General features: G+C 37.1%; 4 protein-coding genes, 1 long non-coding RNA gene and 1 other non-coding gene across 10 annotated transcripts; 3 read left to right on the forward strand and 3 right to left on the reverse strand.

The window, feature by feature from the left end:
* The first annotated feature begins 23,621 nt into the window (after positions 1-23,621).
* LOC145035301 (PKS-NRPS hybrid synthetase cheA-like) lies at positions 23,622-26,823 on the forward strand. The gene is made up of 5 exons (XM_078983868.1): positions 23,622-23,664; positions 23,991-24,073; positions 24,147-25,203; positions 25,300-25,740; positions 25,814-26,823. Exons 1-5 carry the CDS (start codon positions 23,622-23,624, stop codon positions 26,821-26,823), a joined length of 2,634 nt encoding a protein of 877 aa, XP_078839994.1.
* Positions 26,824-27,593: 770 nt separating this feature from the next.
* LOC145033499 (uncharacterized) lies at positions 27,594-28,533 on the forward strand. Its single transcript, XR_013677593.1, has 2 exons — positions 27,594-27,860; positions 28,230-28,533. It is a non-coding gene; the product is annotated as an uncharacterized LOC145033499 (long non-coding RNA).
* Positions 28,534-28,949: 416 nt separating this feature from the next.
* Positions 28,950-31,154, reverse strand: LOC145034921 (adenylate kinase 4-like). The gene is made up of 6 exons (XM_078983482.1): positions 30,860-31,154; positions 30,073-30,218; positions 29,859-29,978; positions 29,534-29,701; positions 29,353-29,442; positions 28,950-29,257 (listed from the first exon to the last, which is right to left on the reverse strand). Exons 1-6 carry the CDS (start codon positions 30,969-30,971, stop codon positions 29,156-29,158), a joined length of 738 nt encoding a protein of 245 aa, XP_078839608.1. The 5' UTR covers positions 30,972-31,154; the 3' UTR covers positions 28,950-29,155.
* An 8,343-nt stretch (positions 31,155-39,497) lies between these two features.
* LOC145034922 (uncharacterized) lies at positions 39,498-43,970 on the forward strand. Of its 3 annotated transcripts, XM_078983484.1 has the most exons (10): positions 39,498-39,713; positions 40,034-40,071; positions 40,325-41,038; positions 41,153-42,036; positions 42,152-42,347; positions 42,469-42,678; positions 42,759-42,932; positions 43,007-43,198; positions 43,283-43,396; positions 43,474-43,970. In XM_078983484.1, exons 3-10 carry the CDS (start codon positions 40,385-40,387, stop codon positions 43,819-43,821), a joined length of 2,772 nt encoding a protein of 923 aa, XP_078839610.1. In that variant the 5' UTR covers positions 39,498-39,713; positions 40,034-40,071; positions 40,325-40,384; the 3' UTR covers positions 43,822-43,970. The 3 variants fall into 3 exon arrangements, with proteins under 3 accessions (XP_078839610.1, XP_078839609.1, XP_078839612.1); XM_078983483.1 differs by lacking the exon at positions 40,034-40,071 and having other exon boundaries at positions 39,499-39,713; XM_078983486.1 differs by lacking the exons at positions 39,498-39,713; positions 40,034-40,071 and having other exon boundaries at positions 40,908-41,038; positions 41,124-42,036.
* Positions 43,971-44,802: 832 nt separating this feature from the next.
* On the reverse strand, positions 44,803-44,875 carry TRNAK-CUU (transfer RNA lysine (anticodon CUU)). Its single transcript has one exon. It is a non-coding gene; the product is annotated as a tRNA-Lys (tRNA).
* Positions 44,876-56,286: 11,411 nt separating this feature from the next.
* LOC145034923 (U-box domain-containing protein 45-like) lies at positions 56,287-60,230 on the reverse strand. Of its 3 annotated transcripts, none has more exons than XM_078983488.1 (5): positions 60,117-60,230; positions 59,293-59,397; positions 59,033-59,218; positions 57,763-58,949; positions 56,287-57,157 (listed from the first exon to the last, which is right to left on the reverse strand). In XM_078983488.1, exons 2-5 carry the CDS (start codon positions 59,341-59,343, stop codon positions 56,362-56,364), a joined length of 2,220 nt encoding a protein of 739 aa, XP_078839614.1. In that variant the 5' UTR covers positions 59,344-59,397; positions 60,117-60,230; the 3' UTR covers positions 56,287-56,361. The 3 variants fall into 3 exon arrangements, with proteins under 3 accessions (XP_078839614.1, XP_078839613.1, XP_078839615.1); XM_078983487.1 differs by having other exon boundaries at positions 59,710-60,226; XM_078983489.1 differs by having other exon boundaries at positions 60,120-60,212.
* Between the last annotated feature and the right edge of the window lie 11,859 nt (positions 60,231-72,089).

The raw sequence follows: 72,089 nt of genomic DNA on the forward strand, positions 1-72,089 counted from the left end.
AACCCCCATGTCTTTCTGAAACCCAACAACGGTACAAGTTATGGATTGGATCTATGAGATGGAGACAATGTTTGAGAGTTGCGAATGTAGCAACAAACATAAACCACTCTCACGATTCCTCTGTTAAAGTCTGGAGTGCTAAACTGGTGGAAGCTACTAGTTGGTTCGAAGCCCAAGGGAACAGCTAGAAAGATATGTTAGGAAGATTTTTCCATGCAACTAAAGATGCAATACTGCTCTGAGCAGGACCTTCTGGAAATCAACAATGAGTTCCAGAATCTGAATAAGGGAAGATTGAGCATTGCTGAGTACGCTACTAGTTTTACGGAGAAGATGAAGCTTGTTCCATACCTACTTCCAACGGAACTTTCCAAGGTTAACAAGTTCGCCCTCGGGTTATTGGCAGACTTTGGTCCGATGGTCAAGCAAGCAACCACTTTGAAAGCCGTCATCTGGGCAGCCAAGAATGTTGAGACCCAAATAAAGGAAAAGGGTCTGGAGAAAGTTGAAGTTGGCGAGAAGAGGAAGCTTGAAGGATCCTCAAGACCTGATAATAAGGGAAAGTTCGCAAAATCTAACCTGGATGACCAAAGATATGGAGCCAAGTGGTGTGAAAAGTGCAAAAAGGAGCACTTTGGAGCATGCAACGAAAAAGTAACTTGTTACAAATGTGGAAGGATCGGCCACTATTCCTCAAATTGTACACATAATGATAAGGTATGCTACGGATGCGGAGGCAAGGGGCACATGTCTAGAGACTGCCCAAAGAAAAATAGGGCAGCAAGGCTGGAGGCACCTAGGGCATTCCACATGATCCTTGACGAAGCAGACAATAACGCGAGAAATCAGGAATAAGGATTTCATATCCAAAGGTCAAATTATGATGTAACTTATGGTGTAGCCTATTATAGGCATAGTATAGGGTGAACTTGAACTTTTGTGTAATAGTCTCAAGAATTAATATAAACCCTGGTTTTGTTATCTGATGTATTGAGTGACACCTATCGGAAGATATCGAAGGTGGTGTCTTGCCTTTAGTTTATGTTTGATAAAATAACAGTACATTTAAAGGAGTACGGTACGTTTGAAGTACACCTTCGATTGGCAGGATGATGGAACGGTAAGCGTAATTCTTGAAGTTCTCCCATCGCCTGGAATTTCCATCACCAACCGAGTTGAATTAGAATTGATGATAGAAGATACGCATGGAAGAAGTCCTAGTAGAGTCTAGGAAAAATTTTATGATTAATTGGACACATTCATATGTGTTAAATTGTTTTTTGATTTTAGGACTTGGGGACTGCAAGACAATACTTGGGACGAGTATGAGTAGGTGTGAATAATAGTCGAGATCTATAATACTGGAAGCACAGGACTCACGCTTGGATCAGGGAAAGTCACAAGGTTGCCAAGAAGCTTGTAATTGAGTTTGTTTTTATTCAAGTACGTCGTTACCATTGTTTCGGTAATGACTAAAAAGATCATTGATATTCTGACCATAGCGGTCATATCAAATTGAGTCCGACTACGATGAGAGGTCATCGGGACACGGCCCATCAGTCTATTACAATAGATAAAGGAATGTATTTATCCTGAGAAGAAGAAGGAGTCCACAATAAGGATTTATTTTGTAACTTGAAGGTTACGATTGAAAGTCCAACATAGTACGAAGAGCAGATGAAAGATTGGGCATCACGGTTATTACTTAGGATGGAGAGTTAACGTATGGAGTCAGTATACAAATCCTATTTCGTTGATGATTCCGGGACGTAATCATCCTAAGAGGGAGATAATTGTAACGCCTGTAGATCAGGGCTAATCAATTAGGAGACGATAAGCGTCAAAAAATGAATTTTTGATAGAATATTATTTAGAATGAATAACTTTAACTAATTTCTAGTATATGTCACAAGGTTTCCGTACATATAAAGAACGCCGAAATCCGAGTTATAACGAAGAAGTTATGATCTGTTGAAGTTTCGCGACAGAACCGACACGACGCTGAATGATGTAAAAAGTGAATTTATGTTAGATTGATATTAAGCCTAAGAGATCTAAAAAAAGTTGTAGAGTTCGTTAAACCATGAGCGTGCATAAAAAGAACGTCCGAATCTAACTTCGTATGAGGAAGTTATGATTTTTCTAAGTTTCGACTTAGCGGTATGCAGCCCGAATATTCGATTTGAGATCGAGCTGTTTTTAGCCGAAAAATCTAAACGAGAATCAAAGATCTTGTTGATAGTAGTCCAAAGGTAAAAAGACAGACGAAAAAGGACGTCGGATGAAGAAGTTATGAATTTATAACGGAGTTTTTCCTGTCCCGGCCTACTAAAAATAATATAATAAAAATAAATTCAAAATTATCTAACGTAGTCTAAATGAAAGTTGTAGAGCATAATCTCACCTACGCGTGGATATAAAGATCGTTGAAAACGAAGCTCGTATGCGAAAGATATGAATTTTTGAAGAACGTGGCACACATACCAAAGCTTATCCGAAGTATAACATCCCGGAATATCAAGAGTAGAGTTGAAGAGCTAAAAATGTAAATTTGAAGGACAACTCGGCGAGTCCATGGATGGACTCGGCGAGTAGGGTCGCGACTTTGGTCGCGTGTCAAGTGGCCTGCTCGGCGAGTCCAAAGATGGACTTGACGAGTAGGTGCTGAGTGGAGAAAACCCTAAATCCGGGGGATGATCCCTATTTAAAGAACATTATATCCTCTCCCCAGCCTCTTTGATCTCCCTTGAAGTCCATAAACCCTAGAAAGCGAGATTATGGAAGATTGGAGTGCATTTGGAGCTTGGGGAAGTGTTTGTTGAAGAAATCTTGAAGGAGAAGAGGCTTGGATCAAAGGGCTTTGTTTAGATTCGGATTTCTTGTTGTTGGAAGCTTCATTTTGAGGTAATATCTCGTTCTTGGGTTGTGTTCTTCTAGATTCTTCATTTTGGGGTTGTGTGGGAAGCTTAGATATGTTGCATCTTGAGTTTGAAGGATAGATCTGAGGTTGCTACCTCAGATATGGAGTGGAGAAGGTCATAAGAGCATTAAAGTCCCTGTTCTTGTGTAGTTGATGGAGCTATCTTGTCCCAAACCCCAAACCCTAGAGTAAAAATGCCTAGATCCTCTTGGATTCACGTAAAGATTGCCACTTTACGTGATGGATGGCCTTAGGAGAAGTAGATCTATGGTTTGGATCATTTGCATGGCTTGGAAAGCTTCTGTATGGATTCAGACCCGGTGGTACTCGACGAGTCACATGGGTGGACTCGACGAGTTGCTTGAAGAAATTCTGGAACTCGACGAGTTGGAAGAACAACTCGGCGAGTTGGATGAAGATGGCCTGGAACTCGGCGAGTTGGAAGAACAACTCGGCGAGTAGGTTGAAGATAGTCGTAGACTTGACGAGTCTGTTCTTGGACTCGGCGAGTCTGGTCGTAGGGTCCAAGTTTCTTTTGGAAGTGTTGTGACTCGGTGAGCCAAGGGATGACTCGGTGAGTTATGTGCGAGTGGGCTCAGAGTTGTTGTACTCGACGAGTCTCGAGGTGACTCGGCAAGTTGGGTCACGAATTGAAGGAGGTTCTGTGTATGAGGACTCGGCGAGTCATTGGGTTGACTCGGCGAGTAGAGTCAGTCAGGGGTAGACTTTGACCCAGGGTTGACCAGTTGATTTCCAGGGGTAATTTGGTAATTATTAGTATTTATTAGATTCAGTCTTTTGGGTATTGACAGTGTTGGAGTTCGAGTTGGAGGTTGCAGCAGCGTGATATTATCCTTTCGGTCAGCAATTGCGAGGTGAGTTATCCTCACTATATCAACAGGGTCTAAGGCACCAAGGCCGGCCCTTTATCGGATTGAGATCCGGGTATCTTTTGTTATGTTATTGCTTTGATATGTTTGCATCCGAGTAGTTAGGATGGTATTCGTTAGAGACCTGGTTAAGGTTGGTATCGTGTTAGAGTATGGTGTGTTATGTGATCTGCTAAATCGGTTTGATTGGATATGAATTGTTATGTGATTATATGTTTATGTGCACATGGTTGTTTAGACTGGAGTTGGGTTGAGGCGGGTCCTGCTTCGTGCTGTAGGCCAAGATACCCAGGGCAGACCGGTTATTCCGAAGGCCCAGCGAGCGGTCCGGATAGGCTGCAGTCCCCACGAGGGTGGACCAGACGTGCCGAGGCTCGGGAGTGGACCAGGCCGACTGAAGGCCCGATGCGGGAGGACCAGTCATATTGTAGACTCAGAGAATGGACCAAGTGGGTTGAAGGCCCGGTGCGGGCAGACCAACCACACTGCAGACTCGAAGGACATGATTGGACTCGGAGGGAGGACCAGGTGAACTGAAGGCCCGACGCGGCGGACCAGTCTCATAGTAGACCCGATATGCATGGTTGTTCTGTGATTTGTTATGAGATAGCATGTTATGTGTATGGTTTATGTGGTTGGTATTTTGGGGGTATCTCACTAAGCTTTCGGGCTTACAGTTGTGGTTTAATGTTTTTCAGGTTCTTCAGGAAGCTGTGGCAAGGCAAAGGCGTGATCGTACCGCTCCTCGTGTTTATGTTTTATGAAATGGACCTGGGAATACTCTGATAATAAATGTATTGAAAACCTTTTTGTAATAACTTAATGAATTGAGTTGTTTTTGAAAAGTTTAAATTTTATTGAAATTTTTTGGTCGTTACACGAAGCGTACGCCCAGCGTAACCAAGATTACACCCAGCGTACTAAGTACGCACAACGTACTTGGAAATTACGCCCAGCGTAATCCCAGACCCAACATGTTATAAATAGAAACCGAGATCAGCCATTTTCTTTGCTCATTTTCTTTCTCATCTCTAAGTTTTTGCCTCGATTTTCATGCCAATTATATCCCGAAGCCCCGGTATCATTCCCGAGCCCGAAGCAAGTTTCGAAGCCCCGAGGATCCCGAGAAGTGAGATTTCCGAGCTCAAGCTCTGCCCGCGAGAAGCCCGTTTTTTTGTGAAGATCTTCCAGATCTATCGAAGAATAGTACTTCTACAAGTTGTAGTGTTGTCCGATCATCTTCTGATCAAGTGAGTATATAGTTACTTTCTTCTACCACATAGATATGAAGTATTTGGTATGAAATATGTGTTATTTATTTATACGTTGTTTGTTTACTTGAGATGGATGTTGAACAAATGTTTTATACAGGCTTTTAAATAATTTAAATTATATATATATATATATATATATATATATATATATATATATATATATATATAATTTATATCTACAAATATGTTGGGTAGAACATGGGTAGATGAAATAGTTGGTGTGTGATGAAAGATGAGTTTGAGGATGAGACAAAAGATGATGTAGATCATGAGATGAGGGTGACAGGTGAAAAATGAGTGAAACCTTTACCCAAACGATGACCCCCGTTATTCAGTAGAGTAGGGATGACAACCACGGACTATTCTAGACAGTCCAGTAGAACACTAGCAAGCTCGCAACTTGTAGGTGTTGTGGACTTGATGTTCACCGGTATACTCTAAAAGCCCTGGCAGATATAGATTTAGTGCCTTATAATAAAACGATGGTAGCTATGGATTTAGTACAATGTAGATGAACCATGGTAGCTATGGATTTAGTACTACGAACCTTGGTAGCTATAGATTTAGTACTATGTAGATTAACCTCAGGCAGTAATGCACTCTGTGCCAATTCCTTAGGTCAATTCCTTAGGAATGAATGAAGGAAGGATAATCGATTCTTAGGGTAAAATCTTAAGAAATAAAGAAGAAAATGGGGATGGGTAATTGGGTTGATTGTTTGATGATTGAATATAATAATTATATTATTGTGGGTTGAAAACCCTATATGCTCACCAGGCTCCCAAGCCTGGCCCACTCAGTTTTCTTTGTATCACAGGTATCAATGCGAAGACATATTGCACTAAGAGATTAAAGGAGATGTAAATTATTAGTGTAAATAAATGTAAGTTCTGTTTATGCTTATGTGCCTATATCGGAACATGACATCCCGAGATTTTTTTATATGATGAAAGTACTTTTCTTTAAGAAATGTTTTGATAAATTCTTATCATATTTTGTTTTGGGGACAAATTCCGCAACAATTTTCTTTAAATGATTACTTTGATTTTAAAAACAAAGCATAAACAAATCGGTCTTTTCTGGCCGTGAAATTAGGGATGTCACACATCCTCCCAAGTCATGGACGCCACGGCCGCATATCTCAATGTATGACTGACATCCTCTCACCAGTCACAAGTTTGGTCCCTCATAAGGCAGGATGTGAACCCTACCTTCGAACCTGTAACGCCCGGGTTTTCAGGGCTAAGCATTTTGTCAATGTAATAGTCTAGGTCAACTATTGTAACTCTTTTTGAAGTAATAAATATGAAATATTTGAGTATTATGTGAACTATGTGTTTATGTGTTTATTATTAAATTATAAATAATTAATAAAGAATAAAAATGAGCGTCAAAATTAAAGTGTGAGATAATCCCGATATCTCTACATAAAGTTGTAGAATATGTCTCGAGGTTTCCGTACATATAAAGAATGCCGAAATCCGAGCTATAACGAAGAAGTTATGGCCCGCCGAAGTTTTACGGCAAAACCGGCACGGCACCGGAAGACATAAAATGGTAAATTTATGATAGAAGATTTTTTAGCCTTAGAAATCTAAACAAAAGTTGTAGGATATGTTAAACTAAGAACATCGATAAAAAGAACGCCCAAATCCGACTTCGTATGAAAAAGTTACGCTTTCTCGAAGTTTCGGACTAGCAATGTACTGCCCGAAATTCGAATGTTTGATCGAGCGGTTTTTAGCCGACACAACCTGCACGAGAATCGAAGATCTCGTTGAGAGTAGCGTAACGAGAAAAAGATGGGCAAAAACGGATGTCGGATGAAGAAGTTATGAGGATTTAACGGATCAATCGTGTCCCGGCCCATTAATAATATAAAATTTAAAATCGAGCCAAAATTAGCCGACGAAGTCTAAACGAAAGTTGTATAGTACGTTCCCACCTTCGCGTGGATATAAAGAACGTCAAAAACGGAGCTCGTATGCGAAAGTTACGAATTTTTGAAGTTTGAACTCGAAAATGCGAAACTGATGCGAATCAGGGTGACGTGGCCGCTTCTGAACCGTCGCTTGCTGACCACGGCTTCGCTCCGGATGATGGACACGACACCTCGCCCTTACGCCGCGCGTACGAAGCATGCGCCCCGCGTCCTCTCGTTCTCGGTCCAGAAGGCGCCACGACGACTCGCAGCTACGCCCCGCGTCCGAAGCAGATACGCCCCGCGTACCCTCGCCTGATCTACTCCGAGTGCTAGACAGCTGGATCTTCGCTGGCGCTCTTATCCGTGGTACGCCCTGCGTAGGGTCCGAGGTACGCCCAGCGTACCGAGGCCCTCGCGGCTATAAAAGGAGGCCGAGGGTGCCTCCATTTTTCACACATTCCAACCTTCTTTCTCTCACTACTTTCTCTCTCTACAACCCCAAACCACCCCTAAGCCCTAGTTGAACCCCTAGCACCCTAAGGAAGCCCCGAGGCTCCCGGAGTCCCGAGAAAAAGGAGTTTTTCGGTTTCGAAACGCTGCTCCAATTGAGTCCCGGTTTTCAATAAAATTCGCTGTAAGTATGCTACGCTTACGCAATTTTTAATATAGCTTCCAAATAATTATAGGAATGTTATTAGGTCCTTAAAATAATTATTTGGGCTATTATTATAAGTTATATTGAGCATTATTAATGCTTAATAATAGTCAGACTAATTAATTTATCGCGGTTATCATTAAACTAAACCCTAGTGATGTCGATACTAGGTTTTATCGAAGGAATATCATTTTAAGAGTATCGAAGCGCTGTCCGAGTGCTGAGTCACCACCTAATCAGGTGAGTGCATAGTTACCTTCAACTTACACATAGATATGAAGTATTTTACGTGCTATGTGTGCATATTATCTGAATACTTGCTATCTATGCTAGATGAACGTTGTTATACATGTTTTCAATGATTTATACTGTATATGTATTTTATATCTACGAAAATGTTGGGGTAAAACATGGGTAGATGTAATAGGTGATGTGTGATAAAATGATGAGAGGCCTCGATGTTGTTGTTGTTGATCTAGTCATCTAGCGGAGTATAGATGACGACCACGGACTCTTCTAGACAGTCCAGTGGAACACTAGCAGGCTCGCAACCTGTAGGTGTTGTGAACGATGTGTTCACCGGTGTACTCCATCCCCCACATGGTTGCCTATTAGGACATTTATTGCTGAGGAATCCCCTTAGCAGTAGTGTCCGTCCCGATGATGATCCTTAGGCTAGGTCCCTTATGATAGGTGTTTAGGGACGTAAAGTGAGGATAACGGGAACGGGTAATCGGGTTATTGTTGATTGATGAAATTAATAAACTTATTTATTGTGGGTTGAAAACCCTATGTGCTCACCAGACTCCCAAGCCTGACCCACTCAGTTTTATGTATTACAGGAAGTGGCGCATGAGCATAGGTGTGATGTTTTGGACGAGGGATTACGGATATAGGCCTGTAGATATGAAATAATGTAGTAAGGCTTATATTGTACTGTTTATACTTTTGATCTGTACGAACATGACATCCCGAGTCTTTTAATGAAATACATTTCTATGGAAATGCTTTTGATAAATCTTTATCATATTATTGTTTTGGGACAAATTCCGCAATTCTTTTATTAAAAGATAACTCTGATTTTGAAATAAAGTATAAACAAAACCGGTCTTTTCTGGCCGTGATTTTGGGGATGTCACAGTTGGTATCAGAGCATTAGTTTAAGCGAACTAGGAATTTGTAGGATTTCTAGACTTAAACTTAGAATGCTAAGCGATAATTGTGAGGTGTGAGCACTAGCTTATTTTAGGAATTGTGCCTAAAATGCTTATATGTGCTAAATGCTTTATGCATGATATGCTTTAAATTTGTTCGGATCTATGGTCTGTTGCCGACCGGATCTGGAAACCTTATGTGTTTAGGATTCTAAACGTACGACTACGCTATTAGAACTAGCATGTAAACGTTTCGGAGTGATAAGGACGATTTAAAACGTCTCTCCTAAATAAAGATCTAAATTCGCCTTATTCGGTGTATAGATCAAGATGGTAAGGACCCGTAGCGGAAACGTAAACGCAAATGGGAATAGACACCAACCCCCAGTGGTTCAGCAAATACCTATTGTTGAAGAAGTTGCACCTGAGCCGGTTACCATGGATGGAGTTCAAGCCATGATTCAGGCTATGCTAGCTGGACAAAGGGAAGAAATGAGACGGATGCTCCGTGAGAATAGGGACGAACCTACCATACATGTTGAACCAACGGAGCCACTTCCCGAGCCATCTGAGGAAGGGAACTATAGCCGTCAAGTGAGTCAAATAGGGACTCGAGGTGAGCAAAGGGATGGCCCAGAAGGGAGAAACAACAAGGATGGGCGGATGTACAAAAATTTCTTGGGTGCAAAACCACCAAGTCTCTCAGGAAGCCCAAAGCCTGTTGAGATTATGGACTGGATCTCCGAGATGGAGATGGTGTTTGAGAGCTGTGACTGCAACGAGAAGCAGAAGACTATCTTCGCTGTGAGACAATTGAAAACTGGAGTCTTGAGTTGGTGGAAGCTATTGGCAGATACGATGCCACGAGGAGAAGCCCTGAAAATGTCATGGGATGAGTTCTTGGAACAACTGAAAGCACAGTACTGTTCAGAGATAGACCTGATTGATCTGAACAATGAGTTCCAAAATTTGAAGAAGGGGAGAATGAGCATCGATGACTATGCTGCTGCATTTACGGAAAAGATGAAGTTGTTTCCATACCTAGTGCCAATCGAACTTTCTAAGATTGAGAAATTCGCAAACGGACTGCCGGCTGACTTTGGCCCAACAGTCAAGATGGCAACCACTCTGAAATCAGCTGTTCGAGCAGCTAAGAATGTGGAGACCCAACAAAAGGAAAGGGGTCTGGAAAGGGCTGAGGTCGGTGAGAAACGGAAGTTCGATGGATCCTCGAAGTCCAACAAGAAGAGTAGATTCTCGAAACCTGGTTCGAGAGGAGGAAGATCAGAAGCAAAGTGGTGTGACAAGTGCAAGAAGAAGCACTTTGGGAAGTGTGATGGAGGAGTCACTTGTTACAAATGCGGAAAGCCTGGGCACTATGCCAACGAATGCACCCTCAACCAGAAGGCCTGTTATGGGTGTAATGAAGAAGGGCACATTTTGAAGGACTGCCCGAAGAAGAAGGAGGCAGGAAGACCCAACATACCACCAAAGCCGAAGGCGAGAGCCTTCCAGATGACGCTCGAGGCTGCAAAGGAGGCAGCAGACGTCGCTTCAGGTACCTTTCTTGTAAATGGTTTACCTGCAAATATACTATTTGATTCCGGAGCCAATTACTCCTTTGTGTCGCATAAATTTGGTGGAAGATTAGCATTGCCTGTAGAAAAACTAGATAATGCCCTGATTGTAGAAGTTGCCAGTGGCAAATTCGTACCTGTTAGTAATCGTATTAGGAACATCGTCATTGACCTAAACGGAAACGAATTCCATGAAGAACTACTACCCATAGAGTTAAACGGTTTCGACATCGTTTTGGGTATGGATTGGCTTAGCGCCAACGATGCCGAGATATTATGCCGAAAGAAGATAGTTAGGATAAACCCACCCGGAAAGGAATCATTTATGGTGTACGGGGACAAACGCAGAGTGAATTCTGGAATCATCTCCCTGATGAAAGTCAGGAAATGTTTGTCCAAAGGATGTGCATCATACTTGGCATTCGTAATCGATGCTAAGAAGGAAAAGAAAGAGGTGCAGAATATACCGGTTGTGTGCGATTATCCGGAAGTCTTTCCCGAAGATCTTCCCGGATTACCACCTGATAGGCAAGTAGAGTTTCGTATAGACTTATTACCAGGAACAACACCGATAGCAAAGCCACCTTACCGATTAGCACCGACAGAGATGAAGGAGCTCATGACGCAACTCCAGGAGCTGTTGGACAGCGGTTTCATTCGACCTAGTTCATCACCCTGGGGAGCTCCGGTGTTATTCGTGAAGAAGAAGGACGGAAGCATGAGGATGTGCATAGACTACCGAGAGCTGAATAAGGCAACGGTGAAGAACAAGTATCCATTGCCGAGGATTGATGACCTATTCGATCAGCTGCAAGGTTCGAGCTACTTCTCAAAGATCGATCTTAGGTCAGGATATCATCAGCTGAAAGTGAGAGAGCAGGATATTGAGAAGACTGCATTCAGAACAAGATATGGACACTACGAGTTCTTGGTTATGTCATTCGGACTAACCAATGCTCCCGCAACATTCATGGATTTGATGAACAGGGTTTGTAAACCATTCCTCGATAAATCCGTGATAGTGTTCATCGACGACATTCTCATCTACTCGAAAAGCCAGGAGGAGCACGGCAAGCATTTACGAGAAGTGTTGGAGGTGTTAAAGAAGGAGAAGCTTTTTGCAAAGTTCTCCAAATGCGACTTTTGGATACGGGAAGTCCAATTCTTGGGTCATGTTGTTAACCAAGAAGGAATAATGGTTGACCCCGCCAAGATCGAAGCTGTAATGAAGTGGGAACGTCCGAAGAATCCCACGGAGATTCGAAGCTTTCTAGGATTAGCCGGATATTACCGACGATTTATCCAAGGCTTTTCTTTGATAGCTGCTCCATTAACAGCTTTGACCCATAAAGGAGCTACGTATACATGGAGTGAGAAACACGATGAGGCGTTCGAGAAGCTAAAGAAGAAGTTATGTGAAGCACCGATACATTCTCTACCCGATGGAGTCGAAGATTTCGCAGTTTATAGTGATGCATCTGGAGTCGGGTTGGGTTGTGTTCTGACCCAAAGAGAAAAGGTGATAGCATACGCATCTCGACAATTGAAAGAGCACGAAAAGAACTACCCCACTCATGATCTGGAGTTGGCAGCGGTAGTATTTGCCTTAAAGATATGGAGGCATTACCTCTATGGCACGAAGTGCAAGCTCTTCACTGATCATAAGAGTCTCCAGTATCTCTTTAATCAGAAGGAGTTGAACATGAGGCAACGACGATGGCTAGAACTTCTCAAGGACTACGACTGTGAGATACTTTACCACCCAGGTAAAGCAAATATTGTTGCTGATGCTCTCAGTCGGAAAGTCAATCTTGAAAGGAAAAGGCCAAGAGCGTTAAGAATTGAAGTCGTCTCGACGATTGTGGAAAGTATCAGGAAAGCTCAAGAAGAAGCCTTAGAAAAGAATGACCGAAAGGAAGAACGTTTGGGAAAAACGTTAGTGTTCGGTACGAACAGTCGAGGACTGAAGGTATTCCAAGATCGAATTTGGGTACCTAAGACGGGAGGAATAAGAGATCTTCTAATGGAAGAAGCACACAAGACCATGTACTCGATTCATCCCGGTAGCACTAAAATGTATAGGGACCTAAAACCCTACTACTGGTGGCCGACGATGAAGCTCGATGTTGCGAAGTATGTGGCTGAGTGCGTAACATGTGCAAGGGTTAAGGCACAACATCAGAAACCGTATGGGAGTTTAGAACCTTTACCTGTACCCATGGGTAAATGGGAAGACATCACCATGGATTTTGTGACTAAACTGCCCAAAACGAAGAACGGACACGACATGATTTGGGTAGTCGTGGATCGTTTCACCAAGAGTGCACACTTCATAGCCGCCAACGAGAAGTGGTCTATGGATAAGCTCGCAAATGCTTACGTGAAGGAAATTGTAAGACTTCACGGTGTCCCTCTTACGATTGTGTCAGATCGTGATAGTCGTTTCACGTCGAGGTTTTGGAGGAGTCTACAAGAGGAGTTGGGTACAAAGTTGTGTTTGAGTACTGCTTACCATCCGCAAACCGATGGTCAGAGCGAAAGAACGATTCAGACGTTGGAAGATATGCTGAGAGCATGTACCCTCGAATTCCAAGGGAATTGGGACGAACACTTACCTCTAGTAGAATTTTCCTACAACAATAGTTTTCACTCGAGCATCAAGATGGCACCTTACCAAGCCTTGTATGGACAAAAGTGTCGTACGCCGTCTTGTTGGCTTGAAGCCGGAGAGAAGCAGTTTATGGGCCCCGAGATAGTCCATGAGACTGCTGAGAAATTGAAGGTGATTAGGGAAAGAATGTTAGCAGCTCAGGATCGTCAGAAGAGCTATGCTGACAAGAAAAGACGACCGATAACCTTCGAAGTTGGGGATTCCGTTTTACTTAAAGTCTCACCGTGGAAGGGACTTATACGATTTGGGAAACGAGGAAAGTTGAATCCAAGGTTTATTGGACCGTTCAAAGTTCTTCAGAGGATTGGGAACCAAGCTTACAAGCTGGAATTGCCCAAAGAACTCAATGGTATTCATAACACCTTCCATGTGTGTTATTTGAGGAAATTCGTGGGAGATGTTCCCGACATAATTCCAATCTCAGAGTTAAGGATGGATGAAAATAAAAGGCTGATCGAAGAGCCCGAGGCAATTGTTGACCGTAAGACTAAGAAATTACGACGCAAGATGGTCGACTTAGTGCTAGTCCGATGGAAACATTCGAATGGGTCGAATCTCACTTGGGAAACAGAGGATGACATGATGAGTCGTTATCCACATCTGTTTGCTGATGCATGATTCCGGGACGGAATCATCCTAAGGGGGAGAGAATTGTAACGCCCGGGTTTTCAGGGCTAAGCATTTTGTCAATGTAATAGTCTAGGTCAACTATTGTAACTCTTTTTGAAGTAATAAATATGAAATATTTGAGTATTATGTGAACTATGTGTTTATATGTTTATTATTAAATTATAAATAATTAATAAAGAATAAAAATGAGCGTCAAAATTAAAGTGTGAGATAATCCCGATATCTCTACATAAAGTTGTAGAATATGTCTCGAGGTTTCCGTACATATAAAGAATGCCGAAATCCGAGCTATAACGAAGAAGTTATGGCCCGCCGAAGTTTTACGGCAAAACCGGCACGGCACCGGAAGACATAAAATGGTAAATTTACGATAGAAGATTTTTTAGCCTTAGAAATCTAAACAAAAGTTGTAGGATATGTTAAACTAAGAACATCGATAAAAAGAACGCCCAAATCCGACTTCGTATGAAAAAGTTACGCTTTCTCGAAGTTTCGGACTAGCAATGTACTGCCCGAAATTCGAATGTTTGATTGAGCGGTTTTTAGCCGACATGACCTGAACGAGAATCGAAGATCTCGTTGAGAGTAGCGTAACGAGAAAAAGATGGGCAAAAACGGATGTCGGATGAAGAAGTTATGAGGATTTAACGGATCAATCGTGTCCCGGCCCATTAATAATATAAAATTTAAAATCGAGCCAAAATTAGCCGACGAAGTCTAAACGAAAGTTGTAGAGTACGTTCCCACCTTCGCGTGGATATAAAGAACGTCAAAAACGGAGCTCGTATGCGAAAGTTACGAATTTTTGAAGTTTGAACTCGAAAATGCGAAACTGATGCGAATCAGGGTGACGTGGCCGCTTCTGAACCGTCGCTTGCTGACCACGGCTTCGCTCCGGATGATGGACACGACACCTCGCCCTTACGCCGCGCGTACAAAGCATGCGCCCTGTGTCCTCTCGTTCTCGGTCCAGAAGGCGCCACGACGACTCGCAGCTACGCCCCACGTCCGAAGCAGATACGCCCCGCGTACCCTCGCCTGATCTACTCCAAGTGCCAGACAGCTGGATCTTCGCTGGCGCTCTTATCCGCGGTACGCCCTGCGTAGGGTCCGAGGTACGCCCAGCGTACCGAGGCCCTCGCGGCTATAAAAGGAGGCCGAGGGTGCCTCCATTCTTCACACATTCCAACCTTCTTTCTCTCACTACTTTCTCTCTCTACAACCCCAAACCACCCCTAAGCCCTAGTTGAACCCCTAGCACCCTAAGGAAGCCCCGAGGCTCCCGAAGTCCCGAGAAAAAGGAGTTTTTCGGTTTCGAAACGCTGCTCCAATTGAGTCCCGGTTTTCAATAAAATTCGCTGTAAGTATGCTACGCTTACGCAATTTTTAATATAGCTTCCAAATAATTATAGGAATGTTATTAGGTCCTTAAAATAATTATTTGGGCTATTATTATAAGTTATATTGAGCATTATTAATGCTTAATAATAGTCAGACTAATTAATTTATCGCGGTTATCATTAAACTAAACCCTAGTGATGTCGATACTAGGTTTTATCGAAGGAATATCATTTTAAGAGTATCGAAGCGCTGTCCGAGTGCTGAGTCACCACCTAATCAGGTGAGTGCATAGTTACCTTCAACTTACACATAGATATGAAGTATTTTACGTGCTATGTGTGCATATTATCTGAATACGTGCTATCTATGCTAGATGAACGTTGTTATACATGTTTTCAATGATTTAAACTGTATATGTATTTTATATCTACGAAAATGTTGGGGTAAAACATGGGTAGATGTAATAGGTGATGTGTGATAAAATGATGAGAGGCCTCGATGTTGTTGTTGTTGATCTAGTCATCTAGCGGAGTATAGATGACGACCACGGACTCTTCTAGACAGTCCAGTGGAACACTAGCAGGCTCGCAACCTGTAGGTGTTGTGAACGATGTGTTCACCGGTGTACTCCATCCCCCACATGGTTGCCTATTAGGACATTTATTGCTGAGGAATCTCCTTAGCAGTAGTGTCCGTCCCGATGATGATCCTTAGGCTAGGTCCCTTATGATAGGTGTTTAGGGACGTAAAGTGAGGATAACGGGAACGGGTAATCGGGTTATTGTTGATTGATGAAATTAATAAACTTATTTATTGTGGGTTGAAAACCCTATGTGCTCACCAGGCTCCCAAGCCTGACCCACTCAGTTTTATGTATTACAGGAAGTGGCGCATGAGCATAGGTGTGATGTTTTGGACGAGGGATTACGGATATAGGCCTGTAGATATGAAATAATGTAGTAAGGCTTATATTGTACTGTTTATACTTTTGATCTGTACGAACATGACATCCCGAGTCTTTTAATGAAATACATTTCTATGGAAATGCTTTTGATAAATCTTTATCATATTATTGTTTTGGGACAAATTCCGCAATTCTTTTATTAAAAGATAACTCTGATTTTGAAATAAAGTATAAACAAAACCGGTCTTTTCTGGCCGTGATTTTGGGGATGTCACAGAACCCCCTGGGAAAAAGCTCATTTGTTGAGCATTATCCATGTATGTGATCCATCGGAAGCTAGAAATAGGTTCCTTATCCCCAAAGAACTCTAGAGTTCCATAAGCCTTGAACTCCCGAAAAGAGGGAGCTCAAGCCCCTAACTATCCCACCACAATCTTGGCCCGAAAAGCCCCAATACTCTCATCCAAAATCTCTATGATCTCCACTTTGATAGTATCATAAATCACAAGGGTGGTCTCCATAATACCACAAGTAATCTCTAACATGATGAACTCGTGCATCCTATCATCCATCTGTTATGTACCAAAGCTAGAACTGGAACCAGAACCTCCTCCTCGAGTGGTCACTATACTGAAATACAAACATACAACGATCAGAAACAATACTTGAGGGGTCTCTCGCACCACAAGCTCTTTAGAATCTCCAAGATCATTCTTGACTCGAGCATATATCCTGTGCTTTCAGTAGTACGGACCCAATATTACTTTCCATACCAATCCATACTTTCCTCAAGGACCATCCCAAATCCTCTAAGTTACTCCACTAAAGAAAAACACACAACTTTATGATAACCATTATACACAATTTGCTACAATATTTCGTAAAGTCTCTTAGAAATCCTCATCTCACTTGATCCTACACTACAAGAAACTTCTACCAGCACTGTCAGTTGCCTTATGCATGCAAATTATACACAAAATGGGATCACATAGAGTGTCGAATAAATGATCCTACCATAAGCCCACAACCAAACAAGGAACATGAAATAAGGCCAAACCAATCACTCTAGGGCTATTGGATCCTAATCATATACGATTTTAAAGATTACACTTATCAATTAACTAAGGGCCTGTTTGATAAACGTCTGACCGAGTCAAGTAAGATGTTTTTGGCCGACTCGGTCAGCAAAAGGCGTTTGGTAATCGAATTCTAGGCATCTGACTCGGTAAGAAGGAATCTGATTGGGATAGATACGGGAAAACAGCTGACTGAGAAAAGTTCCACTTTACCCTTGCCCTACGTTTTCTTTCAGCGCCTCCATCATTCTCCATTTCATGACGCCTCCTTCTCGTCGATTTTGCATCTGCCCACCACCGACGATCTACTCCACAGCCAACCTCCATCGACGGTCTCTTGCCTCTTCATCAGGTACGATCCATTGCCTCTTCATCGATGATCTCCATCCTCTTTCAGATTCTGATTTATTTTTTGTATGATTTCTTCAACTGATCATAATATAAACATAACCTAAACATAAAATGGTTTGATTTCCAGATGTTGATTTGTTTCCTGTTCTGAATTTTTGATTTTTGAATCTAGGATTCTGATTTTCGTTTGAATTTCTGTTCAGCGAAATTTTGTTGTTTTATTCATGTTTGAACTTGGTTAAAAGTTTCGATTTTTATTTGTTTTTGTCCATGTTTGCTGCAGAGTTTTGTTGTTCAATTGCAAAACATATTTTTTAGTTGTTAAGTGCAAAAGAGATTTTTGATAAATAGCAATTTCTACTTCCAGGTTTCATGATTTTTTATGGAGGTAGATTCGTCTTTTGTCTAGAAAAGTAGACAACGATGCAGGGGAATCCATCCAAGAAAATGAGTCCATATGTGACTCTGGATTGCAAAAGATTTGCTTAAATTAGATGCCTTCTACTCTTGAGTTTGTTGTTTTTGTTTCTGTTCATGTTTGCTGTTTATGTTTTTGTTTTGTTCATATTAGGAAAATATTGGTCTTAAATTGAATTTTTATTGTTCTAGTGATGAGTTTGAGAGTTCATACATACCTGACTGTTTGTTGTTTTAGTGATGAGTTTGAGGATTTTGATTCTTGATTGTTGTTGATTCATATAAGTTCTATAATTTAATAACTTTAGGATGTCGGTTTGGAACGAGTGTGAGGAAAAAAACTTTCTTGAGGCATGTATCCATGAACTAACCACTAATGGTCGTGAGGGTAAAATGGTCATTTTGTATCAGTCAGCACATTCAGTCAAAAGTACAATCAAACAACATAATTTCTTACTCAGTCAGGATTTCTTACTCAGACGGACATTTCCCAATCATCACTTTCTGAGTCAGCAACTATCAAACGGGGCCTAAGTCGATATCAATCTCGAGTAATACATAACATCTAATCCCCCTAGGCTATAAGGCATCACACAAATCAGGCAATTCTAGCATGTGGTTCCTGAAGGTATCCTTAGCCCTATTCTAGCATGCAATTCACATAACAAACATACTAGTCATAATACTTAGATATGTGTATTTTGGGAATCACTTACTTGAGCTCAGCTAATTGCATGCATCGCACCCCTTTTATTTATAGAAATCTTTTTAGAAAATTTATTTCCTTTTTAAAAAGATTATTAAATCCTCATTTTGAGTTTAGACACACTCAAGAGTGTGTATGAATCCCTCAAACCAAGGCTCGGATACCAACTTGTAACATCCCAAAAACAATAGTAAAATTTTCATTTTTCAAACACTAAAAAACACAACCAATTTTTTTCAAATCATCCATACTATAAAACTCAATATTAGAGTAAAATCGAATGTTAATGCATAATTAATCAAGGGGATGTTGTACGATCACGTCGAGACCTTCCATTTCGAATTGGAAATACCTAAAAATGTTAAACCATAAAATCGTAAGCACAAAGCTTAGTAAGTTTCCAAAATACCACATATTATACAATTGGGTCCAACCAAACATATAAATAAATGAGCTTAACCCAACATACATAAATGATTGTTAAGCCAGTGGACAATTTTCACAACAAAATAAACCTTTTGGACCACTAGTGCAACTCAAAGCTTTTTGAACCAAACCTCCAATTTTTTACCTATAACGGGGACCAAACTTGCAATTTTGTCAATTTTTTACAATAATTGATTTTTGTTTTCAAATAAATGGTTTTTAAATCATATCCATTAACAAAAATAATAGTTGAAAATAACATAGTTTTATAAATTAAATTAAGTTGTACAAAAAATATGGGATAAGTAATTTCCAAATTAGTTAATTATAACGTTAAAAGTAACACTAAATTGAGAATCATATTTAGTTTTTATTCAAATGCTAGCCGGAATAGCGGTCACTAAATGTTATAACATAGTTCAAAATAATTACAAATTTACATAATAAATTAGTGTAAAATTTTATTATTTCATGGGTAGTATTAATAACATAATTACTTTCAATATATATATTTGCCAAATTGTAACCATATAATTTTATCCTACGTAACATACGGATATTCTCCTAGTTTACCGTATATACATCTAAAGACTTACGTAATCACAAATACATAAACAAGATTAAGACAACTATTAAGCATACGACATGTCATGTGGAAGGAATCAATTATGCTACAACCTGCGTTAAACTATATTAATAAACCACCACTCCATCACCACTTTGTTTTGTTTCTATAATGAATACTAGGAGCATAAATTAAAAAGAGATATTGACTTTATTGACAAACTAATAAAAACTCATATCACATATTAACCAGACTTTTCAAAAATCACATCATATAACCACAATTTTCGGAAACATGGATTTTCGAAGATGTAGTACACTTTTCAAAGGTACAACTAGGTGACATATATTCGAAGAAACAATTTTAGAACATGGAATGTGGAGTTTTGAGGTACATCTTATATAGATAAATTCTCAATAAGTCAAAGTTTGAAAAATAAAATTGTGTCTATTTAAATGGCCTTTACTTGATGTATGATATTTAGTTATTTACTTGATGTCTGATGAGTTAACTACTTTTAAGGTAAATTTAGTAAGATAGATCGTGATCCTAATTACATGCAGTTTTTTTTAGATTAGAGTTGCATAACTCTCCCTCTATAAGGTTCGTTTCTTTTGGAATCTCGTCATCGAAAGAAAATAACCCAAGAATGCTATACAACAATTCAAAGAAGCATAATCTAAAGCTTGGATTCCAATATTATGCTCATGATAAATGGGTATGAAGACTAAAGGTTAAGTAAGATTTCTTAACACTATATGGTCACTCACTCACTCTAACTAGAAAAAGTGTCTTTGGAATAAATAACACGTGAGGTTGCAATATACATGCATACAAAATCCATAAGAAAAGATGAAAGGTTGATGTAAAAATATGCATAAAGGACTTGTAAATACCGAAAACAGTGGTACTTAGACATCAAAATTCGGAAGTATACATTAATCACTTGTACGTGTTGATACAACGTATATGCCATTAAGTATAGGATTATCTCTTTTAATAATTACAAGTTTCTTCCATAAAAAATAAACAAAACTTCAAAAATAGTCTCTGTGGTTTTCGAAAATATCAAGTTTAATCTCTAAGTTCAAAAAACCTCACGGATCGTCCCTGTGGTTTCAAAACTTTTAATATTTGGTTCTTCCGCCTAACCCAGTCAGCTTTCTACCGTTAAGTGAGGAGGGGTGCCACCCATCTCTCTCTCTCTCTCTCTCTCTCTCTCTCTCTCTCTCTCTCTCTCTCTCTCTCTCTCTCTCTCTCTCTCTCTCTCGCGCGCGCGCGCGCGCACACCCTTCTTTACAATGGAGAAATCCTAAAAAAAGCTACAAAAATGGAAGCTGCAACAACTGTGTTACCAAATCTCACTCATTCAAATCCCCTGAATGGCTCCATAAATCTCACACCCAACTCTACCTTTTATGGTTCTTAATGAAATCTCCAACTTACAGCTCTCCAATTCACAGTATCTGGGTCTCAACCATCTGGGTCTCAACTTTTTCTGCTCATTGTCTTCCCCATACACACCCACAAATAAAGAAAATCGAAAATCGGAAACTCCAGATTTATCCACCGAATCACATCTTTAGAATCCGGTCTCGACCCGTGAAGAAGCACTACCACGGACAATCCATAATTGCAAACCCGAAATCCCATGAGATAAACATCGAAACCCAGAAAAAATTCGTAGAATCTTGGTTTTCTTGAGTAGAATCAAATTGAGTACCATTACAGGAACCCACTAATCTCTCATTTTCCTCAAAACGTCCCAATCTATCCAACAACATCTCGATCTGGTAACTGCCAAATTCCTTTATCTTGTTGGCGTTTGAGATGAGTTCATACAGAGCCTTCATCCTCTCTGCAATAAGAACAAGATTTTGAAGAAAACATAATACGAGGTTTATAGGAAAGATAAGAAACATGGGCCTGAATCTTCTAGCTCTACTTCTCTGATGTGGCTGTGATGGTGCTCCACCACCAGTGTTGCAGTTGCGGTCTCTACTCACGATTATTGACAACGATTTCAACAATGTAATTTGGAACGTAGGTCAACTACTCACTATTCACTTGTGGTTTCCAGTCTAAGACACAAACAAAGGGGGAAGGGCGGTGATTATCGCGTCCACAAATTGATGATGACAACAAGCAGCTGACAGTGGTTGGGAGATGTAATCGAAATCGACGGCGCTAGGGTTTTAGGAGGTGGTGTCATCGCCGGGTTCGATGGGTGTTATATGATGCAGTGATAGTCGGAGCGACTGTATCGTGGAATCATTCAGAGAAACAAACTTCAAACAAATATGGTTACGATGATGCAATAATGATGATCATAAATTATGGACGAATGTAGTGGAAGTGAAGTTATATGATAACAAGGATTGAATTTTCCCTTTTTATTTTGGGTTGGAGTTGCTCTTCTTGTGAATGTAAGAGAGAAAGAGAAAGGGGTGGAGTGGAGTGGGGAAGAAGGGAATAAGGGTGGGGTTGTTGGAGAGAGAGAGAGAGAGAGAGACCCCTTTAAATTTATTTATTTTTTCTTTTTTTTTCCAAAAAAAAATAGAAAACTTCATAAATGGTCCCTGAGTGTTGAAATGACGAAAATACCCCTCACTTAACGGTAGAAAGCTGACGGAGTTAGGTAGAATGACCAAATTTTACAAGTTTTGAAACCACGGAGACGATCCGTAAGGTTTTTTGAACTTAAGGATTAAACTTGATATTTTCGAAAAGGGTCCTGCTAATTGGACCTTAGATTTTCTTAGAGGACCCCTCATTAATGACTTTTTAAGCATAAAATTCCGTACATTTATAATATCAATAACTTTTATGATTACTAAAAGTTAATTTTTTTTGAAACTCGTACTTATCATTTAATTCCTATAAACTTTTTATTTATTATATATTTTACTTTTTTATAATCAAATAATAATACAAACATATCAACGGTTTCTATATATTTTAATATTTATATAAACCAAAAAATAAAAATAAAATGATATTAAATATTTAAATGAAAACTAAGTATTATTATTATATCGTATTTGAAGTCACTTATTATTATGCTTACATATAAAAATGATTTTAATAAATTGCATTAAAAAACCAAAAATAAATTAAATTTTTTTGTTTACAATATTTTATTTTATATATTTGAAAAAAAAATATATGGTTATTTTAATACTTTTTTATAAAAATAATATTTTTTTTCTATAAACAAATCTTTATATTGAGTTATTTTATTATGTAATGATTAGTTTTATTTAAAGTAGAATATAAAATAATTATGAAGGTTTAATATTATGCAATGATAATTAATAAAAAAAATAATTATTTGGTAATGATTAGCTTATTTAAAAAAAGGGTCCTACTAATTGGACCCCAGATTTACTTATAAGACCTCCTGTAATTATGGTATAATTATGGTTGTTTAGTCAATTTTCAATACCTGGGAAATTAAACTTTGACTTTGAAAATTTAATATTTTCAGCATTTTTACACCATTGATATCTACAAATATCAAACATTGAAAACTGTATACTCTTAATTCCCTGATTAATTTTCAACTAATCCAACAACATCACATCTAATATAAAATCAAAACTCTGTAAACAAACAAAAACCAAACAAAAACAGCTTCTCATATTAACGAAAGGTAAAATGAAAATTAATGTAAATACATTTTAACGCCTCCAGTGGCTTCCCGTCGACCGGTGTTCTTCGATCGCCATTCTCTTTGCCGGAGAGAAGCCATCATTCCTTCGACCTCCATTCCTTCGCCGTCCACTGCCACTTCCTTTGACCGCCCACTAGCCTCGCATCTCACCACCGAACCCACTGGAAACAAAGCCATTTATCTTCCCTTCCTCTTCTGCATCGACAACCACTGCCGTCTTCCATTCCTCTTCTGCGGTCGAAGGTAGCCACCGGTCCGACCACCGGTGTTCCAGTCGTCATTCTCTTTGTCGGAGATGAATGTGTGAGAGAGAGAGAGAACGGAAAATGAAAGTGAGAGAGAGGGAGAGAGAAACCGTTTGGTGGTGGTAGTGGCTTCCCGTCGACCGGTGTTCTTCGACCGCCATTCTCTTTGCCGGAAAGAAGTCGTCATTCCTTCGACCTCCATTCCTTTGCCGTCCACTGCCGATGGAGCCACCGACGATGCTTCCTTGGGCTTATAATAGATTTAGTATTTTAGGATGAAAGATTTGGCTGTTGGCGGCCATATAATAGATTTAGTATTTTAGGGGTTTTTTTTTTTTAATTTATATGTTGGGCTTTTTTAAAAACAAAAATTGGGCTTTTTTTTTTTTTTTTTAATTTATATGAAAGATTTGGGCTTTTTTAAAAATAAAAATTGGTTTTTTCTTAAAAAAAAAAAAATCTTTTTATATAAAATTTATTTTAATAAACTGCATTAAAATTTTATAAAATATCTATTTTTATTTGCTTTTAATTTTTTATATTTTTTCAATATTTTAATTATTTATCTGATGTGTTTTTTTTTTTTTTTAGAGATGTTTAAGTTTTTAGGAATCAACTTGTCGGCTAGAGATAAAGATTTTTCTACAAAAACTTCGGCATTTTCCACCAGTCAGGTTATATAATTATATCAATTACGATGCTTTCAGATACAACATATATACTAACTCAATTGAAATTTGATTGCAGAAGTTCAAGTCTCGTGAGGAATTATTAGAGTGGACACAAAACACCGCACGTTCTTTAGGATATGTTATTGTTACTAGAAGATCAAAGGCATATGGGAACGGCTTTGTGCATACAGTCATACTTATATGTGATCGTGGTAGAGAGTATAAACCTAAAGAGTATACAAGTAGAGCATCTGGAAGCAAAAAGACTAATTGTCAATTTCAATTGGAAGGAAAGTATTCAAAAGAACATGATAAATGGACGCTAAGGGTAATATGTGATGAACATAATCATCCACCGGCACAACATATGGAAGGTCATCCATTTGCAAGACGGTTATCAGTCGATGAGACTCGTTTGGTGGCTAATTTAACAAGAAAGAACGTGGCGCCACGTGACATCCTGTCAGCATTGAAGGTTCAAAACGAAAACAATGTGTCAACAATTAAAACAATATACAATGCACAACAAAAGATTCGGATGCACGAGCAAGCAGGAAGAACTCCAATGCAGGTTCTTATGTCCCTTTTACACACCAATAATTATGTTTATGAGTTTACTACAGGCGATTCAAATGAGTTAGAAAATTTATTCTTCGTTCATCCAACGTCTTGGAAGATATGGCGTGCATTTCCACATGTGTTGATAATAGATGCCACGTATAAAACCAACAAATATAACAAGCCGTTGGTGCAAATTGTTGGTGTTACATCAACTCAAAAGACATTCTCTGTAGGCTTTGCCTTTATACATAGGGAAAAGGAGGCCAACTATACTTGGGTGTTAAATTGTCTAAATTCGACGCTTGATACATGTATGCACCCACGTGTAATAATCACAGACAGAGAGTTGGCACTCATCAAGGCATGTGAAACAATTTTTCCGGATGCTGCCCGATTACTTTGTAGATGGCATATTGAACAAAACATTTTGAAGCATTGCAATAAAAGTATCACGTTGGAAGATGATCGACGCTCTTTTAGATCATTATGGAACTTACTAATTGATTCTCCAACATTGATGGATTACACGAAAAACTACATGCGACTTCAATCAATGTTGATAAAATATCCACGTAAGCTTGTTTTTTAGCGATATTTCTAAATCATAACCTTCATATTATTATTTATTTACGTATTTGTTAACTATACTTCTAAATCACAACATCCAGGTGTTTTGAAATACATAGAAGATACTTGGTTGAACAACTACAAAGAAATGTTTGTATCTGTTTGGATTGATCAACATCTTAATTTTGGAAACAACACAACCAATAGAGTCGAGAGTGCACATGCCAATTTAAAGAGATTTTTGGACTCTGCAAGTTCTAATCTCGATAGATTTGTGCAACGAATTAATGAAATTGTGCAATCACAACTCACTTCAATCAGTGAAAGCTTTGAGAAAAGCTTAATTTTCCGATATAAGCATCATAATTTGTACTGCTTCGGGTTACTAAGAGGTTCTGTTTCAAACGAAGCTCTTGATATAATAGTAGGAGAGCTCCAAAGGTTAAATGTGTCAAAGTTAGACTCCTCAAATTGTGGTTGCAAACTCCGTACCAGTTGTGGGTTACCATGTGCTTGCATGCTTTCTGTTTACTTAAGCTCAGGTTAGTATGTTCAATTACAACATATATAAATTTTTAAATATTACAAAAATATTTATTTTGTATTTTAAAACAGGTGAAGAAATACCCTTGGATTTAATAGATATCTTTTGGAGAAAGCTTAGTATTTCTGATACGAAGCCTGAAAAAAAAGGCAATATTTGTTGCGACGATGAAGTTGAAAAGTATAAAGAAAATTTCAACAAGCAGACAGAAGCAGGAAAAAAATTTTATTTGAAAAAACTAAAAGAGATATACGATCCGCGCACAATTGATGTTGGAGAACCTACAGTTCAAAATAAGACCCGCGGACGGCCGAGTATGAAGAAACAACATAAAAAGAATGTCAACCCTCCAAATCAAGCTCCTCCTAGATGCAATGACTATACCACATCAGAGTTCATTGGGTTGGATTTAAATAAAGAACCTGAAAGGCATAATTATTCGTACGCCATTGACTTAAATGAAGAACCACGAATGCATGATCCATTCCTAATGAAGAGTATTCCTGATGTATTTCATGATTACATCGACAAGATACAAGATGTACTCGGTGATGGAAACTGTGGGTTTCGAGCGGTAGCTGTTAGTCTAGGGCACAGTGAAGACCAATGGCTATACATTAGGCAACAATTGCTTGAAGAGTTAGAAAGTCAATTTTATGCATACCAACAAGTTTTTACTGATGGGTTCAATGAGGTATACGAGTCTTTGTGTTGGTTCGAGTCACCTGCATATTTGCGACATTGGATGATTATGCCTTTGACTGGTTACTTGATTGCCAACAAGTTTGGTGTGATTGTTCATTGTCTAAGCCATGAACAATCTACAACCTGCTTCCCTCTTTGGAGAGGTCCTGAAGAGTTTCAATCTCACCGAAACATTATAGTGGTACTTGTAGGCAGACATTATATTTCGGTGTCTTTAAAAGGAAATTACCCAATGCCTCTAACCACAACATATTGGAATGCTCATAAAAGCTCGTCTGCATCTTTCTGGCAAACTATGTATTGGTCGCGTTTCGAATTATACAATCAACATAGGCCTCGTAGATCTGAAATACCTTGGATACATATCATGGATTAAGTATGAATGTAATTGAACTCTTTTGATATGTATTGCTTTCAAAATTTTGTTTTATTATTAGTATGTCATATTTGTAGTCTTTTGTTATAATATTTTTAAATAAAACAATTTTAATAAATTACATACAAATAACCTAAAAAATATATAAAAAATTATATTTAGCCTATTTTATTTTGCAAGTTTAATAACCTAAAAAATATATAAAAAATTATATTTTACCTATTTTATTTTGCAAGTTTAAAAAAAAATATAAAAAATTATATTTATCTATTTTATTTTGCAAGTTTAAAAAAATATATAAAAAGAAAAATTATATTTAACATATTTTATTTTGCAAGTTTTAAAAAAGATTATTAAAATACTTTAACTTAATAATTATACATAAAAGACACAAAATTATTATGTAATGATGATTATTAAAAGGTAATGATTAATATAATGATTTGTTTATTTAAGAAAAAAAAAAAGTAAGGTAATAATTAGAAAGGTCCTTTAAGACTAATAAAGGGTCTAATTAAATGGACCCTTTCGAAAACCGATCATTTTTTAAGTTTTGTCTAAAAAAATATATTAAATGCTACCATATGTTTTCTAAAATAACTTTCCCATTTTCAAGCATGACACACGTTAGCCTGAACTAAGCCAAATGACGTTGCAAGGGTTACGCATACGAAATGGTTGTTAAGTAAAATAAGGCCTGTTTTTTTTGTTGGTTTGACCAAAAAAATATATTTAAAAATAGAAACATACAACTTTTTACAAATAAACAATTTTACCCTTTTTTTTCATTTTAGATTTTACCCCCTCCCACTAATATTGTAAAAACTTCCTCAAAGTCAAACAGCGTATCTGTCTCTTCGATTCCCACGCCTAATCGTTTCTTCCATCCCCGACTTCATCCATCGCCGCCTTCGACTGCTCCACCGCTGGCTCGTTCATCCTCCGGCGTCGCCGCCTAATCCAGCACCGTCGGCTTGCTCTAACGTCCGTTGCTATTGCGAAAGTATTTCCTACACCATCGTGACTTGCTTCATCTGGTTTGTAAATTGAAAAATTCCCTCAAGTTGTTTGCGATTGTAATTGTGTTTGTTGTCTGATTTATGTAATTTTCAATTGTAAATATAACAAAACAATTTTTAATCGTTGTATATCACTCACGATAACACACTTGAGTTATTGATTTTATTTTGGGAGTCATTGGAAGTTCCATATAATGACACATAGAGAGCAAGTTTTAATGGTTCTTGTTTTCTCACAGAAAACAACTGTTAATTGTTCTTTTTTTTTCATTGATCATACCACTCACGATAACACACTTGAGTTATTGATTTTTTTTTCTTGCTTTGTCATTTTATTTTAATAATTGGCTTACTTGATTTCTGAATTTCTATGTTGTTATCTAACAGATAGCTTAATGGACTCAATTACTTCAATGCAACAAAGTGGAATCATCAATATTTGAGTTGGTGGAATCATTTTAGAGACACAGGAAAGTGGATGGCAAAAACAACTTAAAAGATTTAAACATATATCCATTGGATAAGTTTGATTTAGATGGTCCTTTTTGAGCCTTAATAATCGTCATTTTTTTAACGGTTAGTTTTTTTATATTTTTGATTTGAATGGCTATTTAGATTTCTAGTTGGATTGTTGTTTGATCATATTTTTTTAGTAAAAATTTGGTTATATAACTAAGTTTTATATTTTAAAGGTTATTATCTAGTGAAATATATACAGTTGTTTTTATATTTTTTAAGTTTATGCGTGACAAAAAAAATCTAGGGCAAAAAGTATATTTTTTTAGTGACAGGGATAAAAGGAATTTTTGCAAAATTCGATAAAATTGTAAAATTTAAATTTTGCAAAAAAAAAAAAAAAAAAAAAAAAAAAAAAAAAAAAACTATATATGAGAGAAATAAATATGTTTATATAGTTAAAGGTAAAGTGTAAAGTTTGGTAAAATAAATGAAAGGGTAAAATTGTATATTCATAAAAAAAATTAGTGGATGATAATACATGTATTATGTATGTATTTGCTAATGTGAAATCGTGGCATCTATGAGTCGTGTATTTTGTATTTGTGGTTTTCCATATTAGTATCAAAAACATAAATAACAAACGACAACTAGAAAAGAAATTGGCAATTTTATTACAACTTTATTCATTTCTGGTAAGGTTTTACTTTTACATATCTCAGCAACTCAACCACCATCAATATATCATGCTTGGAAAATTGAAAATTGTAGCATAAAGAGTTCAATGTTTAAGCCGATCCAATATCGTATCAGGTTAGATAACATCACAATAATCAAAAAGCAAGCGTCTTAATCCATTAAGACGACAAAACCTTCTGAACCTCAACAGTCACCTCCTTCGGGGGCTTCTCTGCAGGAAGCTTTGCAACCACACCCTTCTTGTTGTAATACTCTATAACCTGTAGTTCACACACAAAACCCAAATTTTAAATCTTCTCTTTTTCTAATAAATAAAAATAAATAAAATGTGGATGGGGTGGAACCCAACACTTACAGGCTCTGTTTGTTTGTGAAAAGCCTCCAGCCTCGATTTCAGAACTTGTGCAGTATCATCTTTCCTTTGCATTAAAGGCTCCCCTGTAACCTATAAGAAGAAGAAGAAGAAGAAGAAGAAGAAGAGACAATTTGATTCATATGGTGGAGGATATTTTATCAAATGTCTAAAATGCCCTTACATCATCAACACCAGGAGTCTTGGGAGGTGCAAACTTTGTGTGGTATGTCCTACCACTTGAAGCATGGATCCAACGCCCAGTGATTCTCTCCTCCAAGATGGAGTCATCAATTGCAAAATCAAGCACTTTATCAATCTTGCTTCCTTGCTTTTGAAGCATTTCATCAAGCTGTAAAAAAACAAATCAAGGGTAGAACTAGAAACAAACTTTATGCAGATACATATATCATTACCCATATAGGACTTGGTGCGGAAGAAGAAGAAGAAGAAACAACCTTATTTACATAATTGTATTGACTTATAAAAAGCAAAATGGATCAAGAAACCTTTTCAGCTTGTGCAACTGTCCTAGGAAACCCATCAAGAATGAATCCTTTTTGGCATGATGGTTTCTTCATTGCTTCATCAATGATCCCAACCACCAAGTCATCAGAAACAAGTTCTCCCTTTGAAATTTGCAGAAGAAAGGAGTCAAACAAATAATCCGAAATAGAAGTGACATTAAGTACATAACCATGGTGTCCATGTCTCTTAGCCTACCTTCTCCATGGTTTCCTTGGCTTTGATCCCGAGTGGGGTTTTAGCTGCAACAGCTGCTCTCAACATATCACCTGTTGCCAGGTGGCATAGGCAGAATTCATCCTTGATGATGGGGGATTGGGTACCTTTTCCAGACCCGGGTGGACCTACATTTCATTCATTTGCTTGTAAACATTTAATCAAACACTTGAAGGCAATACCCATCAGTCTCAAGAACATTACAAACCTCCAACTAAATCAAAACCAATCCATGTATTAAAAAAGGATCCATAAGGGTTACAGATTCACATTTAGTTCCAACTATACAGCTCTGGGATAACCCAATTCATAAGAACATTTACAGATATCAATTAGATCCCCATTTTGAGATCATACCCTAGTAAATTCTGCTTACGTTGTAACTTTAGCATCGCTTATTTGTAATACTTGTTATGGAATCTAAAGAAAGGATCAAGCTAACAATTGACATAAATTTTGAAGCCATGAAATCAAAAGTCAAGCATTTAAGGATTGGACGGATTATCCAAAATTTGTAGGCCTAAAAACATTCAGGATTTGAGCAGGCAAAAATCCACCAACAAAAAACAGCAACGGAATTAATACACCATATTTGATAATGCTAAATAGAGACTAACGAAGTTTGTGATTGGGATTAAAGCCTCAAAGTTTACCCTAATTCATGGAATCATTCACAGATCTCAATAATCAAAACCCCAAGTCCTCAAAATGGAACGATCAAGCGTAATTTCAAAGGAATCTCAACAGAAAAAGGGTTTAATTGTATTACCAATGAGGATGAGGCGCTTATCGGGTTTGGATGAGCACTTGAGTCGGCGAAGGAGTTCACTCATCATGTCCAACGAAGGTACATCTTCCAGGGAGATGCTGCTGCTCGCCATTTCTGCCTCTTTCTACGGTGATTTTAGCTGCGAAACGGATGGATTTTATGGTGGATTAGTGGGTGCACCCACCACTGAATAAAGTGAAAAATAGGAAAATAGGAAAGACGATGCAAGTTGAGATATAGAGATGAGGCGGAGGAAGAAGAAGGCGGGGTTTTCAAAGCTTCGATGAATGCAAATAAGCCACTCCTTTTGCTTTGCTTTATACCAAGACAAGATTGCACATGAAAAAATAGACAAAAGTGATTACGTTTGGATATGAATATGATAATGATAATCAATATAATAATAGTAACTAATAAGGTATGATAAAATATGGTTATTGATGTAGAAAGATATTTTTTGGATGTATTATAAATAGTTAAATACAAATAGTCTTGAAATAAAGCAATTAAAACATTTACATTGAAATAGAAAACAAAAAGCCAACAAGGTGCACATCTTTTTTCTTTCTTTTCGATTGTAAAGTTAATTCTTTTAAAAATATATCATCTTCAAGTCATGCAAGTTGTAAGTTTGTAACACCTTTCTTTTGGGTACAGGGTACTGACACTTTTACTAATTGATAAAATCCACTATCGGAATACATCGCTAAGTATCTGTCTTAACCATCCACTATCGGAATGATCATTTTGTAGTTTGCACAAACGTTTTAGTAAATTTTGATTATTTGAGTTATCAATATTTAAAATGACCAAAACAGAGATCAATGTGAAAAAAGAATTGATTATGGTTACTTCAAGTTGCAATAATCGTTGTAGTTTATATCAGGGTGATTATTTAAAAATATAAAGTCATAAAAATAATATGCTTATCCGAACATAAAAAAATTGGTTATGGTTACTTCAAGATGTAATAATCGTTTATCAATTTCAAAATACACATATAAACAAACCCTATGAATCATGATGAAGTTTTGTTAGCACTGATTAAGGGACGTGTAGGTGTAGCATAATTATATCGGCATATAATGTGTTTTTAAAAGAGGGACTAACTTATGAAGGCCCCATCCTTTTCGTGCTTACCAAAAAAAAAAAAAAAAACTCATATTGAAAATTCACATAAGATGTATGATAATAACTCACTGCACCATGCTACTGTTTTGAGATCATTTTCAAACAACTAATCGAACAATGTTAGATGCATTTTTATTCATCGACGATCACAGTGGCTGTTCCACCGCCTTTGCTCCGGTCATACTCCACCACCTTCCACTGCCCCACACCGCATTCCTTTCCTTCTCCTTGCAACTACTGCTTGCGACCCCACCCCTGACGACAAAACCTATTTCATCACTTCATCACCCTCCACAACCTTCCTCTCGTCATTTGCAACTCGCTACAACCCCCTCGACGACACTACCGCCAACAACATAGAGCGAATACGGGAGAAAACGATCGAAGCAAGAAAAACTCAGCAGTGGGGCTGCCACCCACTACCGACGCAAACCACCACCACCCACCGCTGCTACTACTATCGAAATCTTTTCCTCCGACCATTTGCCACCTTCCTCATCCCTATCTCGTCAATATCGCCGACCGAAACGCAAAAGAGGAGCAGCGGAGCTGCCACTGTGTGTCACCTATCACCACCCGCTACCATTTTTTTTGTTATTGCCACCGTGAGGACTTCGACTAGCTACCACATCCTGCCACTGTGAGTATTCGACCACCACCACCATTGTTTCCTTATATTTATTTTGTGGTTCTCGTATCTTAATCAGTCGACACAAGAGACCCAGATTATGGGTCGCGACTTTCTTGCGTGAAACCGAATCCAGGAAGAAGATGATCCTCGATGAGAGACGTGGGCATATTCGCGGAATTGGAAGGAAACCAAACATCAACAATAATTTATTTCCAAATGAACATACCGTTCCAAAGCTTCCACATCCCAATCTTCAGATAATCCTCAAGTTGCTGTATTATCCCAACAAATTCAAATCATGCAACAACAAATGCTACAAATGAACCAAATGTTTAATAACACCTTCGCGTCTTTCATTCCAAACTTCTAACCACAACCAATGTCACAATTCCAGTTTAATCCTAATATGGTTCCACAAAATAACCCCGAAACATCAAATGAACTCACGGATGATGATGATGATGATGATGATGATGTTGATGATGGTGGTGAGGAGGAGGAGGAAAAGAACTAGAATGATAATGACAACAATGTTTGTTAAAAAATTGTTTTTTTTTGTTTTTTTTTTTTTTGATGATGTTGATGATGGTGGTGATGATGATGATGATGATGAGAGGAGGAGAACTAGAATGATAATGACAACAGTGTTTGTTAAAAACTTTTTTTTTTTTTTTGTTATTTTGTTATGTAGTAGAGTTTGAATGGTATATTATGTTTATTACGTGTTTTAGGATTTTAATGGTATGTTATCTTATGTTTATATTATTCTGCAAATATCCATTTTGGATTTGTTTTAAATGGTATATATAAAAAAAATCAGTGGAAGATATTAAAAAAAATAATAAAAGGCTATAGAGACGACATGTCGTCGGTATAACTTTCCAACTGTAAAAATGGTTTTCACTTATCCAAACAACAAGTCATCTCTATAGCTCACACTTATCCAAACGACAAGTCGTCTCTATAAAATCATATTTTTACCGACGACAAGTCGTCTCTATAGGGTCCGAATAAAACTTTTTCTAATTTCCTCGAAAATCAATCCCGACGACCCTTTGCAGACAACATGTCGTCTGGACTGACTATGCTATACCAACGACACCTGTACCGACGACGTTTTCGACTTTTACCGACGACTTTTTACAGACCGCATGTCGTCGGTATAGGCTTTAGCGACGACAAGTCGTCTGAACAGAGCTCAAAATTATCGTCTGCATAGTGTAATATCCTTGTAGTGTTTTCAAAGCTTTCATTTGATTTAACTACATTCATCACCTCACTTAATTTCCAAACCCATATTAAGTACCCTATTTATTTAAAATAAATCATGAGCCCCTCCATGGAAGAGAGAGACCGTTTTATGTTTTAATTATTAAAATAAATAAATTAGTATTAAATTTAAAAAGAAATGAAAGAAAAATGGAAAATAAATACTTAAGACTATTACAATAATTTCACTATTTAGAATAATCAAAACTACAACAAAACTAGATCAAAATGACTATCAATCTAAAAAAGTCATGGGTTGAATTAAAACCCTCAAAAAATACATCTAAAAAAATCATGGGTTGAACTAAAACCATCAAAAAATACATAACACAAGGACCGTTTTTGCAATTTTGTGTAATAATAATCAGTTCCGTACACGCTAACACGTTACCGGTTTCATATCGGTTAAGTAAAAATTTTTAATTAGGATCGGTAAGTCGGGGCCAATTTTGCTAGGATTGGTTGAGGCACCCTAGTCAAGGCTCGGGACCAATTATACCCTTTCAGATGTCCGATTTTGCCCACTTCTATCCTCTACTAGTATTCTGTGAATTTTAGCCCACATTATATGTCAAATATATTTTATGTTACAAAATAGGCCCAAATTCTGTGAGTAGGCAACCCAAATCGCGTAGGCCTAAGCCATCAGAACTAGTAATGGATTAGTCACTGCTCTAATGATGTTGGTCATGACTCATGATTCATGAAGAGAGATAGGGAAATACACGACATAAACAAGAGAAGTGATGACCCAAAGCAAAGCTAATTACAACATTAGGCTGATTAATAAGTTGATAATCGAAATTCAATTTGAATTCATCCACTAAATCAATACCCTTTTCACGAAAAAAAAAAATCGTAAATTGTTTTTTTATTTGAGTTTTAAATAATATTATTCCAGGCCCAAAAAACAACTCAACAATTATTAGATTGCAAAACTCAAATATTTTGGTCAATAATTAATTTTTGAAGTTAAAGTTAACTGCAAATATGGACGTTGTACAAGTACTCTAATATTTTTTAAGATTTTTAAAACTAAATTGGTTTATTTAACAGCTATAATAAGGTATAACTACTTATAAAGTTATAAGCATTAAATCTTTGCAACATATTTTAAACGAAATATGCAATAATGAGTAATGTTTCATTAACTGAAATATAGTGGGCATTATTCGTGTCAGATGAATAAATTGGTAAAAAAAAAATTGTATAAATTGAAAAAAAAAAAACATTGAATAAATTGATATTTAATTGATAGTTATGACATTATTATATAAATGAGCATTTAATCGGTATCTTGTAACAGTTCCATGTTATAATGTTTCAATTTTTTTGGTCGTTCCAATAGTGAGACATTGTTGTATATTTTGTCTAGAAACAATTTGTTGCATTAATTTAAAACTTGTAAAACAATGTATAAAAAACATTTAACCCTTATTAGTTATTATAAACTTGGTTGACCATAAAATTAAACGGGTGTTTGTTTTAGAACAACTTATGTTTCTTAATTAACTACTTATTGAGGAAACTAATTAATAAATATAGGGTTATGGATCAGAAATTTAGAAAGGTGATTAGCCATTAGGGGAAATAGGTTGATGTATAATTGAAAAACTATTTTAGATTTTCACATTTCATGTTTGGTGATCGATTTCCTAATCCAATGAATTCCTAGTTAATTATTTTCTACAACTAGTTGTTACTTGCTAGTATAGTAAGAAAAACGTGAGAAGTTGGTTGCTATTACATTGTCCTTTATCTTTTTATAAGAGGAATTGTGTAGGGGTGAGCAAACCCGAACCAAAAAAACGAGAAACCGATAAAACCGAAACTGAAGTAAAACCGATGGTTAGGGTTTAAAATTTTTAAAAACCGAAAAGTCGGTTTCAGTTTTTGTCCAGAAACAGACCCATTCAAACCGAGAAACCGACCGATGAATGATCGGTTGTTTCGTAAAATTAAATGAAGCAGCTAATACAAATAGGCCAATAATATTTATCTGCGGTTGGTTTGACTTTTGAGGCTTAAGGAAAAACATTGAGAAACTACTATATATCAATTAATGAGCTATGATATATCTTTTAAAAATTGATATATAGGGCTGATACTTAGGCCTAAAAAATCAACTAATAATAAATACAAAATTTTAATGGCTTAAGAAAATCAACAAGAGATAGGTATGATAGCTTCAAGATAAATACAACAACGGTGGTCTACATATGGTTTGTGGTTTCCTTGAGCTTTTAGAAATGGATGAATGAGGAAAATTAATTGGCTTAGAAAATCGATAACAACAATTGCTTAAAAGTTTATTTGCAACAAGAAAAAAAAATGTTTATAATGTTGGGAGAGTCATCAAGAAAGAACTTTTAGGGTTAGAACCTATGAGTATATATTGAACCCAAGAAACCGAAAAACCGTCAAAACTGACTCCAGAATACGAGAAACTGAACAGAAACTGACATTATTGGGTTTCAACAACCAGAAACTGATCATTTTCGTGTTGGGTTCAGTTTGTGTCTAAAACCGATTCAAACCGACTCATGCACAACCCTAATATTGTGTTGCATATGATTATAAAAATATATATCGTTACAAGTCATCTAAAATATTTAAACATAACAAGTTAAAAGTTCGTATATATTAAAAAATCAATTTAAATAACTTTCAACGCCTTTTTTATGTAGCTAAAAGTTTACTCAATCAACCGACATGTAACCTAACCAATTAAAAATAGATAAGTTAAGCTGTCATAATAGAAAGAAAATCTAATGTGATGATTAAGACCTCAAAAAATCTCAAAGTAAAGCCTATATGATACAAATACAATGATGTATTATTTAAATACATATCTGGAAAAAGACAAGAACTGTTTTGGACCCTTGATGAACGTCGACCGATATAAAGTTGAATTACGATATTAAATGTATATTGTCATCATTAACAAATTATTTGCTCGGCATGTGACGAGTGGTTTCACACTTTCACTTCTTCTTGAATGAATTTGTATTTGTAATGTCATGTGTATGTGTTATAAAATTAGAATCATACCCTCTTTGTCGCCATACCCTCTTTGTCGCCACCTCCTACATCTGCTACCATAAAAACATGCACCTTCATTTGTAAAACGAGGGAGCCTCTTGATGAACACCATTCTTTTCACAAAAGAAACGTTTATTTCGATTTGTATTTTCAAATGATATTTTAAAATTTTGATAATAAGATTTAATCCATATTAATTGCTTACGATGTCAAATTTTTTGATAATGCAAGTATTCGAATTATTCCTTCAATTCATCTATCAAAATTTTATATTCTCAACATTCAAATATCATCTCTTAATTTTCAAACTCCTATGAGTATTGAAATTTCTCAATGTTTGTTGGTTGTTTATGACATCTCGATTTTGATAAAATACTAGCTTGGAGCTTTATCGAAAATGCTATTATGCTAACATGAGAACTGACAATCATTTCCCACATAAACCCATGGGCGTATGTATAAGGTTGGAAATTGGAAGGAGGGATGGAAATAGGGCGGGGTTGATCATCCTTGGCCCCATCCCCGAGTGTCTAACATTGTCCTCATTCTTATCCCTATCCCAAACGGATGCAGAGAATCAAATCCCCTCCCCTTTTTTATTTCGGACTTTTTCTCAGTTTATCCCCGACCCATCTCCAACCCATCTCAATCTATCAACATAATAAACTTAACTTACAAAATATATATATATATATATATATATATATATATATATATATATATATATATATATATATATATATATATATATATATATATATAAAGCAATCAAAACTAGATGCTATAATCATATTATGTTTACATCAATCATACAGTTTAGCAACATCAAAACGAAAAGTGAATATTTGGTATACAGATCGTCGAATAAAGTGACGCTTGACTACTTGGAAGGTATCCAATTGCATATCTTTAAAAATTAACTATTAGGAGTTGCTATATTAACATTACATCTTTGGGTGTATTTCACAAAAATAACTTGAAACTACAGTTTTTAGTTGTATAGAAAAGTATTCGTTCAAAAGTGGTTGAAAACTTTTAAAACATGTAAAATTACATAAAATGATTTATCTAAATTCACATCATTGATTTAAAAAAAAAAAAATTAAGTCATTTTGCAAAATTATTGTTAAGCTCTGCTTGAAGTAGTTTTAGAGTTCGAAGTTTTTTAATTTAGTTAAAAGTTAGAAGCTCATAACTCCAAACGGAGTTTTTTTTTCCCGAGTTTTTTCTTAAAAGCTAAAAGTAAATCTATAAGCTCCCAAAAATGCATGACGAACGTACCCCTTTAACAATTTAGTTGCATACCAAAGTTTTATAAAAGCCAAATAAACAAATTACATCATTCCAATCAACCAAAATAGGCTTTTATATATATATATATATATATATATATATATATATATATATATATATATATATATATATATATATATATATATATATATATATATATATGGCCGGAAAGGTGTTATAAACCCCTAAAATCAAGTTGTTTGAAAAATTGCATTAAACATTACAAGCTTTTAAAGAGGAAAAACTCCAATCAAATCAATTTAAAGTAAAGAACTTTGTGATGGGTTTACTAGACATCTATACACATAAATTAGGCAACGGAAGCATTTATAATAAACCCTAAATGCACATGCATCCTAAGATCTATATTTTACTATTATGATAACGTACTTTCAAAACTAGCATTATAAACTAAAGAAAATGATTGATTTACTAACCACTTAACAAAATTGAAATTTTCTTTTGAACACTTGAAGAAATCGAACTCCTTGTTACTTTTGGAACGACTAGCACCAAAGTAGAATGTTTCTAATGGCTCACACCAAAGAAGGCTAAAACCCCTAGAACTTTATAAAAGAGAGGAGAGAGGTTAAGAAATCCAATTTCTCAATCTAGAGGAGAGTAAAATCCCTTTGACCGACCTTCTAAAGAAAAACAAAACTTGGAAATGGGATTCTTGTTGTCAAGAATCGTACCAATAGTTGAAAGAGGCGATGATGTAAGAACCCATAATGAGAGTATCTGACAATTAGAAAATTTGAGTTGGATCAAGTCTAAATAGTAGTCATGTACAAGTGAATTCATAACGAAAACTTGTTACAATAGATCCTTGAAGGGCATGGTTTGTATAATTATATATATATATATACTTTGAAAATCGTATTCATAATAATCACTTGAGAGTCATTAAAATGGACCAAGGATGTCGAGAATTTCAACTGCATATAGAATGTTCTAGCCTTGGACCTAGAAGCCTCAAGACCGAGAAGCCTCTAAGCCGAGAGGTCCCTAGGCCGAGAAACCTCTCAACTGAAAACCCACTGTCCTCGGAACGAAAACCCCTTCCTCGCTACAAGAGTTCTCGGTTAGGACCGAGAACTTTAGAACTTGGTAGGGATGTCAAAGTATATATATATATATATATATATATATAAACTCAAACTCCTAATGTATATTTAATTTTCTTTAAATAAACCGAGATGTAACTATTGTATATACCCGTAAAAAGAATCTTTATTTTTTTACTATTACTGTTGATGGGATTGACGAGCCTTACGTCGTGTAGAGAAATGAGTTTTGAATGTTGAAGACTTTCTTTCTTATTTCTCTTTCTCCACCGCATCTTCATCTCACTCAACCAAACATCAAGCTGAAGTAAAGCATAAATCAGATTACAAATTCAGAAGAAAAAAAAAGTTCAAACAAGATTGCAGGAAAGGATTTGAAGGAACCACAAACAAAATCTTACAAAACCCATAATAAAATTTGGTAATTTTTCACCTGTCGTTCTAGTTTGTTGACGCCTTATTTCTGATGTTTAATTATGTTTCTGTATAGCTATTTCCTCCATTTGTGTTATCAGTTTGTTTGTTGGTTTTCATTTGTTTTCATTCGGTGATTAAGGTGGATCGATCGCCAATTCGCCATTATGTGGTCATACGGATGTGGATTTGATGCGTGTGTGTTCTGTTTTAATTACATTGCATGTATAGTTTAACTCTTTTGAGCTGAAATGAAGTTCATCTGTTTTGCTCTCAGTTTCTTATTCATTACTCCGATTTAATTTCATATTCCCGATGTATATGCAGATTTCAAATGGTTTTGCTAAAATTTTGTAATTATCGAGGTAAATGCTCAAAAATTAAACTTACTTTACCATAACGAACTTTTTCTCCCCCTTTCCAATTTGGTTTTGGCTTTATTTTCCCATCGCTTGCCGTTTTATAAAGATCCATACGCTCAAATTGGCAAAGATAATCCCTTCTTTCCGATGCATATCAAGTGTTTGCATATTTGCTTGAAATAAATGTTTACCTAATGTCCTAATCTATTTTCCGATTCTTATGCTTGTGATAGTGATTGGAATTTTGTTTTTGTAGATGCATTGTGATTTCTAACAACACCCCCCACAAAGGGCAATTTGAAAGAATCTTAAAACCATGGTTCTGGGGTTGAGGTCTAAGCACAGAAAAGATGGATCAATTCAAGTAAACTATCTTGTTCATGTACAAGAGATTAAGCCTTGGTCTTCACCAGTACAATTTCTCGATCCAAGTCAATGTCTATCACTCGTATGGGAAAATGGTGATCAAATGTCCGGATATCTTTCCCCCACTCTTATAGATTCCAAAATCGAGTTCAACCAATCTTTCATACTTCCATTAACCTTACGTAGAGATAAAAGGGATCGTGATAAGTTTCAAAAGAATTGTCTGGAGTTCCACTTGTATGAGCCTCGAAAAGATAAGCCAAATAAAGATCAACTTTTAGGGTCAGCTATAGTTAACCTTGGTGATTATGGGATCATTGAAAACATTTTGAGTGTTAGTGTCCCACTCAGCTCTAAAAAGAGTTCTAAATCTGTAGCACAACCGGTTTTGTTTCTTAATATACAATCAAATGACAAAGATGAGACTAATTCATCAAGTAAAAGTAGCTTATCAAAGCAATCATCACTGGAGAAGTTTGTGCAAGAGTCTGCTTCAGAAGTAACAAATGATGGTGATCTTGGAATCGCTTCTTTCACAGACGATGATGACGATGATGATGATGATGATGATGATTCTAAACATTCATCATACAAGAATGACAAGGTACCCTTGTGCACTATTTTTTTTCTTCCATTTCTATGCTTGATAAGATATCTTTATCAAACTGAAGTTGTTGCACTATTGCCAGTTCCATAAGTAACCGAGGTTGGAATGCAGGATTCCATGGAAGGCACGAAACAAGGTAATGGAAAGCACCCTGTTCTTCCCTTGGGAATGGAATCAACTTCAAAGCATCCTGAAAGGAGTATGACTTCAGTTAGAAAAGAACCTGCTTCTCCATTTCTTCAATCATCTTTTTCAACCATGGGTTCTCAAAATAAGACAGGAGAGCCCAAGACTCGCATGAGAATCTTGGAACCTAAAAATGGAAGCCATGGAGTTCAAGAAGATAAAGAAGGCAATCCACCTCCTGTTATTACCAATTCTGTTAGTAAAGTTGCATCTTTGAATGAAGAAAGTGGAAACTCTGAAGCTACTAAAGAAGATATGAGTGAACCAGAAGGTGGACAGGGTGAAGAGAAAAAGCAATTCTCAGAAGACAATCTTGTTGGCAAGTTTTTAGCTTCAAGAAAGCAAGATAAGTTAAGAAGCAACACTCTTGTGTCTAGTAGAAAACAACCTGGAGGACAAGGGCAAGGGCAAGGGCAGGGAAGTAATAAACTGAAGCATTTGAAGTCTGTTCAGATACCGAAATCTAGTGGGATTTCTGGAAATGGAATTCCTCCTGCTAGCCCAAATAGAGATAAAGATAAAGGTGTAAAGAGTGAGTTGAGTGGAGTTTCAAAAAGTGAAGAAAGGTCAAGAATAGAGATGCTTGAAGAAGAACTTAGGGAAACTGCAGCTATTGAGGCTGGACTTTATTCCATAGTGGCTGAACACGGGAGTTCCACTAACAAAGTACATGCTCCTGCTAGACGTCTCTCTAGATTCTATTTACATTCTTGCAAACAAAATTTACAAGAAAGAAGAGCAAATGCAGCTAAAGCTATCGTCTCTGGACTAGTTTTGGTTTCCAAATCATGTGGAAATGATGTTCCAAGGTTCGTGTTAATGGGAGTTATACTACAAACATCTAACCAACTTTTTTTTTTTTTTTTATTTAAAAAAAAAAAAAAAAGATAAAAATTTTAAGATTTGGTGTGCTTCATTCTGCAGGTTAACTTTCTGGTTGTCAAATTCAGTTATGTTGAGGGGGATTGTCTCCCAGAGTGTTGGAGATTCTCAGTCCAAAAACAAACATGGTTCAATCAAAGTATCCGATAACTGGCGGGACCCACAAACATTCATTGTTGCATTAGAAAAGGTTGAAGCTTGGATGTTTTCAAGAATCGTTGAGTCTGTTTGGTGGCAGGTAGAATTCACCTCAAAATTAGTTATTGAGTGTTTTATGTGATGTATTATGTTATATGTATAGCTCTTTTGGTCGACTCTGTCTGGTTTGACTTGACTTGACTTGACTTGACTATCTGCAGACTTTGACTCCACATATGCAAGCATCCTCCACAAAAATGATGGGTTTGAGTTCAAAGAAAACATCTGGAAGTAAAAACGGTTTGGGTAATCAACAAGGGAACTTATCTGTTGAGCTATGGAAGAAAGCTTTTAAAGATGCTTGTGAAAGACTATGTCCTACAAGAGCTGGAGGCCATGAATGCGGTTGCTTACCCATTTTGCCAAGATTGGTATGATTTTTAACTAACATTTACTTCAAAGAGGGGTAAAATCGTAATTTTTCACATTTCCAATGTTGGTTTGGTTTTAGGTGATGGAGCAGTTGGTGGGTAGACTAGATGTTGCAATGTTTAATGCAATTCTTCGTGAATCAGAAGAAGATATGCCTACAGATCCGTTATCAGATCCGATTGGTGACCTGTGGGTCCTACCTATTCCTGCTGGAAGATCAAGCTTTGGAGCTGGTGCTCAATTGAAAAATACAGTGAGTATAGTCCGTTTGACCTTGAAAGTCAAAGTTTAGACCTAACTATGAATGGTGTTTATGTATGTTACTAGATTGGGACATGGTCTAGATGGCTAACAGATCTGTTTGGTATTGAGGATAACGACTCTCATGAAGCAGAAAGTGATGATGTTGTTGATAACAAATTTGATACAAATTTTAAGGCTTTTCGATTACTTCATGCATTGAGTGACCTCATGATGCTTCCTTTCGAAATGCTTGGAGATAAGTCCATAAGGAAGGAGGTAATTAAATTTAAATTCATTTGATTTGATTATTTACTAAATTTTTATTCTAATGTCTTAATAGATTCTTTTTTTTTTTAAAAGGTTTGCCCGACATTTTCTACTCCATTGATCAGAAGGGTTGTTTGCAGTTTTGTGCCAGATGAGTTTTCTCCAAACCCAATTCCCAATTCCCTTATTGAGGTCCTTGATGTAGAGGTTGGTAATAATAATAATAATTTATGGCATTATTACGAATTTGCCCTTGTTCATTTCCTCAAATATTTTTTAAACAGATACAGGATGAGGAAATGGAGGCTTTTGATGGGTCCCACTCCCCGATACACTTCCCATGCATTGCAGCTTCATCGACTTATACACCACTTCCATCGCATTCACTTTCTGGTGTAATCAACATGGAAGGAACCCAATCTTTAAGGAGAAGCTCATCATCAGTGTCAGTGCTGAAGAAATCATACACAAGTGATGATGAGCTTGATGAGCTTGACTCACCTTTGACCTCAATCATTACAGACAGTTGTAGGGTTTCATCAGGCTCCAAAGGACTTCAGTGGGTCCCCAAGGGTGGAAGGAGTATCGCGAGATATCAACTCCTTCGTGAAGTATGGAAAGATGGTGAATAGATTGTGTTGTGACATTTTTTCTTTAAAGAGTTTAGTTAAGGATACTGCTTTGATCTTGTTTTTTTTTTTTGGTTATATAGCATGAGAGATGTTTGTATCAGAATAAGCTTTCTTCCATTTCTTTTGAAATACAATCCTTATTACCACTAGATACTCTTCTTTATTGTGTCACTACGTGCTTGTCCTAGCAGTAATGGAATCAACGAAATCATTGATGTATTTTTTTTTTTTTTTTTTTCATTTACAATAAGCCTTCAGTGTACTTCTAGGAGCAATGAAGTCGCATCAAAATTACATTTCAAAAGTCATTTTTAACTTAGGAACAGCATGTAGTGTAATTGAAAAATTACAAGTTCAGAAGCAAACTTTAAACCTGTTATTTTGAGTCATGACTTAAACGAATGGCATATATGGAAAGAGAATTGGGAAATTAACTCGTGGTCTTCAAGAAGAGAGAAGTTATACTCGACGTTCTCAAAAACTTTGAAGCCCTTCAATAGTTCCAATTAATCACGCTCATATCAGTTTCCCTTCCCCTGAGTAACACATTTCTCATGGTTGATTATGTTGCCAAAAAGAAGGGCAAATAAGGAATGACATATTATCACTTGGTGCTTATTAACGACCAAAATAAGGAATGTGGCAACAGGCAAAAGGGAAGACTGACATCACATAAAACAGTTAAAACTGTGAAATAGATTTGAACATGAGTGGGCCTGAAGTCACATCAAAATTACAACTGAAATTTACCCATGTACATATAATTTATTTTGCATTATTACCTCTATAATAACACATTTGACCAAAAACAAGAAGTTAAGTAGTAAAAATGTTGATCTAGAAGTAGATCTTTATAAAACTCTAAAACCTTAACTTCGTTTATAATTGTTATATCGAAGAGTATAGATACATTGCCACATAATTTGTTAATAGTAGTTTTGTCACTGAGCAAGCTGGCCTGAAAAAGCATAAAAATTTAAACGCCCACCGTGGGGCTCGAACCCACGACCACAAGGTTAAGAGCCTTGCGCTCTACCAACTGAGCTAGACGGGCTACATGTCTAACAACCCAATTTAAATTATAATTCTATTCCGAATCCTGACCTAAAGGCACCCAATCCATTGATCAAGTTTTTTTTTCAAAAAGTAACCACTAAAATAACATGATGGACAGTTAACCGCTAACTATTAAAGTCAACTCTGACCACTAAATAAATGCTGATGGTCCAGTTACCCTCAAAGGTAAATATTACCTTTTACTCTTTTTACCTTGGGAAGAAAACCCACATAATGACATAAATTCATCATTTTCTTTCTAATCTCAAAATTACCTTAAATTATTAGGTTCTTATAAAAAGGCAAACGACAACTATTTTTATGCAGTATGTCAAATTGACATATGATTTTCCATTACATGTACATAAATTTATGTTTTATAAGTATGAAAAAAGGAATTCAAATTTAAAAAAAAGTTAGATCTATATAAAATGGACCAATTTGATATAGTGACAAAATGTATGTAATGCATATAGCATATTGATATGAGGTTTTCTGTGTTATATCCTATATCTCTGGAGTGAGTACTGTAAAAAGTGATCCTTTTTTTTTCTTGTGATTATTAAAGCAGAATAATTATTTTAAAAATGATGTATAGTCAATTAAGAGATGCATAGTTACAGTTACTTTTAAGTTTGACCGGACAAGAAAATAGTACGGCATAACCGTATAAGGATAAACATGGTCCCACTCCCACCTCCTTATAAAAATATAACATTTGTCATGTAAATGTAAATAAATAAATAAACATTGTCATATCTGTAAAACTATATCTTTGAAGAATATGTAAATAAATTAATTTCATCATTTTACATATATTATACAACTTTCTTCAACTTCATTACCATTGCAATACTATTAAATATAGTTATTAAGATACACAAAAATTAATCAATGTAGCAACGACAACTTAGCTTTGATATAAACTTTAGCAAATGTTTTAGGGGGTGTTTGTGATTATTTTTTAATCCTTAAAAGTCTTTTTTTTTGTAAAACTCCTTTTTCATAAAAAGTTAATTTCAAAATAACTTTTCTCATTGTCAAACATCTTTTAACATATATAATATATTTGAGTCATGATAAATGAAAGCTACATTGGTTTCATAAACATTGGTTGTATACAACAGAATAGCATCGACAAATAAGAAAATTTAACAGCTTAACACATGATATAATATATTTGAGTCATGATAAATGAAAGCTACATTGGTTTCATATATAAAGATATAAAAATTATACATAGAAAAACAATTTACTACCTATTATGTAAGGGATTAGGGCCTGTAGGTACAACTCTGTCTTCATTATTAAACTTGAAGAACTTCATTAGGTTTCCGATTACTGGGGTACTGCTGCTGCTGTTGATGACAAGTGATGATGATCTTACTATCAGCTTCTTTCTGGTAGCTCGTGCATATGAAATTGTACCCAATAGTACAACTATGAGTAACACCAACATCATCATCTTCCTCCTCATTGAAAGAGATAGCTAGAGAGAGAGAGAGACAAAGAGAGAGATTTGAATGGGGTATGGAGTGGAAGGACAGAAGGTGGTGTGGTTGTATACATCACAGACAATTCAACTACATTTACTAAGGGTACCTGAATGTTAAGGATTCCATTAACTCTTCCTGATACATCAACATCTCTCTCTCTCTCTCTCTCTCTCTCTCTCTCTCTCTCTCTCTCTCTCTCTCTCTCTCTCTCTCTCTCTCTCTCTCTCTCGCTATGTATGTATGTATGTGTGTGTATGTGTCTGTGTATATCTCTCAGTGTAAGAGCAGAAAGGCTTTTTATGGTCATACCAAAGTGCATTAATTTCTTTGAATTCCATTGGCTGTATGTTCAGAGAGGAACAGAACTTGAAAGACTCCAATGGCTATCAGAGTATATATCCCAAGATTACATGGAGGGAATTTGAAAAATTCCCATGCTAATAATGCCCCCTTTGGTATTGGTTAATTGCATTACACCCCCCATACTTGGATCTAGAAGGGTTATACACTTATACTTTATAGTATGTACGTGTTACCCTAAATCACATTTTTGAAGTGTAAAAATAAATTATTTATAATAATATAAAACGGATCTGAATTAGCAGAGAGATTTTTGTAAAGCTGTACGTATGAATCTGTCAGCTGCAAATAGGTAGATAGTTCGCACAATTATGGGAGAATTTGTTAGACATAACCATAAGCATCTGTTAATGCCTATTTCATGTCGATGTCATATAACGTTTGAGGTAAGATAGTAAATAATCAAAAATCTAAGGGACTGTGATCGTGGATACCAACTTCTTAAGGGTTGTAAGCTGAAAATAATGCTGAACCACAAGGCGTATGCCGTATGCGAGAAATAAATGAGGCTGCAGATTTATTTTTATTTTTTTTATTTTTTAATGAAGGTGCAGATGACCCCGAACACCCTAATTATGGTTGATGTGAAAAGATAATGATTTCATGATGATTTATAAGTATGAATTTCAAATGAAATTTGAGAATAAAATAAGTACGATATTGCCCAGGTAGGATAAATCTATTTTGTTGGACATGTAGTTATGAACATATAAAAAACATTAATAATTTTATTATTTTGTGTTAATTTAAAAGGAAAAGTGTAGAAAAATCCATTGTATTATCTTCTATACTAAAATATTACGTTACTTTTTTGTCGATTAAAACCGATAGGAGATCCTCCATGAAGTTTAAAGATTATATGGTTCTTTGCCGCACATAATAGGAATGACGATATTTTTACCATACTCTTTTTATTGTTACGTAAGTGTTATGTCATTTTTTACCATAAAAGTATGGTTCCTTGTCACACACAGTAGGAGTGGAGTGGCGACACTTTATTTTAACAATTTAATTTAAATAAAAACTCCAAGTTTCATTAATTACAATAAAAAAATATATAGTAAGAATAAAAAAACTTCAAAAAAAAAAAATACAAAAAGCTTTATTGATGAAAGTGTTGGTGTGAGAACCATGGCAAACATATATTTTTAAATTTTATAAAAGACTTTACTTTTAATAAAAACCATAAACCTCGTTAATTAAAAATGAAATAAAATATATACAAACTTCTTTATCAAAAAAATTCCAACGACCGATTTGTTTTACAGCTTACTAAACTTGATCACATACAAGCCCAAAAAATTCATTACTTGTCATATTTTGTTCAATATGTTAGAATAATTCAAATTAAATAAATAAATAAAGCACAAGAAATACTCCCCTGGATTTGTTTCATATGTATGTATGTATGTGTTTTGTAGCCCAAAGATAGTCCATTTAAGTATTTTAAAACAAACCAAAATATAAGAAGATTAATCCAAAGAAAAAAACGAGTTGAGAGAGAGAAGACTATGGTAATAGAGAGTCGTGGAAGGAGAGAGTGGTTCAAACTGTACATTATGGAGCGGTGCTTTCCATTGACACAGTGGCAAACTGTAGGGGAGACCGCACCCACTCTTCATAGTTTAATTCTCTTCAAAACAATTATAATATTGAAAATTAATAATGCATCTCCAACTCCCCTGTGCTAACCCTCTATTTTTCACACTAACCCTCTATTTAACAATGTAAAATACAATAAAATATACAACCTTACCATAGAAATGAATAATAAAACTTTATCCACTAACATTCAAAAAAAAACTTTTACGCAGAAAAACTCTTTAATTTTCAGTTACCTTTCGTATTTATCAAAATATCCGTTTTATAAAGAAACTATCAATTGTTTTGTGACATGATATTTATCTTGCTCGTTTTTAGGTTGACATGAAAAAAAAAAAATAAGTATCTTACTTTGTTTTGCTTGAGTAAATGGTCATTAAGTAAATGATTTATTTATCACGTTTTACCTTAAATAAGAGGCAACATAATTTATTTTTGTTTCCATTTTAAGCTAAAATGAAAAGACAAATTTCATGTCACAAAACAACCAGGACTTTCTAGTTCTATAAAAAACAGGATATTTTGGTTAATATGAAAGATAATTAAGAATGTAAACGTATTGTGCATACACAAATTCAAATCGGCAAATACAAACATAAACTTAATACTAACTAGATGGGGAGCCCCGCGTTACGGGATCGAGGTAAACAAATACGATCGAAAGCATATGATTTGAGTCGGAACTATCCACTAAACGAAAGTCAACCAATTTAATCTATGACTACAAATGAATGTTTTAAATCATACAATTCACAAACCCCACATCTGTTGACTGAATTTCAACATTACATAGTCAAATCCAATGACCCTCTGTATGAATAAATACATGTCAATATGCCGTTTGCTCTCACATTTCTAATTGTCTGTGACTCGATCTAAAAAATTCTACAAAGAGTGAATGATGTATTATTAATCTAGCAACGAATTTGAAGTGCAAGATAAAAAAGACATGGATACAAATGACTTTACCCATACAAAACTTAATGCACTCCCTTAAATATTAATCACTCACTAGTCCAAAAAGGAGGAATCCCACTTAATAAGATGTAAACAATCACCCCTACAGTTTGGGTCATCAATGACTTCACCCAAATATTGGTTTGGAGTGACATGATTGCAGAAACAAACAACTGCAAATGAGTGTGATTCTATACTCTTTCATATTGCAGCACTATAATGATCTATTGCTTCTGTATTCTTATCATTCTGAAGGGCTTCATTTCTTACATTTTGATTAACCCAACTAAAAGAAATTAAATTCACATCGAATATTAAAACAAATACAAATGTTAGCTATCTATAATTCCATACCTTGCAGTGTAAAACCAATGTTTGAAGAGTATTTGATGAATAAATCCGCCCTTAATGTTAGTATTTCCAATAGAGTGTTGAAGTGTACATGTGATTCAAAAACAAAAACCAATGTTTCATTCTTTGATTTGTTTGTTTGACGAAATCTCATAAACAAATAGATGATCGGTATTAGTTAGAGACGACATAAAAAAATATGCAAATTCAGTAAAAACTTTTAACAAACAGTTGGTGGGCAAATGTTTGAACATGTAATCAAAATTAGAATACCATTCCAAATTGTTCCAATACCTGTATCGGCCTATCAACAAACTGCAATCCTAAGCTCGGTGACTTTGAAATGAAGTCAATTACAATCTGAGATACAAACAACCCAAAAAAAAGTCAACATAAGAACAAATATGGTGCCATAAGCACAAATTCTTAAGAAGCGAAAGACCCAAACATAATCCAAAACCAATACATAATGAAAAGTATCAAAATCACTATATGAAGCTCTATAAATTACAAATTCAATTTTAAAGGACCTAATTATCCACACACATACCTGCTTCGGCATCAGCAAATCGACTTCAATATTTGTTGACGTTTTTTAAATTGGGTTTGCTTAGCAAGAATTCGTCTTTTTGTCTGCTACATTCCATCAAACACTTGGGGTTCCTCCCTGCAAAAGATTAAGTTATATATTTAGGGCAAAAGGATCCTTACTTCCATCTGATTTTAGTTTTGACCTGCTTTTCCAACACAAAATATCCTAGCCATCCAAAAAATCAAAAATGGGACAAAAGCAAGTGAAAAGAGTAAATCTGTCCAAATCCTAAAAAAACTAAAAAAATATGCAATTTTGCAGAAAAAAACAATATTGTTATACCCAAGGCTCACCAATAAACCAACATCAACAAAATCAATTGGAGAGAATACTTAAAATTTCTTGTTTTCTTAATGTTCAATATGTAACAGTTTCGTTTCAATTAGGCAGTGGAGATACATTTGTATTTATTATTGCTCTCAAGTATTTCCAACTTTTTTAGTTTGTGCTTTAATCTGTCTCAGTGAGCTTTAGTATGCCTATAATAATATGTCCAACTATACCTTCAATTAGAGAAGAAATGCATCAGATTCTATGATTTGATAATAAATACATAATTTAATCAACATACCTATATATCTCTAATTCCATATAGACAGAGCAACAAATAGGCATCGAAACCACATACCAAAACTTTAACAAAATTTTCATCTAAAAAGATTGATTCTCCAAAGTCAGAGGTGCCCTGGAACTACCGCCCAACAACACCATGGTACAGAGAACCAAATGCGTACACACACAGTTGGCAATTGATGGACTGGAAAACCTTAAGCAAATCCGTTTGAAGGACTGGAAATCTTAAAAATCAATTACGTACGGAAATTGATGCCAACACTGGATATTAAAGACAATACATCAATTTAAAGCACTTTACAGATATATATCAGAAAGAAAGAAAGAAAGAAAAGAAACTGAAACTAACTTGAGAGAGAGATTTCTGTAAGCAGATTGAATCTACTGATCTGAAGAATCTCTTGAAACGTTCAAAACCTCATATGGGTCTCTATGAGTAGCAGCTGCAGGAGCGACGACAGAAGAGGTTTCCTCCTCTGTCTTTGAACCTACCATCCCCTTTCTTCATTTTCTGTCTATTAGGTGGGGACCGCCTATGCTCAGGAAATCACTATAGCAACATTAAAAGTAAACAATGAAACAATTGTAACAAATTTAATATGGTTTAGAAATCAAAATCATAAAGATCGAATGTTTAAATATAAAACCTGAACATCAGTTGCTTACCTTCTAAAATTTGGCATTCAATGTAACAATAATCTATGTAATAAGAAACGTCTAAATCTACAACTGGTGTAAGCCCCAGGAGAGGAGATTAGTGTAAGAGTGTAACGACCCAATTTTCACGTCCGAAAATTTCGTTTTGAAAACATTACTTTAGAAAACATTAACAATTAAAAAATATTGTTTGATCAAACCATAACACAACATAAACCATGTCTAAAAGCCAAACCATACAACCCATCAAAATATCAGAGTACAAATCTCAGTGAATCTCGTAAATGCGGAAATCAGAGTGTGTGCATGATGTGCCGCTACCGCGCCAGCTCCTTCCCCTTCAAAGAAGAGGTACCTAAAACCAAAACTGTAAAACGTAAGCACAAAGCTTAGTGAGTTCCCCCATCGTACCACATACCATACAAACACATAACATACATACTGCAAGGCTATTCTGGGGTGCCTGACTACCCGGTACGGCCATTCTGGGGTGCCGACCTACCCATACGGTCATTCTGGGGTGCCGTCCTACCCGTGTCAAGCCATTCTGGGGTGCTGACTACCCATCGGTCCTAACAACCGATCCTCGAGGACTGGTCCCCTCCTACTATCTCTATCGCATAACATAACAGGCCAGCATACAAACATACCATCACATACTATCAGACATTTCTGGGGTGTCTGACTACCCTTCGGTCCTAACAACCGAACTCTGTTACTATCACATATAACGTATCATGCTAACATATAACATAACAGGTAGTAGCAACCAAGATAATATCACAAAGACAATCATCTAACATACGACTCCTACTGGTGGGCCGGCATTGTGGCCGTAGACCCACCGCTACTGGAAGGTAACTCACCTCAAAGTAGTTGCTGAACTGATCGGGAACTGATTGACTGCTGCTGCTGCTCTGGAAATCATCCGGCTGCAATTCCCACAACATACTCAATCAAACACTGCTAACTGTCCTTTGGGTAAAATGACCATTTTACCCCTGGTCAAGCCCTAGGTCAAAGTCAGAGTCAACTTTCAGTTGACCCGACTCGCCGAGTTCCTATCCATACGATTGTCCTGAGTCCCTGTTTCTACTCGTCGAGTTAGGCTATGACTCGACGAGTTCTTCTTCTAAATTGACATTCAAGTCCTTCATCCTACTCGCCGAGTTGTATGAACAACTCGTCGAGTTCATCTTCATCCGATGAACACTTATGCGGAGACTCGCCGAGTTGTATGAACAACTCGCCGAGTCTGTTCTTGATCAAAGGAGATTGCCTTGAACTCGCCGAGTTAGGGTATCGACTCGCCGAGTTCCTCCATAGATGAGTTCAGCTTCCAACTCACTGAGTCACACCCCATGACTCACTGCACACTCGACACTACGAAAAGGGGACAAATTCGGAGACTCGCGAGCAAACTCGCCGAGTCACATGAATGACTCGCCGAGTCATTGCCATGCACCTACAAAATACACAGATTTTGCTCGATTCCATTCCATGCCATTCACAGATCTGGGCTTCTAGGGCATGGATTACACGTAAAGTTTCCAACTTTACGTGTAGATAATCACCAATGAAGGTTTTAGGGCTCAAAGTGCACCAAAAGGGGTAGATCTAGGGCTTTCATGCAATATGACCCCATAAAGGCATTAGATCCAAGCTCCAAGGACTAAATCATGCCTAGATCTAGAGGCTAACAACTTGTTACAACCCACAATGCACAAACAAGCTTGGGGAATGGCTCAAGAAGGACTTTCATGAAGCTAAAAGAGACTACAAGCTTGAAAACAGAGGGGAAACGAGCTATACCTCAAGGAAAATGTTGAGATGACACAAAGATGCCTGGCCTCCTTCTCTTCTTCTTGATCTACTCTTCTTTCTCCTCAAAATCTTCAAGAACACACCAAAACACTTCAATCCCACAAGGAATAAGGGTATAAATGATGTTGGGAGCTCTGAGGGTGAATGGAGGCGAGCTTGGGGCGGAAATGAGGGTTTAAATAGGGTGCAAACCCTTGAAATTTAGGGTTTCATCCAACAGCGGTGACTCGCCGAGTCCAGGATATGGACTCGCCGAGTCGCCAACTTAAACGTGTCCCGGGTCCAGTCCCTACTCGGCGAGTCGGATCTATGACTCGCCGAGTCCAAGGCTAAAAATGAAAAATATTCAAATAAGATTTACATACCAGGAACCAGGTGCTACAAAGAGTTAGCAAACAACAATTTAGTAATTAGTATTATTATCCTGGTATTTTTTTTGTTTGGAGAAATTAAAGAATTAGTTGTTGTTCTTGATTTTGGAACATACTCACACATAGAGAGCACACACATGACAAACAACAATCACACAGAGAAAGAAGTATGGACATATACCAGAGAAGCATACTTATTTCAATCCTACATCCAAATCTCGTATCTAGTTCCTGTATCTAAATCCCACATCCAATTCCTACACAAAAAAATAACATCAAGTGAATCCAATTCTTTTATTGTCATCCAAAACAAAATCATTCCTAAAGACACAAAACAACAACAACATATATAGTTAAATAGAAAAATAGAGCAGGGGTTGGATTATAATAGTTATTACGCAATGGCGGTCAACAGTGCAGAACGAAGAAGCTAATAACAAAGCAATGATGATTGTGAACAAAGTAGAACATTCTTATATATGTATGAACATATACAAGAGGAAATAGAATAATTTTGGGCTTTTTTGGTTGGAAATCGATTCCTATAGTGGGTTAGAGGAGGACTGGGGAGATTACAGGAGAGGCAGAGGCCGAATGTAGAGTGATGTTGGTGGCTCAGGACCGTGTAGAACACCCATACATTCAAATGTTGAGGTAGTGGTGTCGCTTTCGATTCTGAAAAATACAAATCAGGAGTCGGTGATCGGAGAATGACACGTCAGACGAAAGTGTTGCCATCAACAAAGGTATCTAGAGTAGAAGCTGGACGATTTTGATAGGTCTAACCTACAAACGTACCTGCTTCGCATAGTGAATGGAGCAAGGAACGGATGACAATCGATTGAGCCGATCTTTATTCTGATTGGGAAAGGAAGGAACAATGAACAGAACAACAATATTAAGACGAAGCAGTAGCGGTGGAATCTATTTAGGGCTCGTCAACTTCTGCAGCGGTGGAGGGAGACTCATCGGAGTGCTATACTCGGCGGCGTCGGACATACCAGAATCATAGAGGCGAACTGAGTGATCGATCGACTGCACTCTCCGGTGGTACCATAGAGGAATCGAGAGATCAGAACTCCTGCGAGTTCGATTTGTGGCCTTTGTGTGTCAATTTCTTTTAAAAAGTAAGAGGGGAGAAGGTTTGGAGAATTTTAGGGAGCTGTGGAAGAAAGAAGGGCTCTTTCAAATGCATACCTATGTTAAGGCGGTGGAATATCTGTTGCGTTAAAATCAAAACAATCGAGAATGTGGCGGTGATGGAAAAAACAGTGGTTTCAAGCAGCAGGTTTGGATAAGGACGGCGGAAAAAAGAAAAGCATCGATTCCCTAATGGCCGGCAAACCGATCTTTGGAAGGATCAAAGATGAAGTTGTGACCATGGTTAAGAAATTAAACCCACCCTGGTTAGACACTGTTAGACACTATTTCCAAGAAGTATCCTCCTTTTATATATATATATATATATATATATATATATATATATATATATATATATATATATATATATATATATATATATATATATATATATATATATATTACCTTATTAGTAATCTAATAGTCTGGTAAACTGGATCTAGATGTTAAAACAACGATAAATGAAGATACTTGATTTCAACAATTTATTGTTTGGTATAAATGCATAAAAGACAAAAATGTTCACATCGTGTCTACGAAGTATATTAATTGATCGGGAAAAATATTCTAACCTATGAATATGTATGTTTTTTTAAATGTATGTTTTATATTTCTTTCAAATATATATATAATATTTATTTAATATATTATGAATGAAATTATATATTTAATAAAATGTTTTTTTATTAATATCATAAATAACTTAGAATTATTTTTATAAGAACTTTTAGAACTTTTTATTTGGTTATATTTATTCAAATAGTATAAATTTTAATGATATTGTAACGAAAAAAATGTTAGAAAAATTTGTAAAACCTTATAACTAGAAGGAATATTTAAAAAAATAAAAATTAAAAAATGGTGAAAGAGAAATAGATAGTGAAAAAGAGTGGGATTGGGGATTAATTCCTCTAAATTTTGTTTCTATATTTTAAAAAGTAAAGTATGATTGGAAATGTTTTAAACAGTTTTCTCTGGTTATCTTGTAGTGAAACGTTTAATTTAAACAAAAATTTTAATTTACACATAAATAGTATAATGTTTTTTTTAATAATAATGAGAGTATGAGACACTACCATACGTTTTTTATTTTTCTAAAATTTAAATATAACTTTAGCTAGGGTCACGCTGCATCCTAGCAGTGAAATGGATGAAAACTCAAGAGAAAAGAATATACAATTTATTATTAGAAAGACTTGATAAAATGTTACGACGTGTTTTATTTACTTTACGTATAAAATCGAAGGAAAGCTCAATCAGGCTGATATAAAAGTGGACAAAACCGATTATAATACGTAAACCAAAATAACTAAAATCTATAATGTTTCAATTACAAATTAGTTGGTATCGATCCAACTCGTCAAGTGTAAAATATTCACGTTCCATCTCTATTATCTAATAGGATTTATTTATTTATTTATATAATTTGGAAAAATGTCACGACTGTCCTTGGTAAAAGGAATTTAAATTATTATATTCATGCATATAACAAATAAATAAAAGTAAAATAGATTAAAAGAATTTACAAGTTGCAACAAAGTTATAGACATAGAGATAGTCGTCAACATTGGTGCACTAAGAAACTCTTGTTTCTCCATAAAGAACTCCAAGATCTCCCCATTTTTCTCCTTGACACCGACACCGACTTACTCAAACCCTTCGCTTCTTCATCAACCCGGCCCACACCCACACCCACACCCATCTCCGGCGAGCCACCACCACGATCCGCCGGTGGCTCCCGCTGGCGGTGCTCCCTAAACAGCATCAACAGTTTCTCCGCCTTTTGTCTCCCTCTGACTGTTCCATTAGCCGAAATCGCGACTAAAGATGGAATTACCCCTTCTTGAAGCACCATCTGAATACACTTATCATTTTCCGTACACAAAATCAAGAGACAACCCGCAGCTTGCTCTTGAACCATCGGCTCACCAACATCAAGAACCGTTGACAGCCGACTCACCAAACCATGAGCCGATACCATCTCCTCTCTGGCTAGGGCTAAGTTATTAGCCATGTTGGTTAACACGGCTATCACTGTCTCACTCCATGTTTCGTCATCCATCAGTGGCTGAAGGGCATTCAGGATTCCGAATGACACCAACCGCTGGATGTTGGAATTGCAGGTTGAAAGATGATACACAGCATGAAGGGCGTCGGATTTCGATTCCGATTCCGACCCGTTTTCGAGGATGTGGATCAGGAATGGAATCGCATCACTTGAACCGATCACGGGTTTCGCTTGTTCTAAAGAGGAAAGGTTCATGTACAGGGCGGCAGCCGCCGCTGGAGAACTGGAATTTCTGATCATCTCCTCCAGCAATGGAAGTACTCCGGCTGCTACCATGTTTTCTTTGTTCCTGAAATAACTTCCATCGTTACTATAATAAAACAGTAAATTACAAAAATGTCCCTATGTATCTCTTTTTTTTTTGGTCCCTCTTTTGACGTTTTATAACAACTTTGGTCCCCATTTTAAATAAAATGGCTATTTTACCCTTTATCTAACTTTTTTTACAAACTTTTATCAGTTATTTTGTATTTATAAGAGTAAATTATATCGTTCGTTCCTAAGTGGTGCTGATGTTTGCAATTTTTGTCCCAAAAATTTGTCTCTTGCAATTTTGGTCCTTACTATAACATTGTCCGTTCAAAGTAAAATAGTCATCTTAACTCATTTTTAGAGTTTTGGTCCAAAAAATAGTCATTTTCTTGAAATAATTACCAAAAACCTCAAATAATGACCAAAATTGCAAGTAAAAACAAAATCATAAAAATAAGCTATACACTTAATGACCAAAAATGTAATCTACTCTTTATAAAATTATTAAAATCAAATTGGCCCCCCATCACCTCCTCCTAAAAATGGTAATATAGTCATTTTATTTGAAACAGTGATCGAAATTAAAAGAAAAAAAGAACATTCTGGTACCAAAATTGCAAAACATTCAAACATGAAACATACCTGTTGTTATTAAGAGAGAGGTTGAAGAGAGCCATGGCTGCACTTTCTTGTGCAACAATCTTTCTTTCACGCACACTTGACTCAAAAAAACGTATTAGAGCTTCAACAACACCATTTTCACCCATAAAGATTCGAGCCTCTTCATCATCTTTCGACAAATGTCGTATCTGGTCCACAACTTTAAGTTTCTTCCTCTCATCCCCCCTGTCCAAAACACTCAAAAAACGCTCAGGCAGAACCTCATCTTCATCTTCATCTTCATCTCCATCTCTTTCTCCCTCATTAAAGGATCCAATGTTTTCAACCAAACTTGTATTCGCAGACTCGGTTTCTGAAAAAGATATGTTCCAGTAGTTGACGTCCAGGGAATCCGGTGGACCTTCGGGCACCAAAACTCCATTCTGTTCACACCAATTAGCAACTAGACCCTTGACAGAGTAATTAGGAGTCAAACAAAGATGAGCCAAATGCTGGCGAGTTTTCGGGCAGGTGTTGTGCCCGTTTCCAAACCATTTCTCAATGCAAACCCTCTCGTACGTCTGCCCGGAAGCAATAATAACCGGATCATACATCAGTTGTAATGATATCGGGCACCTTAGTTCTTCGGGCGGCACCGACATCTGCCCGGATCTTCTAAAGTTTGGTTTGAAGTTAAAAGAACTCATCTTTGACAGCTGTCTGTCGAAACCATTTGTGAAAGATCCATTGACTGTAGGTGAACAAGGAGTTGACCCACCTTGTGAATCATTATCATCTGAGAATTCACTTCTGAATACTTTTGAGTATTTTCTCATGAGATGCAACAGATAAGCTATAATGGATTCTTTCCTTTTGTCATCTTCAATTCTAGCTTTCTCTATAAGTTTCTTCAGAGCCCTTCTTTCTCGAAGAGCTCCTCTTGAAGAAGTGATATTAAGCCTTGATGCAGCTTGATGGAAAGTTTCTAACTCGTTCATGTCACTGCTGCTGTTTAAATTTCTCCCTTCTTGCAACAATCCAATTATCTCATCACCTATTTGTTTCTCTAATGGATCCAGTGAAAACTCTATTCCTTCAAGTTCACCTAAAATCTCAGAAATCTGACAACCTATTGATTGTGGGACAATATCTTCAACTCTTCTAAGACTATCTTCTAGAGCAGATCTTGCTTTCTCAAATTTCAGAACAACAGAGTCTCCTGTTATAGCCTGCAAAAGATCCATATCCCATAAGATATACAGAGGTTTCAAAAAGAAAAACAAGTTTCAGAATTTGAGGGGAGAGATTTTACAAGGTAAAGTTTACTGCATTCTGCACAATGTTGAAGAATAGTCTTTGTCTTCTCTAATGCAATATGCAAAGAACATAATGCTTGAATTCCTGAAGTGCTTCTAGGTCTGGCTGCTTCAAGGTCGGGAAAGATGCCCAATACTTTGACATAGATAAAGGAGAGCGTTGTGCACATTCCTCCATGTAACTACAATAACATTGCTATGAATTAGCAGGTGTTGTGTTGGGGACCCTGTAATCATTACCATTGTAGGGAAGTACCTTTGGTTCACCAAGTGCAAACAAGGTCTCTTCAATTTCTGAATGCTCCATGATTTACATCAACCAGCAGATGATGAGATAGATGATAACAGAACTTCAGATTACCTGAAATCATTAGAATTTATCACGAATTACAATCAATCAAGTGAATATGAACAGGCAGACCTCATCAAACGTTTAAAAATGATGAACAGGCGATAACATTTAACAGATAGAGCAAAAACCGAAACATATATTACCATTTACATACACAAAACAACTTTAAAGTGTCATCAGTTAATCTTCGTAGATCTCCAGAACAAAAGTTTACAAAAGAAATCAAAATTGACACCGCAATTTCCATTTAAAGTATACAATAAAACTGAAATGTGAAGAAGCGAATAACTCCGTGATAAACGGATAAAGTGAATGGTTTACCTGTTATCTAATCAGGAAAAACAGAATCATCAAATGATGAGGCTTCACCAAATGAATACTTTATACTCGAAAACAACATCAATCAATTTAGGGTTCCTCGTATACGAATGTGACACAAAACGCCCCACTTTCGGCACCTCTCATACCATTTTAAGAAGAAAAAAAACCGCACAGTTGAATTCAAATTATCCCCAAATCTTAGCAAGATAAAAAGTGTACGGATGTAGGGAGGGAAGAAGAATTTAGGTCGAAAGGTGCTAGCAATGGATTTGGAAACTGGAAAGGAGATCGAAGAACAGTATAATACTACTAATTATAGGAATAAAACATTATGAACCGATCTGATTGTTTAAGAAAGAAATATTAGTTTAATGATGAAAGTTTGAAGTATGATTGAAACGAGAGACCACATGTTTTTGTATCGTTAGGAGAGAAGTGATGCGGATCTTCCCAGTTTCGACTCCCCCGTCACCGGCCGACAGCTGCCGACCTCCAAGTTGTCGGCTGACATATCTGTCCACATAAATCATAAATGAGGGTTCTGAAAGGTCAAAATTACCAATCAAATTTGGACACATTGTCAACAGTAAAAGTGTGAAAAACATTTTACATACGGTTTTACATATCACTAATCTTATTTTTGTTTTTATTTTAATATTTATAAGTTCTCTTCACTTTGATATCGTAAAAGAATTTTATTATTAAAAATCAATTTATAATGTAAACAATCAAATTGATATATGACTTTATAAGTTTATAGCATTGATTTTAAAATATGTTACTTATAAAAATGGTTCATGCATTTTATAAAAGTGAGGCAACTTTTGTTAAAGGTTTTATTTTGTTACGTGGGTAGCCTATTGTCTCAATTTTTTCCTAATATGATAGGTGTTTGACTTATATAAATATTTAATTTTTAGTTTTCAGTTTATTTTATTTTTTTCTTTTATTAATTCAAATTTATCTGGTTAGTATTAGACTCATGTAGAATAATAAGGTATTAGTTTTCGCATAATTTGTGTGTTTGAGAAAAAAAATACAATTTATAATTTAATAGTAAATAAATAAAAACATTTAATTATAATATCTAAAACTATTTATATTCATATGAAATATGAATAGACTAGACGATTAAACTATAACTAATTTACTAATATAATAAAAACTAGTTGTGAGATCCATTACTACATGGATTAATTTAAAAAAAAAGTTAAATATAAATATTAAAATAGCTGAAAATTTTGAATTTATAAGAAAATAAGAAAAATAATAAATTATTATAATAGAAATGTTTTTTATCTTTTAAATTTAAACAAATAATTTAAATAAATAAAAGAAACTAATAGGTTTTAATTTTGAGAATTTTGAAATTAAACTATAAGTTTATTAATGAAATTCATATTCATTTATTACTACATTTATTGCAATTATTATATTAAAATATTATGTTAAATTTAATAAAATAGAAAAACTCATAAAATTACATGTGGAAAAAAAATTAATTCAAAATAACCACAAAATGACATTTGACAAATTGAATGAGAGTGTGACAAGTGGCAAAAAAACTTTCATTTATTAGAGAGGATGATTTTTATCATCTAAACTAAAGTTTTTTTTTTTAATTTTTAATTTTTGTGAATGGTGATGATAAACCTTACTCTTGGGGTTGGGGAGATGGGGAGGAGATTCTCATTTGGTATAAAAAAAATAGTAGAGTTCTTGATGTCCTATATCTAGAAGAATGCAACTCAAACTTTAATTAAAAAGAACGGTTAACATTAAGCCATTAATAGCCTTTTTGGAGGAGGTCCTATGAATATATTTCAGTATGAAAGTAAAAGAATATTAATGGAAAGTATGGGTATGTAGTTAGTTACCTTGTACATGATATAAAAGTTGGTATTTATAGTTGTGGATACGAGATAGAAGATGGAGTAAGGCCTCCACGATATGTCATTTTGTACAAAAGTCATCTTTGGCTAACTTTTTCCAAGATAGTAGGGCGAAGTGATCCATCCAGGACGCCAACCCTTACTAGAGAGGCAATGGGATAATACCTAGAACAAATATTTTGTATGATATCTTACATGTGGCACCATGGTGGACACCTCATATTGACAGGTTGATTTATATGGCATTTTTTTTTAGTTTTAGACACATTGGTTGAGAGTCTGCCTTGATGTTTGTCGACCCCACATGTTCGTAATGGAAAAGAGGCATCATTGTGGTATCCCTATTAGGTTGCTCGGTATGCTTCTCGGTCCTACTTATCCCAACACTCATCTATCCAGGATAATATATTCCTAAAAGAAACGGAGTGACTCCCACCCCTTACATTCCTTCCTCATCATGTTGTTCCTTCAGATAATACATTTGTCTTATTTCTCTCTTTCCTGCATCGGGACGGTGTTATACACACACACACACATACATACACACACACACACACACACACACACACACATATATATATATATATATATATATATATATATATATATATATATATATGCAGTTGATCTCGACCCACTCTTTAGTCGGTCCCGAACTAACCATCCCGATAACATATCAACCAACCTTATCATATAAGAAAACTAATAATATAACTTTTTTTTTTCTTAGATATGGTATTTTTCCCTAGCTAAAAGAACGAAATATACGACTTTATATAAAAGTTTAACTTAATTACAACGGTATAAAGTAAATTCATAATTCATTATCAAAAAGGCTAAGTTAAAACTATTATAATCGGGGTCGAATATTTTATAAAAGATCTTTTGTTTTAAAAAACTACTAGAACCATTGTCGTTGACTTAACGTTGATTTTGTTGTTTCCGATCACCGGTGGCAGAGGGTTGGTGTCTAAGGTGTCTAAGGTCCTTGCATAAAGAGTGATTAGTTTACTATTTGAAGATGATATTGTGACAATGACATGATCACTTAAAACTAAATCAAATTATTTTGAATGGAAATGGAATATTTTTTTAGATTAAGGTGTCTAAGATCCTAACTAAATTGATATAATATTGATGAATATGAGTAAAATCCTTTTTGGGTTGCCCTTATAACCAAGAAATTCCTTAGATTGATTTTAGGAGAGATATAAATGATTTATTAATATATTATATGACTAATATTTTAATTAAAAATATTTATAATTAATTTAGAATTAATCATAATTAATTTGGAATTAATAATGGGTTAATTTGAGTTAATTAAAAGTTGAAGGACTATAACTGTAATTGTTCAAAAGTTGAGCATAGGACAAGTTCTAGATACCTCCTGTGTGGGACCGTTTTGAGGCTCCTCTTGGAGTCTTCTGGAAGCCTTCATATAGATAATAAATGAATTGGATAATTACCTTATTTGAAATAATATCCCTATTCTAATAAAAGAATAATTTTGTTCTCCTTTTGACATCTGTCGTCCTATTAGGTCTCATAATTAATGCATATTTTATTTTTCTTTTGTCATTTGTCACCCTATTATCTTCTAATTAATGCATGTCACTTGTCAACCTATTGATTATCCATTTTAAATTTTCCACTCTAATTAAATTAAATTAAAAACATTAAAAAAAATTAAAATAAAACTAATACAAATTATAAAGTGATATAATTTTTCATATTTATTTGAATCAATGATTATAATTTTATATAACTAAAAAAAATCTCTTAATTAATAATTTATTTAAAATAAGTGATTAATAATTTTAAGTTTTTTACTATTAAAGTTTAATTAAATTTGTAATCGTGGTTTTCACGGGTTATAACTAGTTATTTTATGTTCAAATAAGGGTTTCTAAGTGTTTCCTAATCACTTAGAAATAGGACCTAATACCTGAGAATTTTAGGCCATACTTTTCTAAGAGACCCTAGCCAAAAAATTTCCCTTCTCCATCTCTCTTAAATCTTCTAGGGTTCTTGTGTTGTGGGTGTGAACCATTAGATACTTGCACACAGTTGAAGCTAGTTTTCAAGAGACTATTGGATTGATCAAAAGGGTTTGTTTACAATAACAAATGAAAGGTATGTTATTATCCTTGTGAATTTTGATTTCAGCTAGGGTTAAAAGTTTTATTGTTCAATAGTATGTTGCTTCAATAGAGTTATGACATAGATCAAATTAGTTTGCATGTACCCTTTAGAGTTTAATGTATTTTTCGCGTTATTACATGTTAAACCCGTCAATATTTAGTCTAGAAAGAATTGTAATTGTAGTAAAGAAAAAGTAATCGAAATGATATGGGATTAGAGTGGATTTGGTGGTTGTTGATGAGGTTGTCGAGTTGATATATTGTAGGTTGGATTTTCTTCTGTTCACATATCTTGCTATTCCAGTGCATTACTCCTGTGTGATTTTTTGGAATATGGTTATTGAAAGGTTTCAACAAAAGTTGTCAAAGTGAAAGTGCGAATGCTTTCTGTTAGTGGTCATGCTATGTTGCTTAAGTAAGTTTCGAACTTCTTAGACGTTCTAGGACTCGTTAGAAGTTTTATGACCCCACTTATATATCTTTTTGTTGGTGGTCATGCTACATTGCTTAAGTAAGTTCTAGGACTCCTTAGAATATATTTTAAGTTTATTTTTGAGATACCTACAAAGGTCAATAAGATTTTAGAAGGCTTGTGTGCCAAGTTATTATGAGGAGGGGATTTTCAAGATCGAAAAATCTAATAGGTGAAGTGAAGGTTGGGATTTCTAGTAAAGACAGATGGGGTTTATATGTTGGAAGTTTAATGACTTTCTATGATGCCCTGTTATATAAGTGGGAGTGGAGGTTGTTAAATGAGCAACATGCATTATGGGTAATGTGTTGTAAGTTATTCATAGTGAGGAGGTTGGTCTCGATCCCTTACATGACATGGTTAGATTCAAGGGGCAGGGAGCAAGATAGTTGGTTCAGTTAATAAATTGGAAGATAAAGTTATAGTTTTACATTCCAATATCCAAATATAGGTAGGTGGTCATGCAACTACTCGATTTTGGAAAGATATGTGGATTGGTGATATGGATTTTATGTTTACATTCCATCGGCCGTTTCTTTTGGATGAAGACAAGAATTTATAAAGTAAAGGTTTATAGAGGCTGCTTAGGTGTGGAATTGGTCAATGGAGCCAAAGGGTGATGCTCATCAATTGCAATCGGTTAATTTGGTTAGCTTAGTTTGCCAGTTTTAACCTTCAAATCAACATGATAGAAACGATGGTTACTGGACATCTGCACAGCTTTCACAGTTAATAATATTAGATGCCACACTTACATTAAGAGGTTTCATAATATATCTTTTGTTACTTGGTGTAATAGGTTGATCCCAAGAAAGGTGAACATTTTTTTGTTGGAGTCTTCAATTGGGTAGGTTGTCTAACTATCCACATTTGGTGTGCATGATGTTCATACGACTCTTTATATCATATATATTTTCCATGGTTCCGGAATCGGTGTCACACACTTTATTTCATGCGAGCTGGAAAGGGAAGTGTTATGATCCCACATCGGCTAAAAGTACTATAAGTTGGTGGCTTATAAGTCTAGGTGTTGCCTCCTCCTACAACCTGGATTTTGGGAGTGAGTTTTACACTTGGGCTTATGACATGATACGAGCCTAGTATGGGATGGGTTCTTATCAATTGGTATCAGATCCGTCCCCATCTTTCGAGGTGCCAACACTTAGAGTGATGGCCTGCTTTAACATCCCAGTTTTCAAGTCCAAAAATTTCGTTTTTAATTATTTAACATGTAAAAATTAGTTTACCAAAAACATTGTTAATATCATATAACCATGAAAATGTGTATCAATTCATATCATCAAACAGTACTAAAATCAGAGTACAATCCCATGAATCACATAATGCGGTGCGTGTGATGTGCAGCTACCGCATCGGCTCCTTCCCCTTCGCTGAAGAGGTACCTGAAACAAACTGTAAACTATAAGCATGAAGCTTATTGAGTTCCCCCATCATACCACATACCATACATAACACATACTGCCAGGAATATTTTGGTGCCTCGCCTACCCCTTCAGTCCTCTCGACCGGTAACCTTGCCTAGCATACCTGGATGCTGGCCTACCCCTTCGGTCCTCTCGACCGGTAACCTTGCCTAACATATCTGGGTGCTGGCCTACCCCTTCGGTCCTCTCGACCGGTCTTTAGGGACTTTTTCTCCCCCTACTACTATCGCATAAAATCATAACACATAGCATAAGGTGTCTAACACGACTGGTAACTAACTACCTCTTCGGTCCTTTCGACCGGTACCGAGGTCTATCCTACCCCTCATATCATATATCACATAGCATCATAGCATACTAGCACGTAAGCATAACAGATAATACATACCATGCAATGATCACAACTACAATTATCTCATCTATAACTCATACTAGTGGGCCGGCCTTGGTGCCTTAGACCCACTTCTACTGGAAGGTAACTCACCTCAATGTCGTGTAGTGTCTGCACTGATCTCGGTGTGGAAATCGACTCTCCCCGAATCCTCAATCCCTACACGACAAATCTTCTAAGTTATCAAATCATACTCGTGGCCCTTGCAAGGGTCACTCAATCCAAGTCAAAGTCAAGTCAAATCCATGGTCAAAGTCAACATCTGGTTGACTCGACTCGCCGAGTTGGCCTGTCAACTCATCGAGTCCCCATATCCACAGAATGCCATAATCACATCCTTACTCGTCGAGTCTAGCAAGAGCTTGACGAGTTCGCCTTTAACAACACATCGAACAATCTTCAACCAACCCGCCAAGTTCGTTCTTAAACTCGTCGAGTTCATCTTCATCCATAAGAAGATGTTCAGTCTTTGACTCGCCGAGTTCCCTGTGAACTCGCCGAGTCCATCTTCATATGGCTGGGACATTGCCTTGAACTCGCTGAGTCTGTTCATACACTCGTCGAGTCCCATGGTTTCCAGGTCTATAATCATGTCCATCTTTGTTGAGCCCTATAATAGAATCAACCAGGTTCCTTGAAAGCAGCAAAGGTAGAGGAACCATTACCTGACTCACCGAGTCCCAAGAACAACTCACTGAGTCCACTAAGTCCATGTTCCATAAACTCAATTTCTATTGAGCTCCTCCCATCCAAAGGGTAGATCTGACATCTTAGGGTCAATATAACACATAAAGTCATGAACTTTACGTCCATGCATGGGTCTTTAAGCTCAAAAGGACCAAAAATGAGATCTACATGATGCATGGGGATCTCATGGCCATAAATTTGGCACCTTTATGCCATGAGAACCCTCCAAAGTCCAAGATCTGAAGCCGTATCTCCACATTACACCCCACAACCCGAAAATGGCTTAGAAATGCCCTAGAGATACCAAAATCCAAGCCCTAAGTTGATTAAACACATGGAAAGTCAAGATTGAAGCTTTTTACCTTAAATGAGCTGGAAATGGAACACAATCTCTGGATCTTCTAGCTTCAACTTGATCTCCCAAGCTCCTTTCTTCTTCTCAAGCTTCACAACCACCAAAAATGCACAAAAATGGCTTAAGAGCACTCAAACAAGGCTAGGGTTTCAGTTTAAGGTCTTATGGAAGTGTGATGGACGATGGAGGTTGATATGGGAAGAGATAAGTTGTTTAAATAGGGTGCAAACTGTAAATATTAGTGTTTTGTACAGATAACTCCTACTCGTCGAGTAGGTCACTTAAACCCCCGATAAATGACGAGTCTACTCAACGAGTCCCAAAGTGAATTGCAACATTTCTTGAATTTAAATACGTACCAGGAATCGGGTGCTACAATCTCCCCCACTTATTTTAGACTTCGTCCTCGAATTCTACTACTGAATCTGGAAAAAGCTTAGGGTAATGATCCCTCATCTCTTCCTCCGGCTCCAAAGTCCATTCCGACCCCTTGCGGTGCTGCCATTGTACCTTCTTCAGCTCCACCTTCTTGTTCATCAGATCCTTCGACTTCCTATCGAGGATAGCTACTGGTCGCTCGATGTAATTCAGACTGTCATCCACCTAAATATCCTCCAAAGGCACCACTGACGAGTCATCTACCAGACACTTCCGTAACTGGGAGACGTGAAAAGTATTATGAATCTGACTGAGTTCAGCTGGCAGGTCCAACCTATACGCCACCTTGCCAACCCATGCGACAACCCTGAAAGGTCCAATGTACCTGGGGCCCAACTTGCCCCGCTTCTTGAATCGAATAACGCCTTTCCAAGGCGACACCTTCAGAAGGACCATATCCCCGACCTGGAACTCCAAGTCCGAACGGCGCTTGTCGGCATAACTTTTCTGCCGACTCTGGGCAGTCTGAAGCCTACTCCTAACCTGCTGAATCCTCTTTGTCATCTTGAGCACCACTTTGGTGCTCCCCATGATCCCCTGTCCGACTTCACCCCAACATATTGGGGTCCTGCACTTCCTCCCGTACAATATCTCAAAAAGAGGACGATCGATACTCGCGTGATAGCTATTTTGTAAGAGAACTCAACTAATGGAAGATAGGTATCTCAGCTACCACCAAAGTCTAGAACACATGCTCGCAGCATATCCTCTAAGGTTTGGATGGTCCTCTCACTCTGACCATCCGTCTGCGGGTGAAAAGCGGTGCTAAAGTGCAGACGAGTACCCAACTCGTCATGAAATTTCTTCCAAAATCTAGACGTGAACCGTACATCTCTGTCTGAAATCACGGAGATTGGCACTTCGTGTTGAGCTACTACCTCTCGGATGTAGATATCGGCCAACTTCTCGACCAAGATGCTCTCCTGGATTGGTATGAAGTGGGCACTCTTAGTCAACCGATCCACGATGAACCAAATCGAATCCACTCCCTGTGCAGTCCGGGAAAGCTTGGTGATGAAATCCTTAGTAATATCTTCCCATTTCCACATAGGAATGTCTAGCGGATGCATCTTGCCGTGAGGCCTCTGGTGCTCGGCCTTGACCTTCCTACAATTCAGTCATCTCTCGACATACCAGGCTACATTCCGCTTCATGTAGGACCACCAGTAATCAGGACGAAGACCTCTGTACATCTTCTTCGCCCCGGGATGAATGGAAAATCGGGATTTGTGCACCTCCTCCATCAGAACCTGGCGCACACCCCCATGGTATGGAACCTACACTCTGCGGTGTAGTGTCAATAACCCTCGGATGTCGTAATCGAATGAGGAAACATGACCCACAATGTGCTCACTCTTACGATGTTCCTCCTTCATAGCCTCCTGTTGGGCCTCTCGAATCCGTTCCAACAGCGGAGTCACCACGGTCATCCTCATGCAGATGTCTCTGATCGGTGCTGCCTTGCGGCTAAGCACATCGGCCACGACATTGGCCTTCCCTGGGTGGTAAAGGATCTCACAATCGTAATCCTTCACCACGTCTAACCACCGACGCTGCCTCATGTTCAGATTCGGCTGATCCATGAGGTACCTCAAACTCTTGCGGTTTGTGTAGATGGTACATCGGACCCCGTAGAGGTAGTTTCGCAAAAACTTGAGGGCAAATACGACCGCCCCCAACTCCAAATCATGCGTCGAGTAGTTCACATCGTGAGGCTTCAGCTGCCTCGGGGCGTAGGCGATGACATGCCCTCTCTGCATCAAAACTGCACCCAAACCCGAAATGGATGCATCACAATATACCATAAAATCCTCCACACCCTCGGGAAGGGCGAGGATCGGTGCCTCGCATAGTCTTTTGTCTCAGTGTCTCGAATTCCGCCTGCTGCTCAGGCCCCCAGCGAAAGACAACGACTTTCTTCGTCAGTCGGGTCAAAGGTACGACTATCTTGGAGAAGTCCTGAATGAATGTCCGGTAATAGCCCGCCAATCCGAGGAAACTCCGAATCTCAGATGGAGACTTAGGAACCTCTCATCTCATCACGACCTCCACCTTGGCTGGGTCAACCAAAATCCCGTTCTGGTTGATAAGGTGCCCAAGAAACTGCACCTCGCGCAACCAAAAGTCGCACTTGGAGAACTTGGCATACAAGTTCTCCCTCCTCAGGGTATCTAACACCTCTCGAAAGTGTTCCTCATGCTGCTCCTGCATCTTTGAGTAAAGAAAGATGTCGTCAATGAAAACTATCACGGACCGATCCAGCATCGGCCTGCACACGCGGTTCATGAGATCCATGTACGCGGCAGTAGCATTGGTGAGCCCGAAGGGCATCACCACGAATTCGTAATGGCCATACTGAGTTCGAAAAGCAGTCTTCTGTACATCCTCCTTTCTAACCCTCATCTGGTGGTATCTAGACCGTAGATCAATCTTGGAGAACCAAGATGCTCCCTAAAGTTGATCAAGTAAGTCATCTATCCTCGGGAGTGGGTTACGGTTCTTCACTGTTACCTTGTTCGGCTCCCGGTAATCTATACACATCCGATGCGACCCATCCTTCTTTTTCACAAATAGTATCAGGGCTCCCCAAGGTGAGCTGTTCGGTCTGATAAAACCCTTGTCTAGCAGCTCCTGCAGCTATTTAGACAAATCATGCATCTTGGGAGGAGCCAACCGATATGAGGCCTTGGCTATCGGAGCAGCGCCAGGGACTAGTTCGATCCGGAACTCCACTTGTAGCCTCGGGGGTATCCCAGGCAGCTCCTCTGGGAATACATCAGCATAATCTCGCACCACGGGTACATCGCTCACCGACGCCTTGTACGCCTCCCGAGTATCCATGACATAGGCAACATACCCAATGTATCCCTGCTGAAGGTATCACCTAGCCCTCGCTGTTGAACATAATGTTGGTCCACGTTGTGTCCTCTCACCCTGAATCACCAGCTCTCCCCCACCTGGGGTCCTGACACACACTAATTGATGTGCGTAGTCTTTCACCGCCCCATTGGGGCTCAACCAGTCCATGCCTATAATCACCTTGTTCCCACGCAACGGGATGGGAACCAAGTCTACTAAGTAACGCTCCTCGAACAACCTCAAAATACAATCCCTGAAAACCTCTGATGCTCGTACTGATCGATCGTCCACAATCTCGACCTCTAGGGGGCAATCCAACATGCCCGAAGACTCGGGGAACCTGTTGATAAGTGCAAGAGAGACAAATGATTGGGTAGCGCCCGAATCAAACAATACCTGAATTAGGATACCGTTCACATGGAACAATCCTAAACAAGACATATCGCATGGCACATCAATATCGTAAGCCACATAAATTAAAAGCTAGGGAGAAGAAATCATACCTGTCACCACATCGGGTGCGGCGTGTGCCTCCTCGGTAGTCAACTGGAAGGCTCGACTCCTCACCACTGGAACCTTTGTCTTGCCCTGTTGGCCATCAGTAATCCGCAGGGCCACTGGAGCTGGCGCCTTCACTGGCGTTACTGTTGTCAACTAAGGGCAATTCGCCTTTTTATGGCCTCGCTGGTTGCAGTGGAAACACAACAACTCTGATGTCTGGAAAGTGGGCGCAGGGGCGGTACAATCCCTACTGAAGTGCCACGTCTTTCCGCTTTTGTAGTAGCCCGACGATCCCATGCTGCATACCCCCTCCTAGGTCTTGTCGCACTTCCCGCAACGGCCCCAACTTTGTTGGCCCTTCGGCCTAGTATCTGATCCCTTGGGCTTCTTCCCCGGAGCCCCAGTAGCCTGGTCTGTCTCAGCCTTCATCTTCCGGATGTGATCCAGATCAATCTTCCTCTCCCTTGCCCTGACAATCATGGATTCCAGGGTCGAACATGCTGAGAAGCTGACATGCTCCCGAATATCAGCTTTCAACATGTCGTGATAGCGGGTCCTCTGCATATCCTCGTCTCCCACATACTGGGGCACCAACAATACCCTATCCCGGAACGTGGCGGTAATCTTCGCCACTGTCTCTATCGTCTGCCTCATATCAAGGAAATCCCTGGCCAACTGCTGAAGCTCCACAGTCGGCACAAACTCAGCCCTGAACCTGGTCACAAAGTCCAACCAAGTCATAGCCTCAATAGCCGAGGCTCCCAACGAGTCACCAACTGACTCCCACCAATCCTTAGCCCTATCTCTCAAACAACCTGTGACATATCACACCTTCGACCCCTCAGGACAGAAGCTCATCAACTGTGCAGACTCAATGTCTGCAATCCATCTCTTGGCTGCGATGGGGTCCTTAGCCCCATGGAAATCCGCCGCACCACTGCCCCTGAAGTCCTTGAAGGATAGTGTGCGTAATCTTGACTTACTGAATGCCATATCTCTCCTGAATGCCCTGAGGAGATCCTCCATCAGCTCTATGATCCCTTCCTTGATTGACCCGAAAATCACCGGGGTCGACTCAAGGATACCTCTCGTGATCTCAGACGCGATGAACTCGCTTAGTCCCTCGTCTACTGGCTAGGAACCTGCCCCCAACACCGATCCTGAACCGGATCCTGATCCTGAACCTCCCCCTCCAT

The sequence above is a fragment of the Lactuca saligna genome, chromosome 3 (assembly GCF_052625555.1).
Source record: "Lactuca saligna cultivar CGN05327 chromosome 3, ASM5262555v1, whole genome shotgun sequence".
Lineage (NCBI taxonomy): Eukaryota > Viridiplantae > Streptophyta > Magnoliopsida > Asterales > Asteraceae > Lactuca > Lactuca saligna.

Excerpts from the sequence above, each read along its gene's own strand:
- LOC145034921 (XM_078983482.1), bottom strand. The coding sequence starts at position 30,971 with ATGGCGAGCAGCAGCATCTCCCTGGAAGATGTACCTTCGTTGGACATG. Across the intron at positions 29,702-29,858 it reads CAGTTGCACAAGCTGAAAAG|CTTGATGAAATGCTTCAAAA; the intron begins GTTTCTTGATCC and ends GTTTTTTTACAG. Across the intron at positions 29,258-29,352 it reads TTCACAAACAAACAGAGCCT|GTTATAGAGTATTACAACAA; the intron begins GTAAGTGTTGGG and ends TGTGAACTACAG.
- LOC145035301 (XM_078983868.1), top strand. The coding sequence starts at position 23,622 with ATGGAGCCACCGACGATGCTTCCTTGGGCTTATAATAGATTTA. Across the intron at positions 24,074-24,146 it reads CGGCATTTTCCACCAGTCAG|AAGTTCAAGTCTCGTGAGGA; the intron begins GTTATATAATTA and ends ATTTGATTGCAG. Across the intron at positions 25,741-25,813 it reads TTCTGTTTACTTAAGCTCAG|GTGAAGAAATACCCTTGGAT; the intron begins GTTAGTATGTTC and ends ATTTTAAAACAG.
- LOC145034922 (XM_078983484.1), top strand. The coding sequence starts at position 40,385 with ATGGTTCTGGGGTTGAGGTCTAAGCACAGAAAAGATGGATCAATTCAA. Across the intron at positions 42,348-42,468 it reads TTGAGTCTGTTTGGTGGCAG|ACTTTGACTCCACATATGCA; the intron begins GTAGAATTCACC and ends GACTATCTGCAG. Across the intron at positions 42,933-43,006 it reads GTGCTCAATTGAAAAATACA|ATTGGGACATGGTCTAGATG; the intron begins GTGAGTATAGTC and ends GTATGTTACTAG.
- LOC145034923 (XM_078983488.1), bottom strand. The coding sequence starts at position 59,343 with ATGGAGCATTCAGAAATTGAAGAGACCTTGTTTGCACTTGGTGAACCA. Across the intron at positions 59,219-59,292 it reads TTGCACTTGGTGAACCAAAG|TTACATGGAGGAATGTGCAC; the intron begins GTACTTCCCTAC and ends ATGTTATTGTAG. Across the intron at positions 57,158-57,762 it reads CTCTCTCTTAATAACAACAG|GAACAAAGAAAACATGGTAG; the intron begins GTATGTTTCATG and ends AAGTTATTTCAG.